The sequence below is a fragment of the Carya illinoinensis genome, chromosome 4 (assembly GCF_018687715.1).
Source record: "Carya illinoinensis cultivar Pawnee chromosome 4, C.illinoinensisPawnee_v1, whole genome shotgun sequence".
Classification (NCBI taxonomy): Eukaryota; Viridiplantae; Streptophyta; class Magnoliopsida; order Fagales; family Juglandaceae; genus Carya; species Carya illinoinensis.
The window spans coordinates 41,249,811-41,320,939 of NC_056755.1; the positions used below are offsets into that span (position 1 = coordinate 41,249,811).

Consider the following 71,129-nt stretch of genomic DNA (forward strand, 5'->3'; position numbering starts at 1 on the left):
AGGGAGCATACCACACACTACCTGCATGTAACTAGTGGCAGAGATACTTATATGAGATTTATGGGCAATATTAATACCCATAATTCAATTGTGTCATTTCTAGTAACTAGAGTTGGTGATACAGGTTCAATTTGAGGATTCAACATGCTAGGATCAGATATATTATGCTCCTAGTGGCCTGGATGAAATTTCAGTTTGGACCCTTGTGCTACTCTGTCATTTAGAATTGTCCTCTTCTGAAATTTGCTTGCCTGATGAAAATCATTCAGAATTTCGATTGCCATTGACTTGGTTTTATGTCATATATACCTTTAATAAGCACTCATTTGTGAAGCGACTTGAAAATAAAATATACATGCATCTAGTTGCAAGTTGAAGTTTCAGCTTGATAGTTATTTACTTGTTATAGAAAAATGAATGCATTATTTTGATGTTGATTGGAATTGCTATTGGTGATCTGTTTAACTTGGTCTGGTAAGCTGAATGGTTGGTGGTGGTGCTTAAAACGATCCATACTTGTTTGGAGCTGCAAAAAGGAATATTTTCTTTAATCTTCTATATGCTGGAGGCAGTAGCTCAATGTTGCAGTTATGATGAGGATGCGCAGGATAGATCAATGGATGCACCAATAATAGTGATTTGATTCAAGTTTGAAGCACTATATGGACAAGGGAAGGTAAAAGAGAATTAGGATTGGGGCCACTAGAGATGACATGGTGATCTGTAATGTTATGAAGATGTGACCATTTTTTAGGAAGCTGCCAATAAGCTATTGGTTTGCCAGAGTTTTGGTTAGTTTAGATTGTTAGAGGAGTTTTGGTTCCTTCATTTAGGTCCTGACTTTTTGGAAGCTGTTTGATGTGTCATTATTCGAGTAGTTGTTATGTTGTAATTTAGGAAAGAGATAGGATCTTTTGACATGTTTTCTTATCTCATATTGTTGTGAACTGTAACTTACAAAAATAATTGTTATAATTGAGAACTTTGAGGCGAATGATAACCGAATGGTGCTGTATGTGCAGAAAGAATGGTGAAACGGTAGACCACTTACTTTTACATTGTGAATTCGCTCGGGAAATCTAAAATTATTTCTTCAGCAGAATGGATATAGCATGGGTCATGCCGGGAAGAGTGATAGAATTAATTGCAAGCTGGAGAGGAATCGCGGGGACACCACAGATTGCGGCTGTATGGAAGATGGCTCCTCTTTGTATTCTTTGGTGTATTTGGAGTGAAAGAAATGATAGACTTTTTGAAGATCAGGAACGTTCCATAGAAGAGTTTAGGAGGTTTTTTTGGAAGACTCTATTTATGTGGGCCATCGCTCTAGAGCTGAATGGTCTCAGTTTCCTAGATTTCCTTGTATCAGTTACTAGATCCTAAATAGGTGTATTCACATGTATACCTCTAGTGTATCTGGAATATGCTTATTAATAAAATTTCTTATTACTTATCAAAAAAAACTTTGAGGCGAATGAAGAAGTTTTTGGTCCTGGTGGGATGAACTTTTTCTTTGCCAAATTTGAATGCTCCTCTACTTCAATTTTGGTGGGTAACAACCTTCATACACGGTCAATTTGAATGCAATATGTTCTCGTTCCATTTTATCTCAACATCCAAACATCACGAACATAAATATTTTTTAATTTCAAATATTTAGTTTTTTAATATAATCATTACTACTTTTCCAAACTTCTAAATAAAACACAAAAAACAAATTCAATTTTTTCAAATCCTAAAAGAAAAATTATATTTTAATAATATCTTGACTTTATAATATTTTTATTCAACTTTTTCTATTTCTTTTTTTAAAATCTCATAAAATATTTCAACTCAAATTATTTTATTATTATTCACAAATTTCTCATCTCATTTTAACATAGTTAAAAGAACAGTAATTTGGAATACTTGTCTTATAACATGTGCTTTGTGTTTTTTTTCCATTGATCTTATAGCTCTCTCTCTCTCTCTCTCTCTCTCTCTCTCTCTCTCTCTCTCTCTCTCTCTATATATATATATATATATTAGGATGACGAAATGACATGGATCAATTTGACTTTATGGTAAATCGCATGGATCTGTTTTATATATAACCTTGAAAAGTATCAAAATCATCATCAAATATTACTCTTCATCCATTGTTTCTATCATTTATTGCCCAAAAGGGTTCATAAATAAAATGGCAAAACACAATGTCGTCTTCTTTGCATCCAAACCACAAGAGATTATGATAAGAAAAATTAAATTTTTGCAGCATCAATTACTCTGTTCCCAAGCTGGTAGCTCTGGAAGTAGATATCAACATAATTCTTCATCTTCTTGTATAATCTTGGCTATGACTCATTGACCAGCCTATCATCCGGTCCAATCTCTTTTTCTGGTTCTGGAATATAGAACACTGCCAAAGACATCCTCTCCCTTTCTGAGTTTGTCACTACTCTGTGTACTGGGCTCTTGAATATTCCGTTACTCATTATCTGCATACAATTCAGAACCAGTTAATGTAATTGAACCATTTATTCTTAAACCTCTATTCTAGGTTTATGGTCTGTAAGAAAATCCCATATTTCGCATTTATGTTGATGTGTCTACCCATCAATGAGTAGATCCATTGTTACTTTTTAAATTAACAATGGGCACTTCAAAGGTAAGATAGAGTGTATATATCATTTTTCTTTCAGAAATACCAATGGGCAGTTCAAACCTGAAAGCTAACCTAATTTAATTTAATAAATGAATCAATCCCAGTAATGGTTACCTCCACTTGATCACCAACATTAATGAAAAGAGCCTCTGGAATGATTGGAACTCTACACCATTGATTGTCTTTCTGGAATTGAAGACCTTCCACTTCTTTGTCTTGCAAGAGAGAATGGTGATTGCTGATGCATCTGAATGTGTTTTGACCCCACGAACAAGATCTGGCCTTGGACATTTTAGATAGAAGTTGAATCTTGCTGTCATTGTCGCTCGTTTTCCACACTGCTCTAAAAAGCAGTTGTCCTCTAAGTTCAGCGACGTGCCATGGCCTTTAGGACTACTTCAGTCATCATTTCCATCTTGACAGTATAATCGTGTAGAATATATCTCTGTATTGTTTGTGAGCTATTAAGTTAGATTATTCTACCTGCATCAAGCTTTGAGCAAGCCATTTTAATCTTTTGTGCAAGAATATAATTTGAATAATTAAATAGATCTCTTCCGATCATCTTGAACTTTTGAGATAATTGTTGATTTAATATGATATCAGAGCAGAGATCTCCTAAATTCTAACCCAAATCTTTCACAGTAGAGGTCCCTTTACTCTTATTGAGAAACCAAGTTGTTGAACAAATACTATTTGTTTTTTTTCTTTTGCAGATAATTATATATATGGTTGGTTAATACCTGAAAGCTTGGGGAGTTTCAGGCCAATACTTAAGCCTTCGCTGGTCTTCTGGATTTAGAGTAAGATACAAACGATCACTCCAATCAAGTCTTTGTTGCTCTGAAAGGATTATGTCATTTCCGTACCCATCAATGCCATCAACTTCCCTTGAGTATTTTCGCTTCTCTTCCATTGGAAGTGCAAAAAATTCCTTTGCAATTTCACGAACTTCTTCAAGGAACGAATGTGTTATCCCATGGTTTATTGCCTGAAACAACCTTAAAGAACTGTTGAGCATTTTGATCACCAAGAATGATAATTAATAAACAAAAAATACTAAATAATTTTCAATAAATTGGTGCCACAAAAGAATGATAAAAGGTTTATAATTAAGTAAAATAGTTTAAGACCTGAAAGCAGCCCAATGAGCTTAAAGCAGAACGAAGTTTCTGCAGCTCTTCTTGGCTGGTCAAAGATGTGAGATCGACAACCGGAACCTCCAGCAGTGGAACATCCAAGACTCCACCCTCACCATTCTTTTGAATGTACTGTTCTGGAAGTTCTCCATTGATGACAACTTGGCGTTGGTAGGAGGGGCAGATTCAGCCTTTCACTATCTGAAGCAGGCTGAATCAATGTTAAAGTACTGTTCTGGGTGGACAAGGGCAACAACAGTCTAGACTACTATGGTGCTTCAAAGGGCAAAAGGGTGGTTGTTTGTAGCTAAATTTGGATGGAGGTGTCAAGATGGGGGAAATTGCATTTATAGAAAGCTGGGTGAACTCTTGCAGTTTCGAGGCAAGTGCATGGATCTCATTCACTCCAAATTGATTAGTTCTTTGTTGGTCTTGTAAACCCATGCATGCACGGCAAGGCAGCGCAGCATGCACGGGCCTTTGAAAGTTCTGTGCATAGTCTACAGCACGATGAAAGGACAAACACAGCCAACCAGAGTTGGCTCAGCAGGTAGCCTTTATGCAAGAAATAATCACTTCAGTTTATATGAACAAATATTTATAATTCAGGAATCGGGTTTTTAATTAATTTTCTTAAAAATTTAGATAGATACTTCATGATAGGGCCAGACTATTAAAATGGTGCTGATCACGAACACCTTTTGGCTGTAACAGCAAGTTAACATAAAAGATACATTTATATATTAATCGTCAATTAGTAAACAATTTGTGTTTAAGATCTGAAGATGGCAGTCAAGTTGACGTAAAAGATAATGATGTTAACGATAAAAATTAAAAAAAAAAAAAAAAAGAAAAAAAAAAGAAAAAAGAAAAAAAGAATAACGTTATTTTTGATAAAAAATGCTTTTGTTTCAAGTGAAATGAAAACTATCCATTTAGCGTAAAATATGGGATATTTTGGTTGTTTCATATATTAACATGATGTGAAATGATCAAAGTATAGTAGAATAACGTTACCCAAATATATTCTCCACCTTAGAAACCAAGATGTAGCATGACCATTTATTTTATTATTTTTTTTAAAGAAGATGATGACACCTTAATTTTATTGATATACTCTTACTTGTGACGAAGGAATAACTTATACAAAGAGAGCAAGGAAGTAACAATAAAAATTTCAAAATCAGGCTCTTAGAAAAAATATTATTCAAAAAAAAAAAAAAACAGCAACCGAATGGATATAATAGAACACTACTAATAATTAAAAAGATAACATTACAAGCTAATGTCGGAAACTAGGAATACTTGCATGATCCAAAGCAAAAGGCCAACCATATGTTTAGATAGCTCCAAATGGAAGAAAAACTTACTGTGTGACCCTAGCTCCAAATTAGGCAGCAAGACTGTCTACTAAAACATTCTCTTTCTTGTAGACATGATTGATACTAAACTAGAAAACATTTTTGAAATGTAAAATACCATCCAAAATATCAGCATAAAGGGGGTTGGAATTGATTATTAAACCAATTTACAACATGAAGAGAATTGGATTCCATAATGAGGATCTGAATAATACTTTGTAACATCCCTTCCTGTAGGTCAGGAATATTACAAACAGTCATAACATATTTCCCGGTAAAGAGATTCAAAGTTATGAAAATACCTCATTCATTGTATCATCAAACTAACTCAACATAATAGTCTTTGATAATATAAAGCTGAAAACATAATCTAAAGGCATAAAATAGTTCTATGTGGTGATCACTTATTCAAATATTATAATCATAAACTAAATCATTGTGGAAATAACACTTATTTCAATCTAGGTCTCTGAACTAATCTAATTCTAGCTCTCTAGCTCTACGTTCTCATCATTCATGTGTTTTCTTACTAACTTTCGTAATGCATGAGAACATGTTTGACTTTATAAATTTTTTCTAGCATAGCATACTCTTGTGCATTGTATAACATTATACATGGTATAACATGATCTAAACATTACATGGCATACATGATCCATGTATTACATGAACATTACATGGCATACATGATCTAAATATTACATGAATATTATATGGAATAAATGTGATATTCATAACATCTCATCCATCTAATAACTCGTACCAGCATAGCATCACAAGCATATCATCGTAATGCATCGAGATTTGTGAAAAGGGGTCTAACCTTAACTTGGCTCATAGTGTAGCGTAAGTAAACATCACATTTTTTATGAACAATTAGAATAATTACATCACACATATAATTATGATCGTGCTACTTACCTCTTAGCTCTGTTTCTTGGTTTCTGCTTTGTAGCTCATTACCTATACAAGGTACTAGACGTTACTAACTATCTAGAAAACATGTCATAGCATTCTACCCACTTGAACACGTATCATGAACTTTAATCTGATAAATATTCAATGATATATTGAATTCAATAAATACTAACATCATATAGTTTTTAAAACAATAGTATCATATCTAGTCCTTTAAATATAATTTAGTAGGGAACATATATATTATCTATTTGATAAAACAATAGTGTAAATAATGATTTCATAAAATAGGTTTAATAATACTATAGGCCAACTATAATTTAATATCCAGCGATATAAGTTTCAATTCCTTAAACATTTTCTGGAAAATAAGTTCAGGGGTTACATAAAGATTCAAATAAAACTTTCGTCTCATTTAAAATCACTAAAACAGTTTCTGCCTACACAAGGAACCAGCCCACTTAATTGATATACTAGTTTCTGAAAAGCATAAAAATAGAGCTCAGCATAAGACAAGGCCCATGTAGTAAATCAATCCTCTTAAAGATTTATAAGGCTCCTGACTGAATGGGCTTAAGGCCCAAGGCCCACTTTGTATTTCAAAGGAATGGGCATCCCTGGAGGATCTGAAGGTTAAGAAACAAGGAGCTCGTGAGAGAGGGAAGGACCTTGTGACAAACACATCAAGAGAGGAGACTCAATACGACGGTGGTGGTGAGTCGAGGTCGACGGCGGCATGACTTTCTGAGAGAGAAATAGATTTTATGGTCTATTAAACTGGGAATCACAACAGAAGAGAAGAATGGAGGGATTTTGACTGGGGCTTATTGGAATAATGAGGATTCGACGAGACTTGGTTGGCCGGTAGTTTCTGGATTACCTAGTGGTGGTCCAATGTCCTTTGTGGTTGATGGTGGGCTGAGCAACAATGCACTGGTGTTTTTATTATTCACAGTAGAGAGAATAAAATATTATTCACGGTGGAGAAAATAAAAACGACAGGGGTTTATGGGTCAATGCACACAGTGGAGGAAGGAGGGCTTACCGTTAGCGTGCTTTGTGATGGTTTCCGGTGATGTGGTTGCTTAGTGGTTGTGAGGAAGGTCACGATGGTGTTGTGAGAGAGGAATAATGTGAATAAGATGAAAAGATTTAGGTTAGGGTTTTGAAGTTTGAATTTGGCTATAAATTAGAAAACTACTCCCACTAGGAAATAAACACTGTGAGGCTTATGGCGTGAAGGGTGGAAGAATCACACTAAAAAAAATACTACTCAAAATAGATCTAAATAATAACACTAATAATAATAATAATCCTAATTTTAAATCCTAATTTTAGGACCCATATGTTACATACTCATAGCAAGATAATAGGAAAAATCAATAATAATGGAGCAATTATAACTTCTAAGACCAAATGATGCCCTAAGAATCTGCAGACGTTGGATTAACTTTAGAAGCACCATCAATATTGAGTTTAAGGGACCCCTTAGGAGATGGCAACCAATTGACAAGGAAAAGTCTCTTAGTTTGAATGATGGAAGGGGGAATGTAGAGATTAGCAATGACAAAAGCATTGGAAAATGATGTAAGAGTACGAGGCTTGATGAGGGAATTAAAGGTCTCTAAGTCATCTATTGATCTTATTGATAGCAATGGAAGAATGAGTATATGAGTCCTCAAATCGAGTATTTCTGGCTAACCAAATCTCCCAAAAGAAAATAGATAGTAGAAGCTGATCAAGTAAATGGAATTATGTGATGCCCCCAAATTCCGTTTGGGATCGGACGGACATTTGAAGCGTCGAGACATGCAACACAAGGTTACATGCCCCCGTTCATGACATATAAGATGCAATGTTCCTAACATGCATCTAACATTATGCAATATTCGCAGCGGATAATTTTTTTCTTTAGCAATACTATGCACCAAATTGAAAATATCCCAAATGCTTAAAACAAACATACTTCATACATAAAGATCCATTGAATAACTAAGATCACAGCACTAGTCCAAAATAGTTATGATCCAAAAGTACTGGAGATGCAACTTTATCGTACAAGTAGTAATTTAACTACTATATTAACATTAACGACGCACCGTCGTTCAGTCGACTGTGTCTAGTTGGTCAGCTCCTGATCCTCCTTCAGATCCTGTAACAAGATCTACCATTCGGGGGGAATGGTAGTTGGGACTACCACAGTGAGATTTGATTACAAATCTCAGCAAGTTAACAAAAAAAACTTCCACACAGGCTAATGATGCATGGATGACAGTAAAAGCATAAATACATAATCAAATTCATAAGTAATTAAAGCATAACTTGGCATACAACATAGCATAATTGACATAACTTAAATTGAAACATGAACTGAACTTGACTTGACATGAACTTGATCTGAAACTTGACTTATCATGAACTTGTTCTGAAACTTGACTTAACATGAAAAATACATACTCCACAGTTGTTGTGGCCCCATGTATTCTACGTGTAAATACATACTCCACAGTTGTTGTGGCCCCATGTATTTTACACAAACTTGACTTAACATGAAAAATACATACTCCACAGTTGTTGTGGCCCCATGTATTTTACACAAACTTGACTTAACATGAAAAATACATACTCCACAGTTGTTGTGGCCCCATGCATTCTACACATCACAATGCAGTTAAATACATACTCCACAGTTGTTGTGGCCCCATGTATTCTACATAAACTTGACTTAACATGAAAAATACATACTCCACAGTTATTGTGGCCCCATGTATTCTACACATCACAATGCAGTTAAATACATACTCCACAGTTGTTGTGGCCCCATGTATTCTACACAAACTTGACTTAACATAACTTGAAATACATGACCAACTTGAGATAAAAACATTTCATAACATGGCATAACATATAATAGACCACATATTTAACATGACATACTTGTAACAGTGAATATTATATGACTTGATATACATGTAATAGATGGCATACTTAGCATGACGTACTTGTAATGTACAGTAATACATAACATAATATATTATGTAACAGATAAAAATTGATGACAGAATAAATTCTGTATAATAGACAATTACGTGATAACTTGGCATGGCATGATATATATGATAACACACATACATACACTGTAGTTCATTTACTTAGCACACATACACAGTAGACTGCTAGTAAGTTAAAAGCTAACTTACCTCGATCTCCGCGTTTCTTATAAAACCTTAAGCGCGATCACGAGGAACTGTAATTAGTGATTCTAAAAGTTAACACTAAATCACTAATAAATTGAAATATGGAAAATACTAACTTAAAGAGTAAAATTTCTATTTTACTCTCTGCATGTAGGAAAATGACCGTTTTATCCATAACTTAAGGATTTTGCATACTAACTCCAAAAGTCACCAAAATTTACATGTCTCATGTAAATTTTATCCTCAATTTAAATATCAATTTAGAAAAATTTAAAACTAATCACAACTATTAAAACTCCATAGGGTCGAAATTCTCATATGCTATTTCTATTGATTTTTGTTTCCAACTTGTTTTGATCAACCTTTTGATCTATAACTTATAAATATGTGATCTTCAAACCAAACCATCACATGGTTTAAAAAGATGTTCTAAAACATATATAAGCTTCTAATTCAAGATCACATGGTTAAAAATTAACCAAAACATAAATTTAGCCAAGAACATCCACACTTTGGCTTATCTGAATATCTCTTTACATAAAATTTCATATCTTTGAAACTAACATCAAATATTTTCAAAATATTAATATAACATGTATATAAGATGCTTAGAATCCTCCAATAAAATTATCAAAGTCATTAGAATAGGTTTAGACCACCAAAGAGTTAGACTTTCTCAAAACAGAAACTGTTTTTCCTCTTCCAGTTTCTAAGTTTCTAAATCTAAGAAAATCTTTCATCAAAACCTTTAATCATGCAAAAATCCTCAACCAATAGTCATATATACATGTTAACAATACTCCATAAAAATTTCGGACCAATATCTATCCATTAGCTTGGTCATAAACTCCAAACTATAACATATTCTCCAGTTTATCTCCCAGAATGACCTTTCTATAGTTTACACAATATTTGACTAACCAAATGATCTTCAAATGGGGCAAATAAGATATCCATGTAAACTAGACTCAAAAAGGAACAACTTATATGAAGGAGACTTTATGATAAAACACTTACAACAGCTTCGAAATGGGCGTGCAAAAGAACTCCTAAAAGCTGTTCGAGAGAGAGTGTTTGATAATCTTTTATTGGAAGGTGTAAATGAAGATAAGTTCGTGGATGATGGCTGGAGATGCTTATGGACGAGATAAGGAAGATGATAAGGCTGGAGTTGAGAGTTGAGTGTGATTTTCTCCTACCCAAAATATCTATAAAAGATTATCTCAAAATATTCTATCCAATAATATCTATAAAAATCAGCTCAATATATTTTCCAAATGTGGTGTAGACTTGGAAGAGTAAGGTGGTTAAAATATTTTCATGTGTATTTTAAATCTCTATTCTTAAGATATTTTCCAAATGTGTATTTTGTTTAGGTGTCATGATCTTACACCTTGATTTCCTTCACAATTCCATCTAATGGTTTCTCTTTGTACCAAGTATCTAATACTATTCATTATGTGTGGTTAAGATTTTGCCAAGTGTCCAAATAAAATATCACTAACCTAATTTGGACATTTCACACTGTGATTTTGAAAACATTGTGCTTAGTACGTTTACCGAGGTTACTATTCACTCCAAAAATAAACGTAATAAACTTAGTACTGAAAAATCTTAAATATTCAATTAAGCCTAGTGGTGTAGACCATAATGTATTCTAACACTTCTAACTATCTCAAATAATTAAAAATCGTATTTCTGGCACCATAGTGAGTGATAAAACTAATTATGTTGACAAGCTAAAACCTATGCGATTAGTGGATTCGTGAAAACTTATAGAGTCTTCACGAAGTTCCTAAAGTCAATAGAAATTCCACAATTGAATTTCTAGCGGGCTGTTACAAATTAATTTGTGCCTCTAAAAAAAGACCACCACTAAGAGGCATTTTGTTTCCAATTGTGATAGACAATACTAGTGAAGCCAAAAACATTGAAAAAATGATGCCAAACCTCTTTAGAAAGAGTACAACTAGAGAGAACATGATCAAAATTTTCCACATGATCATCTAGGCAATTACTACACTTAGGAATCATATGAATACCACAATGTTGGATACTATCATCAAAGGGAATATCATTGTGTCATAATTTCTAGATAAAAATAGAAATTTTAATAGGGAGGGCTTTGCTCCAAATAAAATTATAAAAGGGAAGTAAGGGTAGTACTTCCTAAATAAGTTTCAAGAAGACTCAGTGGAAAGTACCATTATTATTGTGTTTCTAGACACAAAGATCTAGGCCAATCTTGATCTTGATAGGAAATTGACTTGCCTTACTAACAAGGGATGTACCACCAAGATTAGAGAGGCAGTCAAAGTTTCAACCATTGTGAGAGCAAAGGTCTCTGATTTGTAAGGAAGAATTGGAGATGACAAAACCTTTTTGAGTAAGGGAACCATTACCGGCCAAATTCTCATTCCAGAAACTAATAGAACCATCACTAATGGTCCATTGAATTTTGGTGTGGATGATGGATAGAAATTTAGAAATTTGCAAATGGTTTTCCAGGAATTAGAATGATAGGTTTTGGCAGTTATAAGATCCAAGATTATTCATGAATTTTTGATAAAGTAATTTCTCCCAAGGAGAGTTCAATTGAAAGAAACTCAATGCCAATTTACAATGAAGAGCATGAACAACATCATATAAGTTTATGATGCCAAGGCCATTTTCAATGGAAGGACAACAAATATGGGCCCAAGATATCCAATGCTTTTTAGTATGGCCATCACAGCACCCAAAAAAAAAAATTTTCAAAGTTTTGTGGATAGAGTCAATAGTTTTCCACAAAGAGTTGAGAACCAAATATATGAATAGGAATAGAGAGATTTGATTGAGGTAAGCTTGTAATCAGTAGAAAGGAGATGACCTTTCCATCTACTTATTTTATTTCTAATCTTGAGAATTATCGGATCATACATGGATGTAGGAACTTTCCCATAGAAAAGATGAGCTCCAAGATAAGTGGTAGGAAATTTTCCCTCACTAAAACATGTAGTAGAAGCAATGATGACCTTTCCATCTACTTATCTTATTTCTAATCTTGAGAATTATCGGATCATACATGGATGTAGGAACTTTCCCATAGAAAAGATGAGCTCCAAGATAAGTGGTAGGGAATTTTCCCTTACTAAAACATGTAGTAGAAGCAATGATGCGTTTGCGAGTTGTGTTAACTTTTTTATGCAATAAGAAAACACTTTTGGAATGATTGATCCTTTGCCCTGAAATAATTTCATAATTAGAGATGAAAGTCACGAGACTAGAAAGGCTTCCCTTGGAACCACGGGTGAAAATCAAAGGTCATATGCAAAAATATGAGCAAGAGAAGTACAACCACAAGGAACACTATAAAGAGTGGCATAACCATCTATCACAACTTGATGAAGACCTTTAGTTTAAGGCTCTTCACTAAGAATAAAAGGAAGAGGGGAAAGAGGATCCCTTTGTCTTAGACTTCTATTAGAGATAAAGTAACATGAGTGGGTACCATTTAAACAAATAGAGAATGTGAGATTAGTAAACCATTTTTGAAACAATGAAATGACACTACTATTGAAACCAATGGAAAGAAGAACATGAGTGAGGTAATGCTAATTGACCCTATCAAAAGCCTTATTCATACCAACTTTAAGCATAACATTATTGGCTCTTATATTCCTAGCTAGATTGTTGGTTAAGTTCTTAGCTATTGCAATACTATTTGTAATGATCATTCCTTCAACAAAAGCCCCTTGGTAGTTGGAAATAAGATTAGGCAAGATGGTCTTAAGACGGGAAGCTAGAATTTTAGGGCAAATCTTGTAAGAAACTTGACAAAAACTAATGGGTACGAAGTCCAAAAAGGTAAAGGGGTTGTCTTTCTTCAGAATCAAATAAATGAATGTATGTTTTAAAGAATGAGGCACAAGTCCTCTTTGGAAAAGATTAGTGATTGCCTTGAAAAGGTTAGAGTGGATGATAGACTAACAAGAGATGTAAAAAGAGAAGGAGGAACCATCGGGGTTGGGAGCCAAGTCCAAAGGAATGTCATAGATAGCTTGTTTAACTTCATCAACGGATGAAAGTTTGAGGAGCTAATTGTTGTCATCTTCAGGGACTAGATTATGAATCATATCAAATAGAGAATTGTTAGCAAAAGTGCGAGAGGCAGTTAATTTGATCTTGTAAAAGTCCACAGCAGCCGATTGAATGGAGCTATGATCAAACGAAGATGATCCATCATGAAGAGTAAGGGAAGTGATAGAAGTCTTTCTCCTCTTGTGAGCAACTATTTGATGGAAAAAATTGGTGTTTTTGTCACCCTCATATAAGTATTGAATTCTAAACTTTTGTTTAAAAATATTTCTTCTTGGATTAGCTTGTCATTATAATCTTTTTCAAAATTTTGCAAAGTGGCCAGTCAGAATGAAGAGGAGAGGTTTGTAAAGAAAGTTTAGCAACTCAAATTTTGTCGCGTAAATCTACAAGGTTTTGAAAAATGTAATAAGAAACTGAAAAGTTCCAATCTTTCAAAGTACTTTTCAAACATTTTAATTTAAAAACCAATTTTATTGATCCTTAGAGATGATAAGGTTGATTCCAATTAGAAAAAACAAAGTCTAGGAACTAAGAGTGTTTAATCCATATCCTTTGAAATTTAAAGGATGAGGGACCAAATTTATCCATCTCTTTATTCATAATAAAAAGGGGGCACTGATCAGAACGAGTTGTCCAAAATGGGTAAGGGAAACTTGTGGAAAAGATAGAGATCCAGACTGATTAATAGGGGCTTGGTCTAATCCCTCCCATGTGTAAATCCCATTTTTGCAACAATACCAAGTGTATTTGGAGCCAAGATAAGGAAGGTCTTAAAGAGAATTGCACTCAATGAAGTTGATAAAATCATATTTAGTAGAGTGAGGGATATGGACACTTTTGAGTTTCTCATCATTAGATTTAACAATATTGAAATTACTTATCACCATCCAAGGAAGATTAGGGGGAAAGAGGAGAGGGAGTCTCAAAGAGATCTTTTAAGGCATACACCACGGAAAAAATAGTATTAGTACCACACCAATAGCTAGGACACCTCTCATACTCAATTTTTTGCAAAAATCCTTCATCTCAAATCCCTATCCAGATATTATTCTAGGGGCTTACAAGTCCATTTCAATGCATATATAGCATATGAAGGACATGTGTGTGTTTGTGAAAGTAGGTAAATCAGCAACTAAGAACTTACTAAATGGATGCACAATATCTTTAAGATAAGACTTGACACAAAAATTGAAAGGCAATACGGGAAGCCTTACCCAAATCGATGCAATTGGCAATTCCACATCCGGTGTGAATTCTTGAGACCATTTGAATAGCTTGGACATTGCTCATTCCGTGATATGTGTATCTCTTGTCCAAGTTTTGGCCAAATCGTCAACCGATTGTAGTTTAATCAAGATGGTCCTTGAATCAATACGCCCCACAATTGGATGATGTGCCAAATTCCACTTGGTCAAAATATGATTACGAATGGCATCCATTTAGGGTCTATCCTTAAGAATTTTCACCACCAAAGCATATTGGAAAGGGGTTTTGGATCGTTGAACCTCAAGGGGTTTGGGAAATATTGCTAGCTTACCTTTTTTATTTTATTTTTGGGATTGCTTCAGAGGAAGGACTATGATAAATATTGGGATTGTCTTAAAATCGTAGCATAAGGTTTGAAATGCTCCATAGGTTTCTCTATGAGATTGAAGGTATATGAATGATTAGAGTTTTTGTATGAAGTCTCCATGTGTGAGGCAATCAAATTAAAAGAAAGAGCCCAATGAAATACGAGTGAAAAGGTGAGAAAACAGAGAATAGAAATAAAATTAAACAATAAAACCGAGAAGGAGGCAGAAAAAAGAATCAAGCAGTGGTGACGTGGTGTGGGATTTACCCTTTCAGTGACTTAGAGAGAAAAAAAGGGTAAATAGGAAAAAGATCATTTTGAAATTAAAATAAATGGAAATTACTACATCTGCAAGGATCGAACATGTGCCAGCTGGTTGGTAGAGGCACTTGCGACTCTTGGATCAAATCTTAGGACACTATCATTGGCTTAGACAAAATTTTAGGTAAAGTTGGACTAATACGTCACTTTTTGACATTTGGCTAATCATTCAAAATTTGAACTCTACATTGGATTAGTCATCTCATTCTTTATAATAATAAGATATTCTTATTTTTAAATTTTATATCTAGTTTTTTATCTAAAGTTAGAGTATGCCTAAGCCAATGAGGATGCTCTAAGGGTTGTGAAACGATTAAAGAAAAGTGTGATGAAAGTTTTCAGAAAGTTATTTGAAGGGCTTTGGTTAAGGGCAACCTTGCTTTAATTGGTTGCTTCTACATTGTAAATAGTTTAACTGCCGATCACCTGTGCAGTGGCGCAGCCTTGGCTGGAAGCAGAGTTTCTTGGCAATAACTCACCTGTGAGGTGCTAGAAGAAAGAAAGCCAAAAGGTGCTCTTGGTGCAATGGTGCTAGTGTGATGAACAACATGTAGATAGACGTATCTTACATGGATCTTTCTGCTGAATGAACCCAATGTGGCTCATTCCATTGTCCCATAACCTCTATGGATTCAGGTAGAGGGTTCCCACGCGATGAGAAGCAACTCATGTCACGAATCCACTAGTTGGAATCATATGAAATGATATTAATATGGTTCACATCTCATTCGATTTAGTTCTCGTTTGGTTACTTACTTCATACCAACAAGCATGAGGCCAACTTTTTGCGGCTATTTTCCATTTCGTGTCAATAAAATTGTTGAGCGTGACAATTATTTTGTATGAATAAAAGAAAAAAAGAAAAAAAAAAAAAAACAACACGAGGAAAAGAAAAGAGAAACTGAAGTTGTGTTGTGGGCCCAGCTATCGTAACCCAGGAAGCAAGACGTTGAAAGAAACCATTTTTAAATCAAATCCAAGCCACAAGCGACCTCTTGCGTGGCGTACTGCAGTCCTCGCGAACGAAATAGTAGCTCTTTCTTCTTCCTCTTCCTCTTCCTCTTCGTCTACGTCTCTCCCCGCCCAATACTAGTAGGCCAAAATTGCGCAGCACCCTCATACCTTCTCCATTTCTTTCCTTCGTAAAGAAAATGGCCAAGTTTACACCTTTGGCCGAGAACTTTCGCTCTCTTCCTCACTACAACACTATCTCACGAGGTCCAGTCTTCAACACCTCCGTACTCAAACTCCACCTCTTGCATTCTCCTCCTTCTAGGAGCCGCTTGAACTTCCGTGTCTTATGTATCAAAGAGAAAGAAACTGCCCCCAAAAAAGAAAGAGTGGCAGGGGTGCTGACCGGACTCCGCGTTAATGAATTGGAGCAATTGAGTTCTGAGGGAGAAACGGGCCTCCAGAGCGGGTCCGGGGAAGTGGGATTTGATTGGAAATCGCTGCCATGGAAGAATATTCCTGATAGGTATAAGCTCATCGGGACGACGTCGTTGGCCTTCGTTATTTGCAATATGGATAAGGTAGTTTCATTTTCTTTTATATTCTCTCTTATTAATCTAAGCAAATAAAGTAGTTAATTGCCTATATTGTGTTTTCCTTCCTTCTCTGATGCCATTGATCAATGTTAACCATTGATGTAAATTATGGGTGAGACCTAAGGAAGTCGTGTACAGTCAGTTTTCGCTTCTCTTTTTGTTATTGTTTCTATCCATTCCTTCAAATTTGTTTGGTATAAACATGGTTGGCCTGACAATATGAATAGGTGCTTGAGTTTCAGTGTGTCCTGTCAACACGATAAATTCCCAAAGCATTTTTGTTTTGATGGGCAACGATTTTTATCTTAGAAAGAGATGATTTTTTTTTTTTTTTGATACGTATCTTGGAAAGAGATGATGAAAACCATGTTGCTCAAATAGTTATTGGGTCCTATGTTTGTGAAATTTCATCGAATTCTTTTTGTTTGCTATTTGATGAGCAGGTGAACTTGAGTATTGCTATTATTCCAATGTCACACCAGTTTGGATGGAATTCATCAGTGGCAGGATTGGTACAGTCGTCATTCTTTTGGGGCTATGCATTGAGCCAGTTGCCTGGGGGGTGGCTTGCAAAGACATTTGGTGGGAGGTTAGATTCTTACCTTGCTCTATAATATGGGATGATTAATTTGGAGCATGCTGTTGATTAACTAAGATCACTTGAGTTAGTAGTAAACTACCTCCCACATTGCAATGATGCACAGCCTACCAAAAGATATCGTACATGTCACCAAGGCAAAATACTGTCTCTTTTAAAACATCTATTTGAGCATCAAATAAGCCTTGGTCCTTGAAGGTGTTCTAGGTTGGAAAGGAAATCAAGAGGCAAGGATTTTGGACAAACCTAGCCAATTTGATCTGGTTGAGGGGGAATTGATGAAGCAGATTGGTTCAAGCCTATTATTTGGTTGCATCTAAATAAACTCATCCAGTAAAATAATAATAAAAAAACTATTTCTTTACTGGGTTAAATTAAGGTTTATTTTTCTGTTATTTCTTATAAAAGAACCATTGACTAGCTACAATTTCGACTAGTGTTTACAACTGCAATTAAAACCATGTAGTGCTAGATCTCTTCCACAATTCTCCACCAATACCTGTAGGAGTTTTCTTTTCACCTAACCATCAACCTTAATTTACTCATATAGGCATAGCTTGGACAATTATCCTTACTTATATATATATATATATATATAAAACCTTGGACAACTATCCTCAGTTGTGAAAACATACTTTATTTCAGTTACTATTGTCCTATAAACCAGTGTTTGTAAATTTCATTTCAACATTCCACAGCTTAAATGCCGTGCTTGAGCATAATGCACTGCACCTCATATGATGAGGACCATCTAGAGCAGAAACTCAAGAGAGATTAAACGTTGGATGTGCATAAAAGAAAGACAATAAATTCGTTCTATGATCCCTTTCTATAATGGAGTCTGATCCCAGCTCCAAATTAAAAAAAATTAAATCTATTAAATTGTAGTTTTTATATCTATTAAATTATATAAAAACACATTCTAAATAATTCTTCTTTTAATATGAGATATAACTGAAACCACTAAAAGTAACTAACGAACTGAATGGTACCTAACAATCAATCATGTTGTTCAATACTAGATATGAAGATGTCACACCCACCAGATAATATGTCATGTTTGTTTAGAGGCATATAAGATTGTGTTATATTTTGGTCATGCTCACTTGATTTTTCCTTTTCCTGGTTCAGAAAAGTTCTTAAGTTTGGGGTATTGACATGGTCAGTGGCTACAGCGCTTGTTCCTTTGCTTGCTGGAGTATTACCCGGATTAATCTTGTCAAGAATATTGGTATATAAGTCCCTTCTAAATCTTTTCTTCTACAGTTTTAGTTTTTCAATCCAACCTGGCTAAATTTTTTCTTTGCTTTGCTTGTTTTTGTAGTGTGTTTTTGTGTTTTTCTTATGTGCATAAACAATTCAGTATTACTTAAAGGTCCAAGTTATCCATCTATATCCATCTATATTGTCTTTGCCCATGCATTATAGACATGATAGTCTAGACATCTCCCTCCCCACCACCCCCCCCCCCCCCCCCCCCCCCCCTTCTCTTCTCTCTCTCGTGTCCATATTATCTGACTAACTGACTAAGAATTTCTCTTCCTCTTTATATCTAGGTTGGAATAGGTGAAGGCGTTTCCCCTTCAGCTGCAACGGATCTTATCGCCAGGCACTTATGACATCCAAATTAGTCCAGAAGCATGTTTATCTGATAAATGATTTTACAATTATCTCTTGCTCTTGCTAAAATTTGATTTATTTGTTTATTTTCGTATTTGTTCTTGGAAACTCCTTTTCCCTATCGCAAGCCGTCACTGCTAATTATTTGATTAAGGTCATCACTAATAAGGACATTTAAGTCTACTTATTATAAAAGAGGTCCTATAAATTTTGGGGTGAACTTTGTTGGAAACTAGACAAGAATTTGGATAGTTGGTAACATCTAGTTTTTTGGCTTAATATCTGGTTTTTGCAATTGTCTGTGATGTTAAACTGGTGGTTTGTTTGGCTTTTTTTTTTTGCTGGCGATTTAGTATTGATGATGTCTTATACTCTCAAAATTATTATTTTCTGTAATGTAACTTGATTGGCATCGTCAAATCATTTGCAGGTCAATACCATTGTCAGAGCGGTCACGGGCTGTAGCATTTGTTTTTGGTGGTCTGAGTGTTGGAAGTGTTACAGGGTATGTTTCAATAAAACACATCTAAAATATGTAAGAAATCATCTCTATATTTAAGTAAATATTTGCTAATTGGCATAAAACTCAAAACTTGACAGCATCAGCATTCTTATCACTGACAACTGAGATTGTAGCCATTAAAATGTATGATTTCATTTGAAATGACATTGTAAGGCTGTTTGGTAGTAGATTGTTCTACAGATTTTAAACCATTAATGTTCCTCGTTTCTTTTCACATACATGGTAGTTTATATATAGAATCATCTTAAATGGAGAAGCCCAGTAGTGGAAACTTTTAGCTCCTGCTTTATTTCCGCATGATATGAATGTAGTATACACATAATAGTCTTGCATCAGCTGTTGATGGCTCCTATTTGTCCACTGTGGTGCATCTGGAGGGAATATTTTGAAGATTGTGAGTAAATGGGATGAATTCGAAACCTTTTTCGATGAAGCTTTGTTTCTTTGGGCTATATTGCTCTAGATTTTAATGGACTAAGTATCCATGAGAACCTTGTATCGGTTTCAAACTGAAACTAGGTGTTTTCTTGTATTTGATCCGTGTACCCAGGCTATGCCTATTTTTTATTATTAATAAAACAATAACATGTAAAAAAAAGTCTTACATCAACTCAGTTAAGACTTCTCCTGTGCCAGCAAAACAGAGGCATGCTGTTATTCCCTTAGATTCTTTTAGGTTTGCCAAGTGTAGCAAACTTGTATATTCATTGGTCACTCTTATTTTAAGTTAATTGAGTGTATAGTGTTGTTTATTGGTTACTTCGAACATAGGCCTGTGTACTTGGGCTATGCCTAATTACGTGGTTTAATAAAATTTTTACTTATCAAAAAAATTCTAACATAGGAAAAACATGCAGGCTTCTTTTGGCTCCTCCCCTTATCCAGAATTTTGGTTGGGAATCTGTTTTTTACATGTTTGGCATTCTTGGGCTTGCCTGGTAAGTAGCTCTGCCACAATCAGAAACTTTTTCACTTACCTGATTCTGATTTAGCGTAAGGAACTTATCATTTGTGCTTTCAACCAAGTAATCTTTGCTTGTTTAAAAGATAAGAACTTTCTCTTTGAAGATAGAGAATGTTCGCTGGGAGGAATTAGAGAGTTTTTCTTTCAAACTTTATGTCTTTCTGAGAATGTTCTTGTTTTGAATGGGGACAATTTTCATGATTTTCTTTTAGCTTCTATTCTTAGATTGTAGTTAGGTGTTTTTTCTTGTATACTTCCTGTATATTTGGGCTATGCCTATTTATTGGCTGCAATAAAACCTTTTATTACTTATAAAAAAAAAAAAAAAACGAACTTTCTCTTGGTTAAAATTTTTTATAGGCTTTTTTAATATGTTGATTTGATTAAAGTGCGATTTTTTCTACTTGCCAAAAAACTATGAAGGTTTTTGGGGTTTCAATATTTCGAAGACCAAAAGGCTTCATTCACTGCTGAATCCATTTCATGTGAGCAGCACCTAATCCTTTTTTGGATTTATTTATTCTTTCTCCTTATTTGAGCAATTCTAACTCTCTCTCTCTCTCTCTCTCTCTCTCTCTCTCTCTCCATTTTTTAAATATCTGGCAGTGTCCCCGCCTGGCTCTATGACACAAACATGGAATACGACTCTTAATGAGTTGGGTGTCTCATTGAAGGTACATTTTTGTTGTTATTCTTGGGTTTTTTGGTGGTTCGATTCTTTTTGGGGGAGTGAGGGAAAAGGGATTTGTGGTACTCAAGAGGTTAGGAATGTGTTCTCTGTGAAAAGATTATGCTTGCCCTGGGTTGGTGGCTTCAATAACTTGGCTAGTGACATCTGTCTTAATTAGCATCTTCAGCGCATTCCTCAAATAGTGAGAGTTGTTGGCTGATCTGCTATTGGAGATGATTGACTATTACATTTGGTGTATTTTAGGGTTAGAATTCTGCCATTTAAAATATTATAAAGTAAACATGATGAACTATATGCATGCTTGGCTGCTGTCTAAAATTTGGTTATCTGGCCCTTTGAATAGACTGGCATTGATGTCGTCCAAAACTGATGCAAACAGTATTTTAGATTGTTCAGTCAAATTAGTGCCTTAGGTCATGCTTTCCCATTAATGAGGCCTATATTTGCTTCTACAAAGAATATTTCCTTATGAATTCTCATGCTTTTGCTTGTAGGAAGAAATATAATCAAATTCTTTGACCATACATTGTGTTAGCTTTTATTTTATTGCTTTAGCACCTATTATAACTTTTTGCGAGCTCTTATGGTGTTTCCCTTGGTTTTCTGACTGGATCTTCTATAATAGGAAGTACCGTGGAAGGCATTTTTTCGAAGTCAAGCTGTATGGGCGATGATATATACTCATTTTTGTGGAAGTTGGGGTCACTATACTTGTCTGTCATGGCTTCCTACATACTTCAGGTGTTTTTGTGGGTCTCTGCTGGATTATTCTGTATTACATTTGGCTATTTCCAGGAAGAGTGCTCTGAGACTCTTGCATCAGCTTATCTGTCGTTTTCATTACTTCCATCAAACATTGGTTATCCTTGATATGATTGTCAAATAATTGTTTCAAAGAAATTTGAAAAGATTTCACATTGCACTACAACATGTAAATGCAAAAATACTAGATCATTTTTTGCTTGTCTAAGCTGTTGAGTTCCCTCCTATGTTACACAGACTAGGGTCTGGGTATGCATCCAACTGTTGGTTTCTTTGGTTTCCCAAGTACTTTCTACCATTCTGGACTCTGGAGTGTCCAAAATCCCATTGCCAAACCTTACTCATGTCAGGTTGTGTTGACATGTGAACTGCAGGATGGTGCAAAGGGTCACACAACTAAGACGTGATCTATCCTTAATTAAGATTAGTTGGAAATTCGGATGCCAAAGTTGCTGCCTGTCAGCATCAATTATCTACTTTACTACACCCTTCTGCCTAAATTATTATTTGTTCTCTATCTCTCTTCCCCTCTTGGTGGTTGGTGGGGGATAAAATTTTATACCTGTCTTTCTTAGTCATCCAATTGCTTAAATCCTGGAAGATATTATCCAAGTAATCTGAAATCATATAGAGGAAGTCTGCTTGAAAAGAATAATTGTTTATGAGCAAAGAAAATTTGATAAGTGGTTTGAAAAGAATAATGAGTTCTTTAACTTTGTAATTTACATTTTAACAGAAACTTTTTTGGGATTTCTGCCAAATTATAATCAGACCTGCTGGAGTGATGAAAATCATGTACAAGACATCCTCCATAAATGCTGAAGGGTTTTTATTTTTTTATTTTATTTTTCAAGTGCACAAACATTCTGAGCAAGCAGGGTAGTCCAAAATGAAAAAAAAAAAAAAAAAAAAAAAAAAAAAAAAAGAAAAGAAAAGAAAAGAAAAGAAAAGAAAAGAAAAGAAAAAGAAAAGAAAAGGGTAGTCCAAAATGCGTTTTGGTCATCCGTCTTTTGTTGCTCCTTTTCTCTTAGTTGGGAAAGATTTATGAGTCCTATGCAAACACACCTCAAACTTTGCCCAAGTTTTCATTGGCTGGAAAATAAATTGATCCTAAGACTTATCCCAATCTTGCCCCACCCTAACTGCCTGAGCCATAGCCAAAGGGCAGCCTTTTGTCCTCTATTGTTCTATAATTTTAATACTCTTATTTCTGTTTTAAGATTCTTAGGTTGGTATTTGATAATTCTTATACCTTTATCACCCTGATGAAGTATCAATGAATAATTCTTCTGATAGGATTAGGTTCTGATATATTTTGCAACATTTGTTTTTCTTTTCTGTCTTAAATTTTTCTTGTAGTTATGATTACTATCAAACATTTAGCATCTGCATTAGATGCACTTCCTTTTTCTATTTTTTTTACTTTATATAATCTAAAAAAATCTAAGTTACAGTTTCATGCTATGCAGTGAGGAGCTGAACCTAAATTTGGCGGAAGCTGCATGGGTAAGCCTAAAATATATATGTTTTCTTATTCTTGTTGGACATTCGTCTGGACATTTATTGAAAGAAAGTTTATAATTTCAAGTGAGATTGGTAAATAATATACCAGATACCATGTAATGAATACGAATTTTACTAGAAGCTAAAACATCACCTTTCTTAGAATGTGGATCCCCATAATGATAAAATACTCTTCAGGTAAATTCTTGGATTTGCTTCTGCTGCTGTGAAGTTGGGATTACTGTTTAATTCAGGCTACTATGGTAACTGAAACCATTGATCTCTTCTTTGAGCAGGGTGCAAAATGATTGACAAAATATGTTTTGCTTACGATAATACTGGTGCAAAATAAACCTTCTATAACCTTCCAATGAAATGCAACTCACAGCTTTGATAATCTAAAAAATACTTGTATTTCATGAGATCAAATGCAATGGAAAAATGATCCAATTTCTAATGTGTTTGAGCATTTTTTCTGTGAATTTATGGTGCCACATGCTGTTACACATGGAGCACCATTTTCAGAAAATAATAAGCAAACATGCAGAGGAGGGTATGCCCCTGTGGAGGGGCAGGGCAGAGGGAGAGAAAAACCAGTCAAACCAGGAGGATAAGGATTTACGTGATTTTGAAATTTATATTCGTACTTGGAGATGGGTCAATTTTTTTTTTTTTACTTGGAGATAGGTCAATTTTTTCTGAGAGAGAATTAGTTTAGTGCACTCACTCGTCCTCTGAACTCTCAGTTTAAAACACCATTCTGTACATTTTAAATTTAGTCATTCTCTCAGTATTTATATATGAGCAAATAACAAGTTTATTAAAAGAAAGTCAGTGTCCCTCACATAGATGAAAGGAGTCCAACACAATCATGTGCTCAGAAAATACAAGAAATGTGCCATACCTCATCTTCCAAAATACCACCTCGTGAGATTTAATGGTTTTAGTTGTATGCTTCCCACGGTATCATAAATGTCTGCCTTATGGGACAAAGGTGGGCAAGTTGGACCTTTTACTCGGTACACTTTGTTTTGGATGTGCTTATGAGATTATCACAAATAATTTGGTTGATGGTCCCAATGGTTCACTGATAAATTGTAGATTTGGAATGTTCACAGTTATGGCCATTATAGATAATTATAGATAATGTCATGTTTCTATTAACAATGTACCATAAGCATGTTATTTATTCGCATATTATCCTCCCAGCTTTGAATAAGCATTTACCTATTATATTATGAAAATTTCAAGATATCATTTATTTGATTTTTGATTGAAAGTATAAGCTGTTTGAGCAACCAAACATTTCATGGAGAATTTTTGCACTTGCAAATCATACATACTACATTTCAGGTTTCTATCCTTCCTCCACTGGCTTCGATCTTTGTTACAAGCATTGCAGCACAATTTGCTGACCATTTGATTGCGAATGGAGTGGAAGTCACCACGGTAAGCTGGACACTGAACCGTTGCTTCTTTGGCCGTGTAATGATCATGATCATATTGGAAGAAGTCAAATTACCTTTTTTTGCTGAAAAACAGAAATCTGGTAGATTGATATGTATGCTTTTGTTTAGTTGCTAATCTAATCGGTGCTTCAAATGTGAACTTTGTTTTTGAGTTGTTGAATGATAATTTATTGAGCTCCTGATATTAGGAAAATGCTAAATCCTCAGGAAAAAATGGCTGGTAATTAAGCATCGTGTGAGATAAGAACCTATAGGGTCTCTAAGCTAGTTGTGGCTATGGAACACTTAGTTTAACAAAACTTTTCTGCTTATATAAAATTTTATTTGTCTTCTGAAAGGAAGATTCTTAACACTTCTGATTTAGTTATCTTTTGATCATGTAGGTACGGAAGATTTGCCAATCAATTGCCTTTCTGGCGCCTGCAATTTGCATGACTCTGTCATCCCTGGATCTAGGATTGCCACCTTGGGAAATGGTGGGAATTCTTACTGGTGGCTTAGCCCTATCAAGCTTTGCCCTGTCAGGTATTTGGAAACTAAATTTTTAGTACTTTGATTGGATAGGTCAGTATATATTGGAGATTAATGACTTTATAAACTGCTTATCCAATTACTCAATTAATTTGCAGGACTTTACTGTACCCATCAAGATATGTCACCTGAATATGCGAGTATATTGTTGGTATGCAATATTATGAAAATTGTAAATTTCAAGTTTCCATAATTTATAGTCATTTTTTTATTACTGTCCAGATATTAAGAATCTAGCTGAAAATCTCATGCTCCTCTGCCCAACTCAATCTCCACGCAGAATATGGTTCTTCTACTATCTGTGCTCTTTACCCATGGAATATTACCATCAAAATTTGTTGAACTAATGGTATACAATCTCCTATAAAGGAAATAGGCTTTTTTCCCCCTTTTTTGGGTGCAGAAAAGGACATGACTTTGTTTATGATTTAACGAAATGCATTTAGTGTTAGATGTTAGAAGCTTTTAATGTCTTTCTTTCAGCTGGCCACATCTTAATGGAACATTGCTTTTATTACCAAGTTTCAATTTTCTTGTGCACAGAGTGCGATAATCACCAGTTTATAATTGAGCATGATACGGCCATGGTTAAATGGCTATAGAAAAAGCATGATGAAATACTTATGGATGATTATCTTTGAAGTTTGTTGAATTTTCATCCTAGTTTGAGCTTTCCCAGCTTGAGCTCTTGTTCAAAAACAAATTTTCATTTTCAGGGGGTTCTGGGTAAGCTGGTAGCTGACTCCCTGATTACTTGTTAATCTCATGCACAATGGGCCAAAAGCATAGTACTAGATGCTGTACAAAGCCTGTGCTTGCTCTTAAAATTGAAGCTTTGCTTAATTTTGCAGCCTAATTAGGACATACATACATATATATATATATATATATATATGTTTTTATCAATTTTGGAAGATATGCGTAGTTAGATTCCTAATATTTCTCCATGCAGGGTATTACCAACACTGTTGGGGCAGTACCTGGTATTGTAGGGGTAGCCCTTACTGGTTATCTTCTTGATTCAACTCATTCGTGGAGTGTAAGCTTCAACATACTGCCTTTCTAGTTCTCTCTCTCTCTCTCTCTTAAACTCTTAATCTTAATTTCATTTTATAATTGTGGTTTGTATTGTCCAGATGTCATTATTTGCACCATCAATCTTCTTCTACTTGACCGGTACGATTGTATGGTTGACGTTCGCCAGCAGTAAGCCTCAAACCTTTTCCAAGACAGATTGACCTTGTTTACGTTCTCTGGATACATCATTCTTTATGAAGCCATCCAAATTGAAGTCATTCCTGCTCAATGCAATTTTAATTTTTTAAACAGCATTGAGGTGATACAGGTTCGGCCACTTATTGTGTCAACTTAGTTGTACAAGTACATAGGAAACATATGTATATCCCCACTGTCTTTTGTTCTGTCACATGTAACAGCGTTGTATATTTTGGAATTCTTTGGTTGGCCACCAAAGCAATGTAATGAACTTGTATTTTCATCGAGAAGAAATTTTGTTGTAAGCATCTCTGGACGTTTTCCTTGCCCATCTTTCTATTGGCTGCTGGTACGACTTTGAGCAAGTACTACTCTCTCTCTCTCTCGGAAAAATCACATTTACTCTCCAACGATCAAACTATCAAAACTGTCACTTTACCTCAAATATCACCACTCGTTTTGAAACTATTTTCCTTTTTTAACAACATCTAGCCTTCAAAATCTTGTCACATCACCCTTTTTTTGGGTTAATCAATCTTCATGAAACTTATATTTTAAATTGGGTGTAAAGTGACAACTTGGAGACTTGGTGATGATGTTGTGATTTCCTCTCTATTTAACCATGATCGAAACTTACACCCTGAACAATGAAAAAAGGAAAAATAAAGAAAACACATCGGGATTTTTTAACAAGAAAGGAGACTTGATATTGATTGACTGTAGTTTGTAAGAAAGAGCAAATGAAATATACCTCACTAAAAAAAAAAAAAAGAAGAATGAAATCATTGCCTTGATATTCTCCCTTTTATTTGGTTACTAGATGGAACCAAGTTTAGTTCCAGCTAGCAACTCCTACCGGCAAGCTGGGAGAACAACACTCGGTATGTGAGCAAATACAATAGAGAAAGGATCTACCTTTATTGGGGTTGATGAATTTTTATATTCAGGCTCCAACGGAGGTATGTCTCCGGATGAATTTACAGTTAAAATGTTTCCATTTAGCAGGATGGTTTGGCTGTGTAAATTCTCATCTTTTGTTGTCAGATGGTATTCCTCTCTTGCAGTTTTGCTTATATCAGGTTGAATCAGCTGAACAAGATTATGCAAACTCCCAGTACCATTGAAGGCTAGTTCGGCCTGGATGGTGGTGCTGTTGTCTAGGTTGATTAATAATAATACTATCCCTTTCTGCATGATGAAGAACCTCATTCTGATTAGATCACAAACAGAGCATACACACCTATTTTGAGAATTGAATATGGATGCAACTTACAGAATATTTTGCACAGTGAGCATAAGCACGTATCTTCTTTGTTCCAGAAAAGCTTGTTGACAGAACGTTGTTTCCCATTAATCGGTGCCAAAGAAGAGCACTGGTGTGAAGAAAGCAGAGTATCAGATTCATTGCTCAGTAGTTTTTCTTATTTTTTAAATCATTTTCTCATTAGTTATTATCACTGTAAATGGGAATAACAATAGTGTAAAGCCAAATATGATAAAACGATGAGACTTGAAACAAAATTTTGAGACTTGCAACAAAATTTTAATCTTACTTCTGCATCAAGATGATTTTTGATGCTCTAGTATGAAATAGTTTCAAGAATCTATGTTACAGCTTGAGGAACACCCATGCAAAAGTTAATAATTAAATTGAAAGAAGAAAAACATCGTCGATGATATTAAATTTAAGGTTTCAGATTCTGTGGATTTGGAGTCTGATATGTTAGGGTCGAAAAAACTCTGACCTGTAGTAGTCGGGGTTTGGTTCGAAGGTGGTGGTGTTGAGTAAACCATAGTTTCCACCAATCAAGGTCTGTCTGCAGTAAGTTTTTGTGTCATGAGCCGATGCCATTCCAAGCTGATCCAAATACCTGATTATTGCATCCAAAATAACATTATTTAAGCTAGAATCGATAAGAGAACCTAATACTTTAATTGTTGAGTGTAGCTAAATTACCAGAAACTAAACACAAATGCATTTGTGACAAGATTATGGCCACTGTTGTAAGCCCCTCCCGACTCACCAACCCATGCATTTGCTGAAGTTGCAGAACTCTTGAGGATTTTATGGAGACTCCTAAATGTATCAGCCTCACCATCAAGATAGGATGGGTTAAGAATCTTTTCAACAAGGTGCGTATCAACTCCTGTAATGTCATGTAATCTATTAAAGGGACTCAGAACTGAAATAAGAGAAAAAAATCAGTTTGCTCAACCCAAGATACCTGGCCCCAAATTATATATATGGTGGGAGACAACATCCAAAGATTTGGTCGTCTTCTCTATGAATTTTTGAAACCAGTTTGCATCAAAGAAGCCTCCAGGTGCTATGATTAGTGGCTTAGGTTCGATCTCCTTGTAAATGTTTTGGACTATTCTTTGCAAAGCAATAGTGTCCAAGGCATACTGATCTGCTGCAATTCTTGTGCCGACTCCACTCCCTGACAACTCATTTCCTGAACAGCAAAGAGTTTCATTTTTTCTCCATAAATGACTGGCAGAAAAGGTACCAAGGACAATTCCATGATTAGAATTAAACCTGGAAGATTATGAGTGAAGAAATGCAGAATACCAAACAGAATGCAAAATATGATGTCATAACATCATATTATGTCAGCAACGAATGGAGTTTTTTTTTTTGGTGTAGTTTTAAGATCTTGCATGGAGTTTGTAGGATAAGAAAGTGTTTTTGAAGATGGACTTAGCATATTAATGTAACAATAACAAGAAATATTGTTCTTACCCAGCTCCCAACCATGAATAGTGTAGTTCTTTCTGACAGTATAACGGATGAAAGATTCAGCATTTGTATAGTTCCAATCTCCCTCGGCAGTTACATCAGAATTTATAGATCGTCCGCTAAGAGCATTTAACCCAAAAACAATCTTAGCCCTGAAATAAACCATGAAATCTTTAGGCAGTTTCACACTAGTAGGCAGAGATTAACTTATCATGGTAAACAAGAAAGAAAAACTCTTGTTACCCGGCTTTCTCGAAAAGGGTGTTTAATTCATCCCATCTATGCATGGGTAAGCAACCTTGAGTGAAACCAAACATCTCTGAAGTATTTTTAACGAAAGGAATACAAGGTTGCTGATTGTCTTCGGTACCATATATGACCTTATCTTGCAAACTGCCTCCTAGTCTAAGTTTCAAGGGGGAAAAGGCTGCAGCAAGATTGGAAGGTAAGTTTTAGATTCCAATAGAACTATTAGAGAAAACAGATGAGTATGCAATGAAGAAAAATCATGTGATAAATAAAAATCTCCAAATGTTTAGGTATTCTCACCTTTTATGGCATTTAACAGAATATTGTTGCCAAGATCCTGCACACGACAATAATGCAAACACCATCACCAATTTGACAGATTTTCCTTTTCATATTGAATAGGAACAGGCTTTCAGCTCAAACGAAACTGTAAATTTCTGAATTACATATTTATAGTGGTAAACTAAAAGTGCATCATTTTTCAAAAATTTCTGGATTTAAATTCCTCCAGAAAAGAAATGGTTGTGTTGTATTGAATGAACTGCCTGAATTACATCGAGCCCACCAACCGAACATAATTTAAAATACAGAAAAACATGATGAGAATTTAATAGAAACCGATGAAAAGCATAAACAATATGACTGCACATTAAAACTGATGCAAGAAGAGAAAGATGATATAAATCCGAAAAAGTGAAAAACGAATCAACCGCATCATAAATCTCCGCATCAAATGGCCAATAAATGTGGTTGGAACATGTATGCGGGTATGCCTCATATCAAACAATTACACAAAGAAACGCTACCAATGCTGCAGCAGCAACAGCAGCAACGAACTAGAGAATAAACAGAGAGATATTACCATGAAAGACTGATACTCATTGCAACTATCAAACACCATACTTTCCTCATAAATACTCGTTATGTTATTAACAATTGTATACATTGAAACATACCAGATTGAGGAGAGAAACAAGACCCCAGCTGCATGTTCCATAGTCGCATTTCTCAGGAGGCCACCAATCCAAGGTTGCACAAACAAAATCATCATCAATCCTCCCAATGGCTGTTGTCCCATTAATGAAAACGGTGCCCTCTTCAACCTTAGCACCCTGCGAGCATACGGAAATGAAGCCGTAGCTAAACAAACACATCCAGAGGCACATCCCCCAAACCCAAATCTGATAACCCATTTTCCTTTCAGATTATATAAAAAGTTTCAACCTCTGTGTCTCTGAAAGAGCATAAATGGCCGAGGCTGCCATGAATATATACGTAGGATGTGACAGTGAAACCACTCGTGAGCTTGCAAATGGGGGGGGCCACATGTATGCCATAAAAGAGAGAGAAGATGATTAATACTTGATATTTGCAAGACATAGGCGCATGACCACAAATATAAAAGACTTGATATTTGCAAGGCAGAGGTGCATTACTTCTTAATATAAAACTCAACTAAAGTCATACCATTCTTCAACGCGATGTTTCTGAAATAATAATGGAAGCTTTTCACCCTTTTGATTCTTTTCTCTCTCCTCTTTTGGATTTTTCCTCGGAAAAAAGTTAAAACTGTTGCTTTATAACTTAGCAGCTCAGAATAACGTGACGATTCTTGCAACCAACTTGCAAGTGGGCCATGGCCCATGAATCCATGATATTCTTTTTGCTTTGTTTGAGGATAACAGTGGGATGTACTCTATAGTACTGCTCCCGTTTTTGTTCGATATCTATATATAGATTCTACCTATGTCTGAGAGAGATAAGAGTGCGGTCCAATCCGTGCTCCAGGGAGGCTAACCCGATCCTCAATCCAATTTATGGGGTTGCCATATACTCTCTTTAACTTCTGGGATCAGGGTAGGGCTTGGGTCCAGAGCTAAGAATATACTTTAACTAATGCTTATTCTAACCCTTATTCTCAAAAAGAACGAAGAAAAACTTTACTCTTGTGGACAAGAAAACTAGAGGGTTATCTTCTTGAAGAGTGAGAAAATCCATGAAAGAGCAAGAACATCCTCCCTAGCCTATGGCATGCAACATATTTTCTATAATTTTCTAATCTAAATCATCTCAAAAGATATAAATGTATCTAAATAATTCATAGCACATGCAAAAGCATCTCAAGTGTAGCTGTCACACATTGTACCAGGAAAAGTACTATAACAGAGAGAAGAATTCTGACTTCAAAATTCTTTCAGGTCAATTCTTTTACTGCATAATTTAACCAAGAAGGACCAATGACTCCATTACTTGAAATATTTTATGACACGACCGGTCAAAGACTTAGATTTAGTTCTTAGTTTATCGCATCATAGGATAAAGATACAGCATAGCTACAACATCGATGTTAAAAACAAGGTTTTCTCTCTCAAACCAACACAGAATTTCTTTCTTGGTTTGTTGTTTCCAACTGCTACGTGATATTGAGATCCGAAGCAAGCATCCTTGTCTCGATGGGTTTGAGAGGGATATCAAAGCGACTTTCTATCCGAAGACAACTACCATGACCTAATCCATCCAATTCAATGTTAGTTGCGAAATGTCTTCTATTTGGTAAGATTTAGTTGTTCTGACCTAACACATTTTTTATTTCCTGGTCTGGATGATTTCGTCGGCTGTCACCCATAATCCCAAGATGTAACAAAATTCCACCTATCAATACGTATGATGTACCCAATATTCGAAATAAGAGGAAGTCCAAAGGCAAGCACCAACAATAATGCAGACGCCATAGGTATGATTGTGATGGTGATGGTGGGACGTAAATTATTTGAACTAGGACTGCAATGGGCACCACAAGGGGGCCTTTTGCGTGAACGGGAGGCGCCGTTCCATAGTGGAAATGAGAATTAATTGAGAAGTGACAACATTGAATGTCATATTCAAAATTATTCATGCATGAAAAGTCCCCATCATGCCACCACACATAAAACCATTAGCTAGGGTGAATATGCATGCGGAAATTTCATACCCTGGCCTTATGGTTGAGGGACTTCACTAGAGGCAAGACTTGGTTTTTGAGCTAATTGCTATGTGAGGTTGGGACTTGGGAATGAGAATAGGAAGAATAAGAACATATAATGCACTTTTGTGTAAAGTTTTTGCAAGGAATAATGCACTTTTGTGTTGCTAATTAATAATTTGTGTAAAGTTTTTGCAAGGAATAATGTACTTTCGTTGGTAATGTTAGAGTTTCCCGTTGCAACGACGATATTTCTTATTTGCTGCTAATTTGTATAAAATATTTGCAACGAACATATATCATTGTTGGTAATGTGTTTTTGTTATTTGCAATGAAAAATTGTCGATATTTTACTCAAAATCGTTGGAAACTGAATTCACATGCCAGATCCTATATATGTTAAATGCAATGATAATTTTGCAAGGATAATATTTCGTCGCAATTGTAACTATTTGCAACGATTCAAGTTTGACCGTTGCAAAAACACTATTAGTAGCAAGGAAAAAAATTTTCGTTGCAAAAAACCATTTATATTAAAGTCGAGAAATTATTAAAATAATGAGATTAAAAAAAAAAGAAGAGAGAATCAGGAACATATTTTAAAATTTAAAAAAAATTTAAATCAAGACTTTTGACAAAATGTGATCATATCCTCTCCTTAACGGGTGAGTGTATTTCATAACATTTCCTTCTAAAAGTCCATAGAATGTTACGGTTTCAGTCCGACATGGATTTAATGGATTTTCTAGTGGATAGCAACTGTCTACTACTCAATAATGTTAAATGGCACCCCATATGGATTCTTCAAACTTACTCGAGGCTTGCGACAAGGATATCTTCTATCTCCATTTCTTTTCATTTTGGGTGCCGAAGTTCTCTCCAGTCCCCCAACTATTGGTGGAGGGGGATTTAGGAGTTGCTCACCATCTTCTGGGTGTTGATGGAATATTCATATTAGATTTTAAAATTAAATAGTGCCATCAATATTTGAAATTTAGAAAAATACTATCCAAACACAATAAAAATACAAAATTGTCATAGTCTGAAATGGAATGTAGTAAATGAGAACTTGGAATGAAATAAAATGAGGATGTGTGGTATATTGGGTATTACATTAGAACAAAAAAAATTCTAGTTGTTTCAGTTGGAATGGAACATAATTCAAAATTATGGTTTAGAGTTCTTAGAGTTTCTGTCAGAATCTCAATGTCTAGAGTAAAAAAGATATTGATTCATAAAATAAATCCTATAACATTTAGAATATTTAATGTTGTTTAAAAAATTCACTCGAGTAATTTTAAAACGTTAAGTCTCATTTCATACATCTATTTCTTTTCCATTTTAGATGGACAAAGACACCAAGAGATACCAAATCTAGATCTTAAACTTTGTGGTCACCGGCTCAACCTTTTCTATTTTTATTAACTATCTAAATCCTCACCCAACAATTTAACCTGTAATTTAGGTACCTTAAAATAATTTTTTTTTTTTTTAAGAAAAAGATTGGCTTTATTAATACTCTTTAGAGTAAAGAATGAATACAAGAAAGATAGTCCTATAAGAGAATACTCTCATAAGAGAGAACAAGAGCACTCTTATCCAAAACATGAGCAACATTATTGACATTCCTTTGGATATGTCTTATTAGCCAATCTTTTAACTTGCCCAACATTGTCTTAATATCTCTAATAATCAGACCAACTGAACTCCATTTCTCATAAACATTGTTGATAAAATTTACCATTGATAGTACATCTTCTTCTAGGACAATCTACCGCAAATCCAATTGAGAGCATAAAATTGTTGCTTTAAGAGCCACGATGGCTTCACCCAAAAGAGCATCAAGATAGATAGCTCAATTAGATCTTAGAGTAGCTACCACTTTCCCTTCCCAATTTCTGACGACAACTCCTATACCTACCTTACACTGAACTTTATCAATTGTTGCATTCCAATTTATTTTGTAGTAGTTCATTGGAGGGGCTGTCCACTTGCCATGTATCAGTTTATCTCTACCTGCATTTGTTGGAGCTGAAATGGCACAACTCCTAAACTCTTTCACAGCTTCCAATGAATGATGCACCAGTATACTTGGAGGTGTGAATTTACCTTCAAAAACTCAAAAGTTCCTTCTTTTCCAGATATGACGTTGAGCTGTCATTTCAACTTATAAAAATTCTTCTTCGGTTTTATTTGAAAACAATTGGGCCAGAACATCTCTGAAAGATGTAATTTCAATATTGCATTTCTGAATTCTCCTAGAGCATAGTCCTCAAACATCCTGAGTTGATCTACAGGTCCAAAGAGCATGAGTCATTGTTTCAAACCATCTATACAAATAGGACAATTAGGAGAGTCTACCACCTTTCTATTATAAAGATTTTGTTTAGTGGGAAGAGCTTCATGGCTAGCTTTCCACAAAAACATTTCAACAACATTTGAGACCTTAAGCTTCCAAATCTGTGACCAAAACTCCAAGTTGGATCTGCCACTTGATGCCTGTCCCTTTTTGTTCTCCGTTAACTCTCCTGGAAGATGATATGCGCTTTTGATAGAGAACTTGCCGTTTGTTGTACACCTCCATGTTAAGATATCTAAATTATTGCATGGATTAACAGAAATCCTACTGATAGCCTCAACTTTAGAATCATAGAGGATGTCCTTTAATAAAGGAAGGTTCCAGTACTTAGTATCATCATCTATCAGTTCTTTAACTCTTGCATTAGAATCTAGTATACTAACTGGAGTTTGGATTTTGAATGAAGATGGTCTTGGAAACTATTTATCTCTCCATATTTTCATTGATTCACTATTGCCTATTTTCCATAACAGACCTTCTTCTAGAAGTTTCCTTTCCAGAAGTTTCCTTGCCGCCATTAAACTTCTCCAAATGAAGGAAGCATTATTCCTTAGTTTAGTAGTTAAAAAAACTTATGTGGGAAAAGATTTACCTTTCAAGGTATGTGCTGCCAATTATGAGTTTGGGTTCTGAATCATCCTCTAACCTTGGTTTGCTAACAAAGTAAGGTTAAAATTTTTAAAATCTCTAAAACCAAGATCACCTACATCTTTTGCCTTGCCAAATTGCTTCCAATTTAGCCAATGAATTTTTGTTCTGTTGTCCTTTTGCCCCACCAGAAAGATTGCATAACTTTGTTGATCTCTCTTAGTATCGAAAATAGAATCTTGAAAATACTCATGCTATAAGTGGGGATAACTTGAGGACTGATTTAAGAAGAATCTTTTTGCCTGCTCGAGACAAAAGTTTCACTCTCCAATTGCTCATTCGACTTCTGATCCTGTCCGGGATAGAATTAATGGCTCTTGATTTATGTCTAGCAACATAAGAGGGTAGCCCCAAATATTTTTCATAAGAATATGAGGCTTTAATACTTGCAGTGGCCAATATGATCTTCTGAACTTCAATACTTGTGTTTTTGCTAAAGAAAATTGAAGTCTTGTCTAGATTTAATCTTTGTCCTGATGCTTGTTCGTACACTTCAAGAAGTCTGTACAATCTACTCCACTAAATGGAATTGGCCTTGCAAAACAAGAGACTATCATCTGCAAAAAATAAGTGATTAACATGCAAAGAACCACGAGCTAAAGGAATGCAAGTGATGTGTCCATGTTATTCAGCATTATTTAGGAGGAAACTAAGTATTTCAGAGCAAAGAATAAATAGGTAGGGAGATAAGAGATCCCCCTGCAAAAGTCCTTTAGATGGCTTAAAGCTTTATTGTGGAACTCCATCTATAAGAAGAGAGTAACTCACAGTGCTAATACATTGCATAATCAAATTAATCCAACTTCTATCGAACCCCATTTTCTACATGACATCATCACAGAAACTCCATTTAACTCTATCATAGGCCTTACTCATATCAAAGAGCTATAAAGCTTTCATTTCTTCCTCTCATCTGGTTTTGCATAGCGTGCATTGCTTCTAAAGCACAATAATGTTGTCAGAAACCAATATACCTGGCACAAATACACTTTGAGTTGGAAATATATTTCTGGGAATGATCACTTTCAATCTATTAGCCAAGATTTTAGCAATTATTTTATAAAAAACATTGCAAAGACTAATAGGTTGATAGTCAAAAACTATTTTGGGAGTCTGTTTTTTGGGAATCAAGGTTATCAAGGTCTGATTCACTTCCTCAAATCCAACTTTAGTGCTGACTATAACTAGAATGTCTCCAATAACATCAGTCCCCACTACACTCCAATGGTCTCGGCAAAACACTGCTGGAAAGCCATCAGGTCCTAGAGAACTTTGAGAGTTCATCTAAAAAATGGCCTTTTCTATCTCTTATCTACTTTCCAGAAAACTCTCTTCATTAGGAACCTATTCATATCTTTAGAAATGACTGGATCAAACTGAGCAATAACTTTTGTTATCCCTTTAAGATTGGAGGAATTAAATAAATCCTAATAAAAGGACTGAAAATACTTGCTAATCTCCTCTTGTCCAGTAACTAACTACACTTCACCATTAGCAAACTTGTGTATAGCATTATCTTGCTTCCTTTGAGTTACACATTTATTAAAAAAATTGGTGTTTTTTTTTTTTCTCCATTTTGCAACCACCTTTCTTTAGCTCTTTGGCGCCATTTCATATCTTCTTCCTCTAGGTAGCAGTCTACTTCTTTTTGCAAATTTTTAATGAGTTCACTAGATTGACCTGTATTGGAAGCCTGCAACTCTTTGATTAATTCTCTTTTCTGTTGTATGAGCTTCCTTTGATTCCCATTAGCTATTTTACTCCACCCCACCAATCTATCCCTGCACCTGTTCAAACATTCTTTGATTAACTTAACCTTATTATAATGAAAGACTATGCAACCCCATGCCTTCTTAATAACTTCATAATAATCTTCATTTTTAGACCAATTGGCTTCATATCTAAAGAGCTTCCTCCTTGGCATAGGTTCAGTCTCATGAGTTTGGGACGATAACAACAAAGGGCAATGATCAAAAGTTTTCATAAGCAAAACAAAAACCTGATTAATATCATACAGAGAATGCTAGGAACTATTTCTGAGCACCCTATACAATCTTTCTTTGGTGAACTGACTTCCTTCCTTGTTATTACTCCAAGTGAATTTAGATCCCTCGTAACCCAAATCACCTAACTCACAGTTAGTGTTTCTCTGAAATTCTCCATATGTTTATAAGGCTTGACAGCTGCTTCAAACTTCTTCTCCTAGGAAACAATTTCATTAAAATCTCACACACAACCAAGGTAGTTGGTTACTAGGTTTTAGGAGTCTTAATAAGTGCGAGCTCTCCAATCTCCTAGTTGCTATAGGTTGTCCATAAAAGCCAATTAAAATAATCCATTGCTTATCCATACTAGAATTGGTGATTAATAAAGAAATATGACTTTGAGAATAAGAACTAAGCTCATCCATAACTTCCTTCTTCCCCATAACAATCAAACCTCCACTTCTACCAATATAATCCACCACAAAAACAAACTATTTCTAGTCTTTCTATTTTGCACTTGGTTTCAATCAGAAAAATCAAGAGTGGGTGTTTTTCTCTCACCAGCAGGTGGAGTTCACAAACTGTCTGAGGGTTTCTAAGCCATTGACAGTTCCAACATAGTAGTTTCATAATTTCTGGTAGGGTTGATGAATAACCTCTACTAGTTCTATTTGATTATCAACCATGCAACTTGAATGAACTCTAGTTCTTTTATTGATTAAGGACTTATCTTCATCCCCCCATAGTACCTCCCTTCTTATTAGGACTATGAATAGTCATGCTCAAATTAGACTCCAATTTCTCAATATGGTCCATAGACATTCCTCCTCTAGCTCTTCTTTTCCAAGTGGACAAGGACGTCTTTTTCCCCATTTTACTAGCAACATTATTAGGAGATGTAAGAGGAGGACATACTTGGCTACTGTATGTAATTGGAATTGCTACGTGGCCTTCATTGTGAGTGGACAAAGGTGGTAAGTTAACCTTAGAAATCATAGAGGTCTCGCCCTTATCTTGCATAGGATCTGTGATTGGGATTACATCCATATTTGATTAACTTTCCATTTTTGACAATTCAGGCTCTCCTTGATTTCTTCCACTAAAATTATTTGCATAATCAGAATTAGTCAATTGATCACTCCTTGAATAGGCAAGATTGCTAGGTGCTACTTCCTTAATTACAGTCTCCTTTTGTGTATTTCCATTTTTGTCATATGCCATACTCCTCTTATCGGAGTTGCTTTGTTGATTGCCACCGGAAATTTCGTTCTCTCCAGTTCTTCCCAATCAATCATTGGAGCTACTAAAATTGACATGAGAACCAGCTTTTCAGCCATGTGCCTTATTGAAAATTCTTGCTTTCATCAGGCCCCTTATCAGATTTTAACAAAGAACATCTCCTCTTGAAATGTTTAATGATACCACACTGGAAACAAAAATTAGGCAATCTCTCATATTTGAATGAGATCCAAAGCCGTTTATCTCCAATATTCAGAAAGCGGCTTCTCGCCAATGGTTTGGTGATGTCTACAACCACCTTGACTCTCATATATTTATCCCATCCCATTTCATTTTCATTTGTATCAACCATGATCACTTTGCCTATAGATGCACCCAGTTTCTCCCCCATGCTTCTATCCATACCAACAAATGGCATATCATGGAACTGAATCCAAATGGCATATCATAGAAAAGATTATATCTTCTGAGGCTGTATTACTATCACATTCTTTGAGACTCACCAGATGCTTATTAAAGGACCATGGACGTCCTAAGATCCTAGCCTTCTCTGTTACCTCTTGGAACTTGATTAAGAATTTGTTCCAACCAAACTCTTTGAATACTACCTTCCCATCAGCTTTCTAGACTTGAGACAAGGTGGAACGAAAAGCTCCTCTATTTGCTTTCTTATCTGCCACTACAAGTGCAACCAAACATCTTTTGCTTCCTTTTTTTTTTTTTTTCTTCTCTTTGTTGAAACCGTGACATCTTCCTTAAAGATTACTATTTCTTGTTTCTCTTCTTCAGTCAATGTTAATCCTTCATAGAGAGAAGAAAGTTCATCCTTTATTTTGACTATAGACTCTATAGACAAAATGTCTAAGAGACTCTAGTCTTTGCTCATAAAGAACAAAGAGAAAAACCAACCTACCTTTAGAAGAAAGAGAGGACAACTATTCTATTGTCAAGAGTAACTCTCATGCACCTTGAAATAATTGTTAGACAGTAGTACCTTCAGGAAAGAAATCAGTACATTAATACCTTTTTTAACTATGTAAATGTTATGTTAACAATGTTTTTTCAAATTATAAAACTAATTTTCTTTTGTGAGTCCTAACAAAACTAGAAATGGTCAAAGAGGGTGACGAACTTGTTGTTTCAAACATCTTTTAGCAATGAAATGATACCTTTTCTTTTTCTCTTTTTGGGTTATTATTTTTAATGATAAAATAATTAGCTGTCCAAGAATCAATTTAGTTTGAAGTGAAAAATGCTTCAGCAAGTCCTTTTGTGAGATTTGGATGCTACATATACAAATAGATTATATAAAGTAAATTCACAAATTGACGTGGTTTCGTGAAATTCGTTAAATTTATTTTATAACAAAAGTAATTTTACAATCTGACCTACCACATCAAGCTGACTACATTAGTTTATGAGTTTATTTTTGTGTAATCTTTTTGTTGCTAAAGTATTATTATATAATCTAGACTAACACTTGATTCTTATTAGTGATAATGCTTTGAATAATTACATATTCCATCGTTTAAGCTCTCTCAAGAAGTATTATTTTGATGTCTAATTTTTTGTGTGTTTTTTTAAAAACTCAAGAGCTAAGGATCAATGGCACATCAAGTGAGATAAAATTATAATCACAGTCTAATATATAACATAATTCTTGATTAATACGTGGAAAAAAATGCTATATAATACTCTATCACTTTATTTCTATATTGACGTGACACTACTTATAATTTTTTCATCAACTCTTATTTTCCAAAGAAAATATTTTAACAGTAAGAGATAATATGAGTACAATATATACTATAATTTGACATGTAACAAACATGATACCAAAACTTTGGAATTAACAATGTATAGTATTATTAAAATAAATAACTAATTAAATTTCATCCCTTTAATTTTTTATATGACATTGAATTTTGTTTTCGATTCAATTCTTGGTTGGGGCAGTGGCTCTGCCCGTCCCATGCGGGTTGCAGGGTATCTGCCTGCATGGTGAAACCATGCCAAAATGGGGCTCGGGTTGGGCCCAAGCCAGCTTGGGGTGTACCACATCCATCCTGCCCAACCCACTTTCTATATATGTATATATTGATAAAATAATCTTTTTTAATAAAATGACGTCATCTTTTTTTTTTTTTATATTAAGTTTTGATTAAAATGTTAACCCCCATGCCGATATCGTCTCTCTTTCCCCTCGTCTCTTCTCTCACGGCCTTGCCCAAACCCTCACGTTTTGATTTTGTCTCTTTCTCTTGCTCTTATTGTTGCCCACGGCCTCCCAGCCTCAAGTATGTCTCTTTAGTTATGGACGATTTTTAGTTGATTTTGGGTGGGGGTGAACGACCGTTGGGACTAATCTTCTCTCGACATTCAAATGGGAGTACCTGCCCATGGAAAGCGGGGCCAGGCCCCAAGTGCCAAACCCTCCCACGCGCAAGAGTAACGCTATCTACATACAGGTTTAGAATAAGTATTGTATAATTATTTTGAAAAAGAGTAAAATTTATTATTTAAAATATAAGTAATATTATATATAATTATAAAGTATATAAATGTCGTGTAATCATTTTTAAAATGAATAGAGTCTATTATTAAAAAATTAAAAAAATTTTAAGTTAATCTCAAATTTATTTATTTTTTAAATAATTATACAATGTTGATATATTCATGATTGTAATTATTATTTTTAAAAAAATTTAATTTTTCTTTTAAGACTAATTTCACTTTTATAAATAAAAAATTTAATTACAAATATAACTGTATAATATATATATATATATATATGAATCTAATGATTAGTTAAAAGTAAATTTTATTAAAAATAATATTAATTTAAATTTTAAATCTAAAAATTTAATATTAATATATAGATTATTACACAATTTTACTTTATCAAAACTCGTATTCTTTTTCAAAGAGATTTATTTAACCAGAGTTTCCACGCAAATATCATCTCTTTACAGGAAAAGCAGAAAATTAGAAATGCTGAGGAGAAAGCAGAGCAAAGTTGAACTTCAGCCAAAGGCTCATCCGTCCCCCACCGTATCGGCCTCTCCTCTCAATAAACAAACAGAACTAACCTATACGTCATATTCAATCCTATAAGTTGTTACTATCTCTTTCTTCTTCTTTTGAAATTTTTGGGTAATCCAATCGGCTGATTCATGGAGGTCGAGGTTAAACTGCGGATTCCAGACGCGGGGGCCCACCGCCGCGTTACCGATGTTTTGGCCCCTTTCCACGTCAAGACTCACCGCCAGGAGAACCACTTCTTCGACGGATCCGCCGGTGAGCTCTCGGCTCTCCGAGCCGTCCTCCGGCTAAGATTCTCCGACAAAGACCCCAGCTGCGTCGTCACTCTCAAAGCCAAAGCCGTCCTCGTCGACGGCATAAGCCGCGTGGAGGAGGACGAGGAGGTACTGGACCCCTCTATCGGGCGCGATTGCGCGGCCGAGCCGGCGAAGCTGAGCGCTGTGGAGTCTAGGGTTGTGAGGAGGGCGAGGGAGGAATTCGGGGTGTTGGGGTTTGTGGGGCTGGGAGGGTTTGGGAATGTGAGGCAAGTGTACGAGTGGAAGGGACTGAAATTGGAGGTGGACGAGACTGATTTTGGGTTTGGGACTGTGTATGAGATTGAGTGTGAGAGTGACAATCCCGAGGACGCCAAGAAATTACTCGAGGAGTTTCTCAAGGACCATGGGATCGACTATTCGTACTCGGAGAAGTCCAAATTCGCGATTTTTCGGTCCGGGAAGCTGCCATAGTGAGTTTTGTTTTTGGATGTTGATTTCTTGTTCGGGTGGTTGCCGATATGGTGCTTGCATTTGCGATTGATGACATTTATGTTCTTACTGATTGGATTTGTGGGTATTTATTTGTTTGCATACTGATAAGAGTATTTTTGTTGGATAAAATTTTTAGGTTGCGATTATATGTAGGATTGTTATGGTTTGACAACTCATCGGAAAAAGATAAGATTTGAATGGGGAATGAGGACAAAACCCTTTAAGTTTACACGTTGCTTGGTAACATGATTCCATTTCTGGTTCCTTCACTGCTTCCAAAATCGAGTCACTTACATTGCACTGCTGCTTCTTTTAAAATGCTGTAAGTGGACTGTATGGGTAGTACTTTCCCCAGAGCGCCTAAAGTCGTACAATGATCACTTTCGAAGCTCTGGTTTGCATTAAACCGTCGGGCATGATTATTTATCCTTGCTAGAGATGACTCATAACCATCTCTGAAATCCAGAAGTGTCTATAAAGACTTGGTGGGCTCCAACGTTCCTCCTCTGTATCAAATCTTTAAAGACTTCATGCTTAAAATGACCTCATAGTGAATAAAAAAGGCAAAGACTTGAAGGGTTTATTGTATGGTACGCTTTAGTTGGGTCAAGCTTTTATTGGTTTGGATTGAGTATAGTATGCCCAAATAAACTAATGGTGGTTTGTCTTTCCTTTTGGGTCAAAGTTTTGTTTATTTGACGTGAGTATGGTACGCCCAAGTAAAACACTAATGGTTGTTCTATCTTTACCTTTATGCAATCTTCAAGTGAATATTTTACTTCCTGTTGGAGGTTGTGATTGTGATCTTTGATGGTTGTAGTGCCTGTTTGGTTGAGTTTGAAAGCATGAAAAGTATGTACTTTCAATAGCTTCAAAGCTCTTTTGAAGAAAAAATAGCATGCTTGGTAAATTTATAAAAAATTCTTTAAGCATCCTAAAGAATCTGAAAATCCACTTAAAATTCTAAATTGAGACTTTTGTCGAAAAGCACCTCCAAGAAGACACTGAAAATAACTTTTAACGACTTTAAATGCGCACAATTTCTTCGACTAACTTGTTATTATTATTTTTTAATCTAGGACTATGTTTGGCCTGTCACCCATAATTCTTGATCTGTTTGTTTTTGGGCCTAATTCTTCAACCTTTACTTTTACATGATTTTCATTCCTCTGTTATTTATATCCTTGTGAATTGATTCTCATTTGCAGTGGTAGTTTGACTGTGATGTTTTTTCTTTAAATTGATTGTTCATCATTGTCCAAGCATTGCCAACATTCATTTTTTCCAAATATGATTTGATGCAGTGACCTATTGATAGCTTTATGTTTACATTCATGTTTAGTGACCTGGAGTCACCAGGTTCGTTTTCACAAATATGAATGTGATGAACTTCCTAGGTGAATGCTGTTCTTAGAGCTTTGTGAATGAACGCATCACACCCCTAGACTTATAATATCCTTTACGGCCTTGCAGAATTGCTTAGCTGTAGTTTCAGAGCTCACAATGTAATTCGTACTTGCTGGCCTGTGTCGGAGCTCATCAAGAGTTAGGTAGCAATAACTATCAGCGATTTCAAGTGCTTTAGTCATGGCGTTGCTTGACAAACATCATTTTTCACCTCGTATGCATTTCTCTATTGTGATCAAGGATAGGCTCTGGCTATGTAATCATCACTTACCAGACATTTTCCTTTGGCAGATAAGAATATCTAATTCATGATTCACTAGACAAGAGAGAAAATACAATGAGGAATATCCTCTACGTCAATAATGAAATCAGATATTCCTAGTGCATTTTTTGCTAGAGCATGTGCTGCTTTGTTCACATCTCTCCTAATATGCTTGATAGACCAGCTTTCAAAAGTGGCTAGTACTAACTTAGCATCTGCTAAAATCATCCCTGTTTCTTTCCACTGTTCTTCTTTTTGCTGCATTGCTTTCACTACTTAGAAAGAGTCACCTTCTAAAATAATGTGCTTAAACCCCAAGTTTTGACAGAAAACAATTGCATGTTGGGCTGCCATTGCTTCAGCTAAACAGGGGTCTGGATATAAATCTTTGTTCTATCTCAGTGTGCCAAAACTGCTCCTTCCCAATCCCTTACTATTGCTCCAATGCCAACCTTACTATTTGTTTTATACACAGCTGCATCCCAATTTACTTTGTAATAACCCTTGTGGTGGATCAGAGCTGTCCATATTTCTTGTTCCTCTAGCAATCTGCCCTCTGATCTGCTACTGATATTGCCTATCTGCTTTATATCTTGCATGAGTTGTTTGGATTGCTGTATCAGCAAGCTTGGATGAGTAAATTCTTATCTAAATATTAATCCATTCTTTCTTTTCCAAATCAACCATGAAGTTGTAGCCAGTTCTTCCATTGCTTCTCTTGGTAATAGACTAAACATGGCCTCCAATAATTCCTTGAATGCTAAATTCTGAATTTTACAATTGTGTATTATAAGTGAAAACATTCTTTCTTAAATTCATAAGTGTAACATTTCTATGGATGTTTATTTTTCAGGAATGCGATATTCTAAGTCCAGGCTATGTCAAAAGCATCATGAAATTCCTTCTGGCCTAAGGTTACCCCTCCTTTTCATCAAGTTTCTTATTCGGATAGCCCTCCAAAGGATTAGACATTGCACGACAGAATATAGAGCAAATAGAGTTCTAATAGTTTGAAAATTATATGTCTGACTCTCGACTAGTCAATTTGGAAAATAATTGTTATTGCCTTGTAATGATTTGCTTTCTATGTTTAAAACAGGAAAAAATCTATTCCCCGTCTATTTTCTCATCATTTTCTCATCATCTCATGATATGGTATTAGATGATAGGTTTAAAAGTAAAATATAATAAATAGTCACTAATCATCTAGGTACAATTTGAATTCTTTGCAGATATGTGGACAACTTTAACAATTGTCCATCTTTACATGGACAATTTTTAACAGTAGTTTTGAGACGGTTAGGTTTATTTTTTATGACGGTTTTGTCCGTCACAAAAACTACAATATGTTCATGTAGTGGCGCAACTCGTGATTTGGAGTCTTGGATTTACAAATATGATAAACAGAAAATCACAAAGAGGGGTAGAGGGAGAGAGGAAAAGATTTGAGATCATAACAAACAAAGGACTGCCAGATTAAAGAGCAAGTCTGCCAGATTATATATATATATAATCTATGTAAAATCCCATATACAATTAACAGAAAAGAGTTTTGCTACGTACAAGTAAAATCGCGTACTAATCTGCATACTAATATTGTTTTCACAGAGAGAAAAAAATTTGAGCTCATAACAAACAAATTGAAGAGCAAGTTGATCGTTTCAACCCTATATATATATATATATATATATATATATATAAGGGAAATACCAGAAAACTGCACGTTTAAAAAAACACAAAATAAGAAAGTGCTTTTTACACGTCTGGATCTATAGAAACCCTCGTGACACTCTCTGTGGCTCTAACAGTCTCCTATATACAATCTCTATATATAAATATATATATATATATATATATATAATAATCCCTAAACAGAAAATCACAAGGAGATAGAGGAAAAGATTTGAGATCATAGCAAACAAATAACTACTAGCTAGATTAATATATTTATATATATATAGTCCCAGCTTACCTACTATACGAAGCTAATTTATTAATTTGTCATCTGATACTGATCATCATCTTCAACAAATGTTTAGCTGTGTTCTTGCTCGTTATTTGCTCAGTCACAGTCATGATCCAAAACTTGCCTCGTGCTTATGCACGGGGTTTTGATGTTCTCAACCATCATGATGATCGGCCGGACCACCAACGTCCTGCAGACGAAGAAGTTGGGAAATGCATGACTGCTGTCTCGAAGATAGAGCCATGTGTGGCCGATATTATTCGGGCAATTTTATCATTTAACTTTTAATAATTTAGGCCAGACTTGTTGCGCTGCATTCAACCAGGTTTCTGAGGATTGTCATGGCCAACATACTTGTGAGGGTGATCATTTCTTGCGCCATCCATGGCTCAAGAACCATTGTTCTCAATTTGCAACAGTACCAGCTCCGCCTTCCCCGTGAAGTACATGAAGTCCTGATCCAGCATTATATATAAGTGGATTGATGATCATAAAATCTCTGAAGAATAAGATCATGATCATCAGCTCGATCGTTCTGGTTAAAATAAAATTCATGGTCGATTAGCTAGCTAGGTTTCTAGTACCGTTTAGTTCCTTAATTCTTAGTTTTAATTATGATCTTCTTTGTTTTCAACGAAGTTGTTCTTTTTGCCATTAATGCATGAGCTCGATATATAATTTAGTGATCATCATCGATATATATGAGACTACTGCATTCATGCATATATGCATGGATTCTTAGCTCTTTAATTTCCACATTATATATATTGGAGTTTTATTTTTATTATTATCATTAATATTTTTGAGTTTTTGCTATTATTATATATGATTAATGGAATTACGTACACTTCAATTAATCTATATTATATGGTCAATATATATATAAATAATATTTATAGTTGTGGAGTGAACAAGCATTGTATAATTTTTTAAATAAAATGAGTAAATACGAGACAATTATATGACGCTTATGCACTCCATATATATACACACATGATCAAAATGTCATTAAATGTCCCTAATTGGGATACGATTTAATTAACTAATTACACACTACCATCCATGGCTAATTAATATGGTAACAATATGGGTCAGATTTAAAGGTGATACTCTTCTGATCGTTCGATCATTTTATACATAAAAACTTTTCGTGTAGTTACTTTTGTGTATTTTTTATGCACTCTAGTGATGTGATTGTCTGTATCACTTTTTTTAAATATAAAATAACTGATTTGGCCAATTTAATTAATAGAATATATAATGAGTATGCAAATGTGACTATATGTAGCAGAATTATTTTCTATATATATGCCCACCCATGCATATATATGCATGTTCAAAGGAAACGAACTCGAACTCCATCGATCCATTGCAAAGCTAGGAAAGCTGAGTATTGATGATTGTACTTATTTTAACGTTGGTATATTTAGTTATATTAATTAAGAATTTAAATGGGCATCCCGGCTGATGATCATGAACTTAACGAATTGTGAAATGTAAAATGAAAAAAAGGAAGAAAAAACACATTTCAACCTTTTCAAAATGCATTTATGAAATTTTAAAAAAGGGGACAACGCTGAAATTTGTCGAAGTAACTGGTTCAACTATTGAAGTAGAAGTTCTAAATCATGGAACGAGGGAAATTAGTGAAGAAGTTTTGATTTTGGATCATTGCCTTTGTGAAAAATGTCACTCAACTACTAGAGTGGAAGTGGGTAGATGTGATGACTGTCTATGATTCTTGGTTGCAGCTATATGAAAGAAGGAATGAGGACCAGAGTGGAAGGAATTTTACTGGCAGGTTCATTTGATTTAGCCGCTCTGTGTTATGATGATGTGGGGACTCAACTTCGTGATTTTTTTTTTTTTTTAATTGTGATTTTTGCTTGCTTAGAGAAATTGAAGAACTGTATATCCTGTGCCATCTGGAACCGCTTTGTGGAGGGGGTGTGCCGGTCTGGAGGTCGTGCACCATGTGGCGGTCAGGAGGGGGTGCAAAGGTTTAGAGGGTGTGCGGCGAGTTGAGATGAAATTTGGTGTTTTCATATGAGAGAGGAGATGAACTTTGTGTCTGGAGTCTTTTGTTTTTCAATTTAATCACATGTGATGCGGCTTATGAAACTAGTGTATGGAGTGCTGAGATGTCATGCCACTATTAAAGAGAGTTGAACCCCTGAAATCGGTGCCTCCATTCCAAAGAGGAACTGCAAGTCAATTATACTAATTAAGACAGAATGATTTAGACAATAAATTAGATATCATAGAAAATAAGCCATATTACCATACATACCAGAATATTATGAATATTCTAAGTATGGTCATATATTAAGTTTGTTTAAGAGTTTTGTTACATATAAATAAAGTCGCATACTAATTTATATATTAATACTGCTTTTTTCATATTTAAAATTTAAATTAATACTGTTTTCAATAAAATATACTTTTTAACCAATCATATTGAATTGGTGTACAGATTAGTACACAATTATACTTGCAACTAAATTTTTCTTTCGTTTAAACAACTCGTGGAGCTGTAAGAAACGGTCATCTCCCTCTCATGCCGAGTATTTCTTTGATTATTTTTGTTGATTTTTCTGGATATGGTCTACAATGTATAGGACTCTATAATTAAGGAAGGAAGTCTGTTTAAACTAATGCGTGGAGACAGTAGCTTTGGATTTTAAGAGAGAGAGTGAAATCGAGGAGATTTTTAAATGAAGGCTATCATCGCCTTTAAGTCTGACCCATTTTGTTGTCAATAAATTATACGCTCATATAGGAATTTGGTTAGATATCTAATTGGAATTATATACAAATATTAACTGCTAAAGGCCGCTTGTCAAAGACGAACTGATCACTCCTAGTTTATCTCATCCTGGGACTTTGAATTTGGGATCAGTTGGACTTGGATTCAACGTTATCTGCAAGAGATATTTGCCCGATCGGAATAGTCTTTCATCATCTTCACATCTGCCAGAGTTTTTTTTACTGAACTTTCTCCTCTGGTCATCTTATAAACCAGTCTAACAACACCAAAGTATCACTCTTTCTGATTCTATTAAAAAACTAGCTAGTTTTAGATTTAGCAGCTAGCACCATGAAGAACGGTTTGGTGCCATTCGCGGCCATTGTATTGATCTTCCTGATTTCCCCACTGATAGTGATATGTAGGCCGGGCGATAACTGGGTCGGGCGATGCATCTGAGAGTATCACTCCATTCTAGGATGTGCTGCCAGGAACTTTGATCCCCAAGTCCCCCTCGATCCAGACTGTTGCAAGATTATTGACAATTTCGATCGTAAATGTGTTTCTAAATCGAGAAGTTTTGAACACCTAGAGTATTCATTTCAGTTGATTAAGAATAGATGTGGGAAGCTGCACACTTCACCAAATCCACCTTCAGTACTGCCACCAAGTCCACCTTCTCCGACATCAACCCCGCCTCTTCCTCCTTCATCAAGCACTCCACCTCTAGTACTGCCACCAAGCCCACCACCTCCTCCTCCTTCTTCTTCATCAAGCGCTCCACCTTCTCCGACTCCAATGTCCCCGCCTCCTCCTCCTTCTTCATCAAGCGCTAGCACTCCACCTCCAGTACCTTCAAGCGACCAGACACCCTGGCAATGCTTGCAAGTTTATCCACCGGAACTGTTGCCGATGCCGAATGCCACTGGTCTCCGGGGAACATGGAGAGGCTGTGGAAAGGATAACGCTGCCGAGGTTCCACCCGTAAAGATTGGGACTTCCCAAATAATAGTACTAGTTGTACAGTGACACGTTATATAGGCATTTATTGTGACACGGGAAAGCCTTTGGACACCGTCGATGAGTTTTGTTGTATGCTTTATAAAACCCGCATGCTGTTCCCGCCGAAAAGTGTACGACTGTCAAGCCACTTATTGACCCTCTAGGACAACATTCTCCACCACCAAGCCCGCCTCCTCCGCAGATACTGTTGCGTATTGATCCTCCCGAACCGTTGCCGGTGCCTGATGCTGGTGGTCTTTGGGGACAATGGGTAGGCTATGGGGAGGACAACGCTGCCGAGAAATCAGTCGAAAAATGTTGGGATAATGACAAGGATAAAAGCAGGACTTGTTGCAGTCTCAGACGTCACATAGGCATATCTTGTGAGACGGGTAAACCTTTCGATACACTTCATGAGTATTGTTGTTTGATCCATAATGATTATCGTCCTCGACTCCTCATGGAATCCCCGGGAAGTGTATGGACGTCAAGCCATATGTGATTCATTGATGAGGGATTAATATCAATCCTTGGATTAAGTCTATTATTTATTTTTAATTTATTTTTATGTCTTTTCCATCAATTTCTTAGAAAATTAGGCAAGTATTAATTGATGAGATTTAGATTTTAGTACAGTCGAGTCATTTAGGTTTTATGGTAATGTCTTTTTAATTAAGTTGTTAGAGGTTTATTAATATCCTTAATTATTTGTTGTCAATACGGATGTAATTTGAGTATTTATAACACATTATTGGATTCTTTGTCTTTTAATTTTCCTCGTAATTGCTATTTATTTTTTCTTTTATTAATTCTCATATATATATGATTAATTAACCCATGCATGCATGCGCGAAGTTTTTATCACACAATATATAAACAAATAAGTTTTGTTACATACAGTCACTTTTATATATTTTTTGTACATTCCACTGATGTGATTAATCAAAAAAATTATTTTATATTAAAAAAATATGAGTCAGTCAATCACATTAGCAAAGTGCATAAAAAATATATAAAAATAACTGCATATAAAACTTTATAAACAAATTGTCGTTTAGAATTTGCGCTATATTAAAAAAATATGAGTCAGTCAATCACATTAACAAAGTGCATAAAGAAATATATAAAAATAACTGCATATAAAACTTTATAAACAAATTGTCGTTTAGAATTTGCGCGCCTCAGACATTGTACATACAGTGCCAACTCCATGATCTGCACATTTATATCCATCAATTTTGACTTTTTTTTTTTTTTTGAATTGAATAAAAAGCAATCTCATTCTTAAATTATGGATTATATTTTTTTTGAAATTAATACATTGCATAATAACTTTTGGACCCTCTTCAATCCACACAATCTCTTGTTGATCACAAGATAAAACTGACTTTGATGATTGATTAGCCGCTTGATCAATCAACTTGCCATCGACTTCATTTACCAATTTTTTTTTTTTTTTTTTTGAAATTCAAACTGATTTGTATTAATCAACCTGAAACACTCCCATATTTGTCCTACAACAAAGCATTGCAGATTACAGAAGGTCCCCCTTCAATCCAGACTTTTTCCTCACCTATAACCAAAGTATGTTTAGCTAACAAATGAGCAAAGTTATTGCCATCTTGAGGAACAAAGTTCATTGTCTAGTCCTCCCTCTCTTTGATGACCCGCTTGATGTCTTCTATAATGTGCCCCATCCAAAATTGATCTTCAGCTTCCTTGCTAATCGCATTGATGACAGCAGCTGCATCCCCTTCAAAACTAACTCTTGAAAAAGACAGCTCGCTACAAATCTCCAAAGCTTTCCACAATGCCATGCTCTCAGCAAGTGCATGGTTGTCCACACGTTCCTTCACATCATAGACAAAAACCAACACCTCACTTGCCTCATCTCTAATATAGATTCCTACTCCCATTCTCTTAGCTTGCACATCAAGGCCTGCATCCCAGTTGACCTTTACCACTCCAGAGCTAGGTCTTTACCATTTTTTCTTTAATCCTTCAGGAGCACTAGAAACTATCCTACTAGTAGTGTTCAATTGTGCATATTTGTAATCTTTCAACCCCACACTAGCCATCTGAATTAAAGTCTTTGGGCTGTAGAACTTATTGTTAAAGAGGAAACTGTTTCTTCTTAGCCAAATCCTGCACATTATAGTAGCAATCCATTCCAACTCATTTTTTAATTTGGTCATTAGCTTAGCCCATAAATCCAAGAAATCACCCTCACTTGTCACTCATTTATGAACAGGACTAATAGATTCAGCCTAAACATCTGCTATAGAAGGATAACTCCAAAGAATATGCATCACAGACTCCTCCCTCCTTTCACATATTGGACATATGGGACAATTCCTCACATTCTTCTTGAATAGATTGCTATTAGTAGGAAGAATATCATTTGCAGATTTCCATAGGAATAGCTTAACCACTGCAGGTACCTCCAGATCCCATATATGCTTCCACACAGTAGCACTTTGATCACTTCTTGAAGCTTCCCCTTTTCTTCTTCTCTTACAATTAGCATCAATGTGATATGCACTCCTGACAGTAAATATACCTTCTTTTGTGTGGCCCCAAATTTGTTTATCAACAGCCCCCAATCTACTTAAAGGAATTCGAAGAATAGTATCTACTTTCTCAACTGAAAACATATCTCTAATGAGGATCTCATTCCATGTCTTGGTATGCGAATCAATCAATTTATGCACCCTCTCCTCCTCCCAAAGCATCTTCACAGGTGATTGCACACACTTGGAAGTAGGAGTAGACAGCCACTTCTCCCCCCAGATCTTGATATCTTCCCCATTACTCACACTCCACTGTAGACCTTCTTTCAATAAGTCCCTAGCTGATAACACGCTACTATAGATAAATGAGGGATTTACTAATTAATGAATATATACTATATAATAACCTTTGGTATGTAATTAACATTAAGATAAATTAATATTCTTTTCTAGAAATTATATTAATTTTATGAATAAGATGACATGCGGTAGTACTTGAGATAAGCAATACGTAGTACTTGAGCGATTATTATTTTTTTCTTCACAAAAAAAGAACTAATTAATACATATTTTTTTTCTTGTTTTGCTTCTATATATCAACCTTAGTACTGTTATGCCTATGTATAATCATAAGTCACTAATTAAAAAAAAATGAGAAATGATATTTGAAGTCATGGAGTTCGTAAGTATCACGCAATCCATTTTTGAAAAAAAAAAATGAATAAATACAAGACTTACATGAAAAAAGAAATTTAATTTTTTAATAGCAAACCTTATTCCTTTTCAAAAAGAATGCACAGCATTTATGCATTCCATGATTCTATCTAACATTGCTCTCAAAAGAGTTCATCTTAAAATTGGTCAATCTATTTTTCTCTAAACAGTAGCCCTCCAATAGGTAAGTTCCATGTAAGCTCCTCACTTTATCTATCATGTGCATCACTACATGAGATAACGCACGTTGACCCTCTCCATTCTCTCCTACGGAACCTAAACGACAAACCCTCATCCACGTAAGTGCAAGATTTTCAATTGAAGCTCTTTTCGGTTACTATGAAAATGCGGGAAAATCTTGAGAAAAACTAGAAATCTCAAATAGGTTGCAGAAGAATCAACAAAGTGGCTAGTGTTGGATTTTTTGGACATTAAGATGAACAAGAATTATACTCTTCTTTCTTTTTCTCAGGTTTTTCGGAAGCCAAACAGAGAGGGTCATCAGGTCAGAAATGGCGTTCCCAATTCAAATGTCATCAAAAAACAGATCCTAGTAAAAGCTTCACAGATAAATAGAGGAATTTTGACACACAAGGATTATCTTCTTTGGCCTACGAATTCCTTTTTCATTCTAAACTTTTGGAGAGCTACCATGATTCGTGGGACTCATGTAGGCGCAACCAACCCACTCTTGTCCTTCACTCTTAGAAGTTGATGAATTTGAGGAATCCCATGTTTATTATTAGTCAAAGCCTAAAAGGAGTTATGGGAACAACTTTTACTTTTGAAAATGGTGAGGCCAACCCAACTTGGCAGATCTCGTTAGTGCCTTTGAGATTTGAATGAGCAGCTTTGTTTGTATGACTTTAAGGACCTATGGTGGCTGACGGAATTGGCGGCTAATGGCACTAGGGCATTCGACGGATCTGAAATTTGTGAGGGGCATTCGAGTTTTCGACTGATGCACAAAGTTTCTGAAGAAGAGATCTAGTTTTGGCAGGGGGCGTTTGACTGGGGCGCTCAAGAATGTGATGATCCTCATGTGAATTGTGTGGAATTGTTGACATGGTAGATTACAATTGGTGGTTGGTAATCGCTTAAAAATAGCTGGACCACTCAAGAACTTCCCAAAGAAATGCTTGAGATGCCAAGAGCACGTGCCCGTGCCGTGTTGCCCACCAGAGGAGCTAACTTCGATCACCTCTCCATGGCCTTTTGTGCAGTGGGGATTGGACTTGATCAGTCCGTTCCCAATGGCTAGAGGATAGACAAAGTTTGTGGTTGTAGCAGTCGACTACGTCACAAAATGGGTCGAAGCAGAGGCCCTGGCAACCATCACCACCTAAGCCATCACGAAGTTCTTGTGGAGGTCAATAGTCTGCCGATTCAGTATTCCCCAAAGCTTCATATCAGACAATAGGAGACAACTTGATTGCTCAAACTACTGGGAGTGGTGCATAGAGATGGGGATCAAGGTCAAGTACTCTTTTCTGGGACATCCATAAGCCAACGGTCAGGTTGAGGCAACCAATAAAACTCTATTGTTCACCTTAAAGAAAAGGTTCGGGGCCTATAAATGAGGATAGGTTAAAGAACTTTCAAGAGTATTATGGGCATACAGGACGACCATTAGGACCCCCACTGGAGAGATGCGGTGATTCCCGTGGAGGTAGGGATGCCTACATATCGGGTTTAGCATTTTGACCCAAATGTCAACAACAAAAGATTGAAAGAAGCTTGGATCTCCTAGAAGAAAGATGGGAAGAAGCCACAATGTAGACTATGAGCAATAAAAGGAAAGTAGAGAAGTACTTCAATAAGTGAGTTAGGCCACGCTCCTTCAAAACAAGAGATTTGGTGCTAAAATAAACCAGAGTGACCACCTAGGAAGTTGAGGCATGATGGGAAGGCCTATATGTGGTAACGACAAGCAATAGAACTAGTTCCTACTGCATCAAAGACAATCAAGGCTATGAACCCGCCCATCCGTGGAATGTCAAATACTTGAAGAGGTACTTCACCTAGGAATCATGAATGTTATCCAGGAATGAATCCGTGTACTTGTAAATGTATCTAGTGAACTTATAAATAAAGATGTTTGGATGTTTGCCTCAAACTCTCCATTGTCAAAATTAGAAACCAGCAAAGTCGAGTCTTTAGACTCGCCGTAGGGTCAAAATTGGGCCCAAAGCATCCTGTGCTCTACCTAGACGACCACTCGAATAAATCCCCAGACTTGTTGAGCCTCGTGTCTAGCAAAGTTAAGTCCCTAGACTTGCTGTGGGGTTAAGTCCGAGCCTAGAGCATCCTAAGCTCTACCCAGACGAGCGCTCTGATACAAGTCCTTAGACTTGCTGAGCCTTGTGTTCAACAAAATTGAGTCTCTAGACTTACCATGGGGTTAAGGTCGGTCCCAGAGCATCCCAAACTCTACCCACATGGCCACTCGAATATAAGTTCCTAAACTTGTATAATCTTGTGAGTACCAAAGTTAAGTCCCTAGACTTATCATGGGGTCAAGGTCGAGCCTAGAGCATTTTGAGTTCTACCCAGACGACCACTCGAATACAACTCTCTAGACTTGGCGAGTCTCGTGTCTAGCAAAGTCAAGTCCCTAAACTCACCGTGGGGTTAAGGCTGGGCCCATAGCATTCGAGCTTTACCTAGACGATCACTCGGATATAGTCTCTAGACTTTCCGAGTCTCTTGTTCAGTAAAGTAGAGTTCCTAGACTCACCACAGGATTAAGACTAGGGCCTAAGCATCCTGAGTTCTGCCCACATAGCCACTCGGATACAAGTCTATAGACTTGCCAAGCCTCGTGTTTAGCAAAGTCGAGTCTCTAGAATTGCCATGGGGTCAAGGTCGGGCCCAAAGCATCCCAATCTCTACCTAGACATCCACTCGTATATAAGTCCCTAACTATCTTATAACTACTCTATAATGAATTGAGAATATTTTTATAAAATTAAAATTTATTTTTAATCAATTGGCATATTTGTATTACTTGATTGTAAGATGGGTTGTAAAATAGTTTAGGTTTCTTATGGCTTGAAAATAAAATAACTCTATGTCAAACGAGAAATACTATTCTTAAGTCTGTGTGTAAAGTACACATAATCAAATACTTACATGGCATAATTTGATCCGTACTCTACACACTGACTTAAGAATAGAACAACTAATGTCAAGAAGGTCTTGTACTTCTTCACTAGTTCTTGAAGACCCAAGTGATATGTGTATGATTCAAATCCAACATGGTTCTTGAACATCAAGCAAATGATTAACTTCTTTCCCATTTTTCATCGGCACTTCTTCTTCCTTTAGCATCACTCATCCTTCTTCTACTCAACGTTTGCCTTCAGCCAACATGCACCTCTTTAGTCCGTCCTGTCCTCCCTCCACTTTGTTGCTCTCAATTTTGTTCTGTGTCTTCACATGATTCTCTACTTTTTGTTCTGGCAAATCACTTGCGGATAACATCTATATATAATCTAGAGGCAACCCAATTACTGAACATTTATCTTTGGATGCTTTGATCTTCTGATCATAGTACTAATTAACATCTCTTAGAGCCAAATCCAGTCTCTTTAAAGCCTCATGACACCTTACCCTCTCGTAGCGAGTTGCTTAATACTGACGTTAATTTAATATTCCTAACTTATCATAGGATGCAACGTACTAAAAAATAAATAGTTACACAAGAAATTTTAATGTCATGCTATATTATCCTATACAATGTAAACACTTTAAGAAAATGTTAAATTTACTTTTAAATTTTTTTACAAAAAACATAATTTTCCACGTGTCTGATATTGATAGGTTGGAGATCATAAAATTTGAAATTCAAAATTTAATTTTTTTTTTTAAAAAACTAACATAATGAGTCTTATAAATAAAATTGTAAGTAAAAGTCTAAATACATATAGCACTACTGAACACTTTCTCCGCACAGACTTGTAAATAGGATTTTAAATTTTAAAATTCATCTAGTTATTTTTCTAGTTAAATTGAAGAACGCTTATATCATACATATACAACACTCTTCACAACACTTTTCACAATACATTATGTAAAATGAGAATATTTTTGTAAAGTGGTATTACTTTTATATGATATTTTACAATAATATCCTTCATTTTAAAATATGATTGTAAAATATGCTGTGAAAAATATTGTGTGTTTATTATTTTTCATTAAAGGACTGCTGTAGCTATAAAGAAATTATATAAAAGCAATCCCACAAACTGACGTAGTATCATCTAATCGGTTAAATCTATTTTACAATAAAAAATAATTTACAATATAATGAATCACATAAAATTACATTAATTTATGAAATTACTTTTGTGTAATTCATCTAGATAGTAAATAGTTAGTAAAATAGTAATAATTCTATCATTTTCCATTCATCTATAGCTAAAGTATTTTTCTTTGAGTAATAATACACTACCAACTCATTTATAACTTATAAATTAAATATAATAATAATTTTTTATTATATTTAAACACATCAAATCACAATAAAGTTGGGCTTTGCTACATACAGTCGCCACACGCAGTCGGCGTGCAGTCGGCTGTACGGAATGAATAAAAAAAAATTATAAAATTTTTTTTTTATATTCAAGGGGACCTACATGAATTATAAAAAGTTATAAAAAGAATTTTTTTTTTCATGTAGGTCCCGTATTAATTTTTTTTTACAGCCGACTACACGCCGACTGCATCTCCCGACTGCAAAATGTATTTCTCTTATCATTTTCCTCTTTTTTCATTATATTTTGGGTCTCATGTCTATCAGCTTCACGTGGCTTTGCACGTGTTAATTCCTAGTGTCATGCATGCCGTGGCGGATATTGATTGGTTTATATGCGTGGATGGTACCAGACCCGACGTCACGGAGCGATCTTCTTCTTCCTCTTCCTCGAAGAAGCGATATATATAAAGCTGAGTTTTCTCCTTGTTTGGGGTTTAACATTACAGAGAAAGAAACCCTGAGACTAAATAAATCGATCAATAGAGAACAGGGAAAAAATGAAGATGAAGGTATTGTGGTGGCTGATCCTACTTTCGTACAACCTGTATCACCGTGCGTTTGCCGATCAGATCTTCCCAGGTCATGTAGGTAAACCCCTCTTCTAAATGCCCTTTTAATCTCGTATTTTTACGATTAAATTTAAAGTATGTTTACCAGATGCTATTATGACTTCAACTTGTGCTCGCGAATTTTTTGTTTTTTTTCTTGATTTTTAAATCGATCAGCTTCCAATTCTTTCCTCTCTCTTTCCTCTCTCTCTCTCTCTCTCTCTCTCTTCCCCATTTAATAGAGCCAAGTGGGTTTTTAATTGCTTTGTTAGAAATAAATTTTATGGAATTTGGTTCTTGGAGCTTACGTGGAACTTAACTGATGTTAAATTCTGAAATGCTGGCTGCTTTTGCTTATTCCTGCTTATTAATTACAAGACGATTAGAATCATAAAAGGCTAGCTCGCCAAGGCGTTAGTGAATATGGTGAACTATTTTGAGCAACATATGAACTGGTAATAAACTATTTGGGGACGTCATGGAGTGTTTCAGCTGTAATGAGGCCAATGTAGATACTGGGTGTGCTTTGAATAGGCAGTTACCATCCTAACAGCTGCGAGGGCATACTGATTCATGTGGGGTATATTGGTTATGCATGATATTTGTTTTTTCTGTCCTAAGCGGTTGTGCCTATCAACCAGATTTATTTTCTCTATAGCTGGATATAATCAGAAAGTCTGTTCTTGCATTCATTTTGGTGCTGCAAAGTTATGTTCTTTTCTCCATTATAACTTTTGATCAGCAGGTGGCACATTTGGTCACAGCTTTCGTGAACCGAAGTACAAGATTGAATTCCATCCAGAAGATTCCCCATTTCATCCCGTAAGTAGTTTAGATTCTTTTAAACCTTTTTACCATTTGGCCTAGTAGCCATGCTAATGGGTAATTCTATCAACCTATATGAATGGTATCTCTTGTGGTTTTTTTCAGTCTTCACAGGGTTTGAGACAAGGGGATCCGTTATTCCCTTTTCTTTTTGTCATTGTTATGGAGGCCTTGAGTCGGATGGTGGAGGCTGCTTTGGGGGGGGGGGGGGGGGGGTTTCTTGGTGGCTTCTCGGTGGGAAACAATAGTAATGGTGTTATTTCTATTTCTCACTTATTTTTTGTGATGCTGATGCTTGTCGAATTCAACCTTTAAGAGCTGTTCTGTTGTGTTTTGAAGCTGTCTCGGGCCTCAAGGTGAATTTGGGTAAGTCGGAGTTAGTACCGGTGGGAGAGGTGAGGAATGCTAACTTTGTAGCAGATTTGTTGGGCTGTAAAGTTGCTTCTCTTCTGCTGAAATATGTTGGGCTTCCCTTGGGGGCGTGCTTTAAAGCAAGGAGGATTTGGGATGGGGTTATAGAGAAGGTAGAGAAAATATTGTCGGGTTGTAAGTGGCTTTATTTATCAAAAGGGGGGCGGTTAACCCTTATCAAAAGCACCCTTTCCAATCTTTCCACATATTATCTTTCTTTATTTCCATTACCGGTGGGAGTGGCTAATCGGATTGAAAAATCGTTTATAGTTTTTTTGTGGGGGTAATTTGGGGGAGGAGAATAAATTTCATCTTGTGAATTGGCAAAGGGTGATTTTCCTGATAGTGAATGGTGGCTTGGGGGTGCAAGATTTGAATATTTTAATAAGCCATTATTAGGAAAGTGGTTGTAGAGGTATCAAATGGAAGGAGATTCTTTGTGGAGAGAGGTGATTGATCGGAAATATGGGTTTGAGTGGGGGAGATGGTGTTCTAAGGAGGGTAGGGGGTCTTATGGTGTTTGTCTTTGGAAATATATTAGAGAGGGGTGGAACATTTTTGAAAAACATATTAAGTTTGAGGTTGGAGTCAGTGACAGAATCCGGTTTTGGTTTGATGATTGGTGTTGTGAGAGACCTCTTAATGCTGTTTTTCTGGTAGTTTTGAGCTTGGTTGGAAACCAGCAGGTTGCTGTTTCAGAGGTGCTGTGTCGTGCTGATGGGGTTGTACATCGGAATGTTATTCTCACTAGAAATGCCCAGGATTGGGAACTTGATGAGATTGCAGGTTTTTTTAGCTTTTTGCATTCAGTAAAGCTAGGTGCAAATGGGAGAGATTGTATGCTGTGGAAACACTCAGGGAGCAATAAGTTTTCTGTTAATTCATTTTACAAGGTGTTGACTGCCCAACAGCATATTTCTTTTCCCTGGAAGAGCATTTGGAAGGTTTGTGTGCCGTCTAAAGTTGCTTTTTTTTCATGGACAGCTGCACTTGGGAAGATTTTGACGATTGATAATCTAAGGAAGTGTGTTATGATTGTTATGGAGTGGTGCTTCATGTGTAAGAAGAATGGAGAATCGATTGATAATCTTTTTCTATGTTGTGAGGTGGCTAGGGAGTTTTTGGGTGGTATTCTTTGTAGAGCTGGGCTGAGTTGGGTTATGCCTAAGAGGGTGGTGGAGGTTTTAGCATGCTGGAACAGACATCACAATAGCTCTCAACTGGATGAGGCGTGGAGGATGATACCTTTGTGCTTAATGTGGTGTTTATGGACTGAAAGGAATGACAGATGTTTTAACAACAGGAAAAGAGCAGTGGGGGATATCTGGAATTTCTTTGTGTCTTCACTTTTTCAGTGGTTTTCTGCTATTGTATTAAAGGGAGAATGTTCGTTGAGTTTTTGTTTTCTTTTCAGCTTTCTAGAATGTAATTTGGTATCTCATCTTGTATACTTCCTATGAACATGGGCTCCTCCTAGTTTCATTTGTTTCAATAAAGTTTCTTACTTATCAAAAAAAAAATTCATTGTCATTAAAAAGTTGATGACATCAGTTGACCTGTCTCCATGATGGATTTAATTGGTATGTATTGCTATTATCAGTTCACCTGTACCCATTTCCTTGCTATCAGCTTTTTTCATAGACAGGAAAGCAGGTGGCTTAGTTCCCTTTGTGCAAGGGTAGGGTTTAAGTAGCAAGCAATAGTTACAGTTTTAGGTGCTTAATCTAATTGTGAAGGTGTTGGGGTGCTTCCCTCTATGCAACTATTAGCTGCCTGGCTTTTACTAGTAATAGTGGTTATGCTGAATTCCTTTCTATAGGACTATGAACCTTGCATAGGGCCTTAAGAGTTACCAGATGCCCTTGGGATTTAATTTTGTTTTTGATAAATTCTAATCCGTATTTGCTTTCATTCTCAGGTTTGTGTGGATGAACTATGTTGTTTTTATGTTAACGGCAGAAGAGAGTGTATAGACTATGAGAGTAATATGATCTAATAGTTGGGCCCGTTTACATGGCAGGATGATGATCAGGAGTCTGTGGTTATGCCAAATAAAAATGGGGAGAGTTTTATATGTTTTTTGCCTAAGCTGGAGAAAGCCAAGAGTGGAAAGCCTGTTACTCAGCTCAATACAAGCAGCATGATTATGGAAACTGAGAAGCGGATAAAACTGAAGACGCCAGATGAACTGCTTGAAATATTGAAGGACCGATGTTTTATCCGAGTTACGATCTGAGACCCAAACAGTTTCGTTATTCAGTCCCCTGGTTGAACAATGCTTAATATTTTCTAAAGATTACTAAAAAGTAAAAATTTCTTGTATGTGCTGCAAGAAGCGGCCGCACTTGTTTCTGCAAAGTATGCTTCTTTTAAAAGATTTTGCATCCACCTTAATTATCCTCTCACATTAACAAATCCTTCATGCAGCAAGAAGGTTGGTGGTCATATGAATTTTGCTATCAGAAGAAGTTGCGTCAAGTTCATTCGGAGGATGATAAGGTATTGTCTAAGTGGCCTTTCCTCTTTTCCTACATGCAACTATTTGTTATTTGCTTTTATTACTGATGTTTTCGCAAACATATTATCGATAATAGCATGACGTACGGGTGGATCAAGTAAGCAAGCATGTTGATGAAACTTTTGTTGGTGGGTTTTGTGTTTTGACTAGTTTTGATGGATCCACACCATGAATTAATTACTAAAACTTGCAAATAGATTGGATAAATATGTGCCAATATTTTGTTATGATTACCATCCTTGTAGTGATCATGGTTGTAACAGCAATATCATTATGGCCAGTGGAGTGGTAGCAATAGCAGCAGTGGCTGTAAATATTTCATTCTTTTGTGTGAATACCCTTACTGGAGTTGATTGTGTATTAAAAGACCCAAACAATTTTAGAACCATGTAGTCATCAGATAAATCTTGGTACTGTTACAGGTGGTTCAGGAGTTCGTGTTAGGTGAATACAATGCAGAGGCCACAGCTGCTTTCAACCAGAATATCTCTGAAATTTCTACACTGAAAGATCCCCGCTCCAAAGATGCATCCCAAAGGTATGATTTCATTTATTTGGGAGATGATTAGGTTACGTTATGTTGAAGGAAAAATTTGTTTTTAGTTAGGAAAGGACTTTGGTAGAGGAAATAAAATAGGGACTAGAAATTATATAATTATCATATTGAATGGTTCGTGTAGGTATCATGCTCATCAGTATACAAATGGAACCATGTGTGACCTTACTAATCAGCCACGAGAGACTGAGGTATGAAGTAATTCAAGATCAGTGATTTTTCTGCTCCCATGTCTCTGGTCAAATTTTTGTTTCCATTCACAGGTGAGGTTTGTATGCTCGGAATCTAGGGCAATGATTAGTTCTCTTACAGAGCTATCCACTTGCAAGTATGCACTTACAGTTCAATGCCCAACGCTTTGCAAGCACCCGTAAGTCTCTCTCTCTCTCTGATGGTAGTGCCAAAACATGCCTGTTATGCTGTGTCTATATATCTTTTATGTTAATGCATTGGACACTTGGTCTGACCACCTTTGACCTAGCAGGTTGTTTCAAGAAGAGAGACCAGTGTGGCACACCATTAACTGTAATGTGCTTCCTAAAGATTTCAAGGAAACAAAAGTGGAGGAAGAATCCAAAGAAAAGCCGATCCTTATGGTCACAGAAAATGACGGTCCATCAATTCATGATCCAAAAGAGTGACATGTACTGACACGTAGAGGGTTTTGTCAATACGTATGATACCAGTCAAAAGAATGATTCATGCTTTCTATGGCATGTCAATGCAACATAGAGATGATCCTTCATTATTTTTGGATATTTTGTTGTTTTTTTTTTACCTGAAAGAAGATAGATACATAATCAATCGCCCCCAACTTTCTTGTTCAATTTCACCATCCTTGTTGACAGTCTTCCGAGAAGATTCTCCCCTCTTAAGGATTCCCGATAATTTGAACTCCAATTCAAAGTTTTATCCATTTCCAACATGTTGGTGAAATGGATTAGTGGACAGCGGGTCCGAGAGCTCAAATGATGAAACACAAAATCACCCCCCGACTTAAAAATAAAATAAAATAACCAACATGATGTAGAAATTCTTAAATGATGAAACTTGAATTGGGATAAGTATTCAGGCTATTACTTTGCTGTTGCTGGTAATGGTGAACTCTTAAGACATATCATTGATTTAAAGCAGGCTCATTTCACAACCGATACAGCCAGATGTCAATTTTGGACTAGTTTAAGCTTTCTAACTTGTAGTGTAGTGGCTTCATCTTTAAAATTCCTGATTCTTCCTATGTTGTTTCTAGCCCTGAGACGCCCGGTACATATGATCCTGTCGGGATGAAACACAAAATCACCCCCTACTTAAAAAGAAATAAAAAAAAAATACATGGCATACGCATAAAATATGAAGCATTGTGACTGAAAAGCAAGTCATATTTTCTATCACAATTAGAGGTGTAATGTTGGTGGAACTCTATTATGAACTGCCCATGACTAAACTCTTAAGACACCTCTTTATCAGTGAAGCAGATTCGACATGTACCATCTATTTACATATATACTAGTACGCAAGTATTGCCTAAGTTGTCTTCTCATTGTCGCGATGCCTCCATGCTATTACCAGCTGACTCCAGCAGAGCCAAGTACTCATTTATGGCTTCGCCTTCATTTGTAACTTCAATGTCATAGTCTGTTAAAGCGTCTCCTTTCGCCAGTTCTCCAGCCAGTGCATCTTCCATCTCTGCATCCCTCTCTTCTGCTTCACTAGCAGTTGATGGTCCTCCAACATCATTACTGCTGCCAGAAGCATCAGGAAGTATTGGTGCGCAAGAATTGGCACTGTTATCAGCACCAACTGTGGGGTTTGAATCGGATTGTGAGAGAAGTTGATGCATAGCTTGCTCGATAGTAGCACCAGCCTGAAGAGCGGCAACCACTGCACACAAGTGATGACATCAGAACCTTGCTACTTACCCTAAAGGAAATCAGGTGAAGTTATTGAAATTCTACTCATGTTTCTCCCAGACATCTTACCACCCTAGTTCTCATCAAAATGCTAAAGGAAAACAATGGATTTTGGTGGAAATTTCAATGAGTTTTCTAGTCATTTGGTTTCCTCATGAATACTAATTTCGGGGATTGAAACCAATAATTGTATGCTACTATCATGTAGAGTATGAAGCGCCAGAGAAAGGATTTGATGAAGGCTATTCAGTGACTTCAGTTTCCAAAGAAACGGGTCTTCTTGAAACTAGAGCAGTTAGGGAAATAAACCAAAAAATAACTACTCTTAAGTTAGTATATGTTGCGATGCAATAAGTTACCTCTTGATCTTTCAAAGCCCATACGTACAAGCTGTTCAATGGCAGTTTCTGATGCTTGCTGTTTTCTTTTTCTTTTCCTTGATTCAATATCAACCTGTAGACAAAGAAAGAAAATACTGATAGGGTGAGTTAAAATGAAAAACTAAACTTATTGCAAGGGAAAAGCAAGGTGACCTGTATGGCCGAATTTGCTTCTGGATTTGTCAAATTATCCAACGCCTTCTCAAAGTCATTCTCATTTCTTCGAAGTGCTTCAGCAGCAAGCTCCTTCTCAAACCTGCCAAATAAAGCAATTCTTTGCATAACTAGTGATAACAGATGTGATAATAAATGTATTCGTACCATGCACATGCTTATGGATAGTAGGCATCAAACTGAAGCTTCAGTTTAATATTTAAAGTCCACTCAAAGTAAAAAAAATAGCTACAAATTATTAAAATGTAACAATATTTAAAGACAATAGATCAGATACATTGATAGCGTGAAAAAGAAAGTAGATCAGATCCTAAACCCTAAAAATTTTATTGGTTGGCATACTTACCCAACAGAGACCAATTCATTCAGTTTATTAAGATCCACAGCTTTCTTTGAGGGTGTCATTCCATACCTTTTTTGCTCCCTACAAAATTTTTTGTACTAATGAGCATTACTAACAGGTAAATGCCGAATACATCAGAATTACATCGATCAAGTCACACCCACATTATTTCAGTTCTTCGCCTAATATCCTCCTCTCTTTTCTGTGCTCTTTTTGCCTTCTCCTCAACAAGAAAATCAACAGCGTTCCCAACATCTTGATTGCTCATTCGCAGTGCCCTCTTTGCATCACGCTCTTTAAATCCCATGCTCATAACAAGTGATAAGGCTTCATCTGGTACCTGCAGCTGAAATCAACAGCAGGAGATTAGTACTAAGAAGGAGAAACACGTAGAGATGGTACATTACTCAGATTGTTAGAAAACAAGGTTGAGAGATTAATTTTTAGAGGAAGGGGAGCAGAGCAGTAAGAAAATAACCAATTTTTGCCATAAAAAATTGAGTAATACAAAAATGGAAGTTGCAGATGTAGGGCATAGTTCAAAATGATATATTCAAATACATTAGTGAGATAAAGGAGCCAGAACCCAGAAAAGCAGAGCAAACTGTTGGGCACTCACTCTCTTCCCCCTCCCCGCCGCCGGGCCCCCGGGGGGGGGGGGGGGGGGGTGTGGCAAAACTCTCTTCCTTTTGTTCTAAGATGTGTTAGGTATCAACTAACCTGGAAGTATTTTGCATGCGCTGAGGTCAATGCCTTCCTTGATCTATCAAACTCACCATTATGATATGCCACCACCCCTTCCAGCAGCTCCAGTCTCAAATGTCTATATACAGAAATTCAAAATAAATTAGCTTCACACCGAATATCCAAGAATTTTCCTGCCACTTGTTTTATTTTTTTTTAATTGGCACCAGGTGTCCGAGAACAGTGTCCTAACTAATCCTGGGGGTGCACAAGCTCTTAGCAAAGAGTTTCTCACAAAGTGCACCCTGAGTAATTTAAGGAGAAAATCCCCTAGTCAGATGGCCTGGAGATTATTTGCACCCAAGAGGATTTGAACCTTAGACTTTGGAGGGAGCATACCACCAAGACCAAGGCCTTTACCACTTGAGCCAACCCCTAGGGGTTACCACTGGTGAAGAACATACGGACTAAAAGTATACATTTGAAAACTCACATTGCAAGCTCGGGATGGCAACCTGCTTGGAGGAGTCTGACACGGGAGTAGTCTTTCCCATGAGCACGTTCAATTCCTTCCCTAGCCTTTTCCAGGCGTGCTCCTGCCACCGCGAGCCATCTGATATCTCGGAGCATGAAATAACACCAGACCATGTCTATTTGCAGTATTGGGACATTGTCAATCAACTGAAAGCAAACAAGATATCACTAAAAAGCAGAGGATAGTCTATTACCAAAAAGAAACTAAATGTTTTTTTTTTTTTTTAAAGTAAAAAGAAACTAAATGTTTGAATGTCAACAGGGTGAAATCGCCAAAGTTACCTTTATCAAATCCAAAATTCACCATGCCATGGTTTACTTAGGTAGCTTTATTTTTATTTTTTTTCAAACTCCCAGAAGCACAAAGTAATTTAGGTAACGTTCAATCAAATTCTAGAAGCAAAATCTCTAATGGTCACTAGAAATTTTGAAATGCACATTCCACATGCAGCTCAGCCAAATGGTGTCCCCTTATAGGAAGTAACTCAAAGCAAATTTCAGCTATTTCAATCAAATGAAAACAGATGACCTTGAAACATGACATGGCTCTCAAAGTGAATGGTCATCAATAATTTAATACTATCGCCGGAGGAATTATATACGCAGATGAAAGAATGCTCACTCACCTCGATGACCTTCGGATTGCAAAGAGAGAAAGCCTCCTGGAAGAAAGCAGTTAACCCAATCAGGATTAATCACAGGAAATATTTTACTGTACATTACAGCAAACAACTTCTCATGTTAAGAAGAAAAAGTGGCTAATATAAGATAAAAAAACTATTCATCGATGCAAGATTAAAACAACAAATAAATAAAAAGACAGAGCAATGGACAGAGAGAGGGTTCGTAACCAAAGACAAAGCAGGGTTATCGATTAGAATCATATTAGAGAAACTCTATGATTACTGAATAAAAAACAATTGATCAGGACAATAGCATTGGTTCAAACTTTTGAGTTACTCATATTTCCCATGGTTCTTAGAAAGAACTTTTTTCCTTTTCTTTTTTTTTTGGGGGGGGGAGGGGAAGAGGTAACTATGGCCTAATTTCACAATCCCAAAATTACAATCATGAAAACATATGGGGTTGAATTAATTATTCCAAAAAAACCTTACAATATCAAAAAATCAACTACGTAACCAATTTAAATGTATTAATCACTTGCAAAAACTGGACTCCCACTGACCTCTCCCATGGTGAGCACTTCTAATGCATCTTTGTAGTTCTCACTCCTAATTAGTTGCTTTCCATTTGCATGAAGCATCAGTCCCATCATTACTGCCCTTTAGCATGAAAGTTCATTCAAATCTTCAGCATTGAGAAAGGGATCATAGATCCTTAAATCCCTCAATAAAAGAATTCCATGCTCACATCTAACAGCACTTTCAAAATAGTATGCTCAAAACTTAACTATTTACCATACCGCTGATCAGTTTCAGATCCCAACTGTACAATCTGTCCACTTTGATCTTCAACCTCTATGTTAAAGTCTTCAACTGGTAGTGAACCATCTGCATGCCTTTTGGCCAGTGCCGTGGCAGCTGCCCTGTTGTGATAGACATTTGATCAAGTTAGAAAGAACAGACTCATGGGCACATCATTACAATGAAAGCAAAAAAGTAATCCTTTCCCAAGGCAATCAACATAACCCAAAGCAACAACCAAACTATGCATGCCTACCAAGAATACTGAAAAGACAAAATGTCATTATCATGTTATCATGTGGAATATAATGCAGGTCTATTAAATGAATAGTGATTGCATTAAGAGGTAAACGCAACTAAGATAAATAGTTAACCGCATTAAAAAAATCTCATCTGCAGCTACAGAGCCAAATGACATTGTAGGTGAGATAATTAATTTCATTTTCTGTAGGGATTGCTTCATAAACTTCTCCCAATTACATGTACCTATCAAGTGCCTGCACAAACTAGAAAAACCAAAACGGATACAACTAGATTCTGATGTATGGGTTGTCAACTCATGATCAAGAAGAAGAGGAGATAAAAGAGTGCAAAAGAAAGTCTTTATAAAAATCCAGCGTATTTAAGTTACAAAGGGAACAATCAATAACTTCCATGGCCCCTTTGCCCCTTAGCCCCTTATCTATACTAATCTCAATCATCACTGGCCAAGCAATAAAATAATAGAATAGAAGTCAATTGGAAAACATAGTATACTATGTAATAATAACTCCTAACAAGCTACTGAACATAGTATACTCTTTTTGGGCTTTTCATGCATGCCTTCACCGAGTTGGGTATGCAGACAACAGACAAACAACCACTCCCTCACCCCTTCACTTGGATAGAAAGCTTCATTTATGGAAAATGATAAAAACAGCTGGGACCATGCCAAATTTGGCATGCCAGAGAGAGATATAAATTGGGCACTAGAATAACCAATTAACCAGCTCCTCTGATTTTCCAAAGCGACTATATTGGAGGGCATATATCAAATCCTAGAGAAGTATTTCCAATTATTGCTTTCACAATTACTGGATTCGTGTGGAAGATACTATTGCATTAGGGTTAATTCAACACAGACTTGAGACGATAGTACTCTTGTGATGATTACATCACAGATTTCTATCGAGTTGGACAACAGCCTATCTATTCACTTTGGGTAATGCTTGGGAAATCGTATATAATAGGAGCATTCCATCTTAAATGAATGATGGCATGAGATGTAACGACAAATTTCGTATATTTCATGGCAGCACCAAACTGGGGCTGAAAAATGATCTCATTATACAAGAAATAAAATAGTATAAATGAAAATCTTGACTCAGCTGAGCACAATAAGAATTAGACCTGATAGTGGTATGGTTTTTACAGTTTGAACCAAAATAACATTAAATGGAATAGCCAAAAATAAAAAAGAAAAAACTCAGAAATTACATTCAGAAAAAAACCGTATTAAAGCTATGCACTATAACTCAACTTTCTTATCAAATTGCATTTGCAATTATATTTTTAACATCAAATACATTACTTATCAAAATCCCTGAGATCCATCATACCAACGAACTGCATTACAGAGAAAGGGAGAGAGAATATGAGTTATCCAACTGCATTACAGAGAAAGGACATCGAAAATATCCTTCCAAAATCAATTAACAAACCCAGGATCAAAACAGAAAAATTAACAAACCCACGATCCAAAGACACAAACTTAAAGAAGCACAAAGACTCAACAATATACATTGCTTATGAGCAACAACGAACCTCTCATCAAAATTAGTAATAGGAATAATCAAAAGCCAACCTGCTTTCATTTCTTCGCAAGTAAAACAACAAAAAAACAAATCTAAAAGAGGGAAAGCATGCATAAAGACTTGCAAGACTCACTTGACTCTGCTGAGTCTCCGAGAACGCTCCTCCTCGGCCAGCAACCCCTCCTCCAAGGACTTTCCCTCCTCGACGCTGCCCCGACTGGCGAGAATCCTAGCGTTGTTTTTGACGCCCAGTTGGGCCAGCTTCTCAGTGCCATCGCCATCTCTCAAGACCTTTCCTGCGCAAATCAAATTGATCGACTCAGGGCCGCAGTTTGACCGCTTCGCCACCTCTATCCTCAACATGGGTACGGTCCATTCGTCCAATACCACGTCTATCACACCAGCCCATGTCCCTCCTATCTTCAGCTTTGCCATTGAGAAAAAAGATACAGATCATAAGTTACGCTCCGATTGACTTTAAACTAATGAATTTGCTTTACAGGTCGAGCAAACAAAGAGACGAGGAGATTTGCTTGGGGAGTAAGAAAGAGTTGGGTTTTCGATTGGGTTGGAATGACTTTGCTTTACACGTCGTCTGAGTCGTCAGCACAGCATTCGTTTCCTCAAAGCTACAACGAGAATATGCTTTGTTTTAACTTTTAATTTTTTTTTTTTTTTTTTTTTTAAAGAACAAATAAATAGGTGAATTTTTGTAAGATAAATGTTTTAGATCTCACGAAAATAAATAACTAATTTTATGTAAGTTATTTTTATTCAAAATAGATCTAATGTATGTTTGTTTTATGAATTTTCTTTGTGATTGAAGCATTATATGGTATTAAATTATTTGAGATTATTTATTATATTTAATTTATGGACAGATCATTTGATACTATGTCATAAGATGTTGAGAGAACGATAATAAAATAAATGATAAATAAAATTTTTATTTAATATAATATATATTTAGTTTTAACTTTCTTTTGCTAATTGCCGTGTTAGTTATCAGGACTTTGAATGATGATCAAGGTAATCTATAATCCTAGTAGGATTTTAGTTGTTATAGATTTTCCCAAGCATGATTATTCTTTATCAAGTTTACAACCTCCTCTCCATTTTTTCCTTTTTTTTTCTTCTTTTAAGATAATTGGATCAAATTAAACATATATTATAAAAATAATAATCAAATTTGTTACAAACGAATATAAAGGGGATCTTAATTGCTTTAGAAATTCAAGACCTGGGATGTTAGTGGT

The 71,129-nt window shown here is 35.9% G+C and overlaps 7 protein-coding genes across 15 annotated transcripts; 3 read left to right on the forward strand and 4 right to left on the reverse strand.

Annotated features, from left to right (window-relative positions):
* Positions 1-2,057: 2,057 nt before the first annotated feature.
* On the reverse strand, positions 2,058-3,966 carry LOC122306519 (S-norcoclaurine synthase 1-like; the record flags this gene model as incomplete). Its single annotated transcript, XM_043118946.1, has 4 exons — positions 2,058-2,477; positions 2,759-3,089; positions 3,388-3,635; positions 3,778-3,966. Coding segments are annotated over 3 exons (477 nt in total), but the record flags the coding sequence as incomplete, so codon positions are not given.
* LOC122306518 (flavonol synthase/flavanone 3-hydroxylase-like) lies at positions 2,334-2,935 on the reverse strand. Its single transcript, XM_043118945.1, has 2 exons — positions 2,759-2,935; positions 2,334-2,477 (listed from the first exon to the last, which is right to left on the reverse strand). Exons 1-2 carry the CDS (start codon positions 2,933-2,935, stop codon positions 2,334-2,336), a joined length of 321 nt encoding a protein of 106 aa, XP_042974879.1.
* A 12,249-nt stretch (positions 3,967-16,215) lies between the features above and the next one.
* LOC122308439 (probable anion transporter 6, chloroplastic) lies at positions 16,216-26,964 on the forward strand. The gene is made up of 15 exons (XM_043121764.1): positions 16,216-16,765; positions 17,224-17,369; positions 18,510-18,609; positions 18,935-18,987; positions 19,429-19,503; positions 20,379-20,459; positions 20,909-20,970; positions 21,092-21,159; positions 21,802-21,917; positions 23,408-23,444; positions 24,795-24,890; positions 25,294-25,435; positions 25,540-25,592; positions 26,394-26,480; positions 26,578-26,964. Exons 1-15 carry the CDS (start codon positions 16,385-16,387, stop codon positions 26,677-26,679), a joined length of 1,599 nt encoding a protein of 532 aa, XP_042977698.1. The 5' UTR covers positions 16,216-16,384; the 3' UTR covers positions 26,680-26,964.
* Positions 26,965-27,441: 477 nt separating this feature from the next.
* LOC122308440 (heparanase-like protein 3) lies at positions 27,442-31,006 on the reverse strand. Its single transcript, XM_043121765.1, has 9 exons — positions 30,602-31,006; positions 29,946-29,982; positions 29,640-29,823; positions 29,400-29,548; positions 28,882-29,112; positions 28,614-28,803; positions 28,402-28,527; positions 27,930-28,029; positions 27,442-27,844 (listed from the first exon to the last, which is right to left on the reverse strand). The coding sequence occupies exons 1-9, from the start codon at positions 30,836-30,838 to the stop codon at positions 27,509-27,511; spliced, it is 1,590 nt and encodes a 529-aa protein (XP_042977699.1). The 5' UTR covers positions 30,839-31,006; the 3' UTR covers positions 27,442-27,508.
* Positions 31,007-41,789: 10,783 nt separating this feature from the next.
* On the forward strand, positions 41,790-45,430 carry LOC122308441 (triphosphate tunnel metalloenzyme 3-like). Of its 5 annotated transcripts, none has more exons than XR_006242046.1 (3): positions 41,790-42,607; positions 44,103-44,179; positions 45,152-45,430. XR_006242046.1 is itself a non-coding variant. In XM_043121766.1 (2 exons), coding segments are annotated over exons 1-2 (597 nt in total). In that variant the 5' UTR covers positions 41,791-42,011; the 3' UTR covers positions 45,153-45,430. The 5 variants fall into 5 exon arrangements, 1 of the variants encoding a protein (XP_042977700.1); XR_006242047.1 differs by having other exon boundaries at positions 44,103-44,174; XR_006242048.1 differs by lacking the exon at positions 41,790-42,607 and adding an exon at positions 42,614-44,026.
* Positions 45,431-58,104: 12,674 nt separating this feature from the next.
* Positions 58,105-63,458, forward strand: LOC122308443 (protein OS-9 homolog). 5 transcript variants are annotated; one of them, XM_043121771.1, is made up of 8 exons: positions 58,105-58,361; positions 59,064-59,143; positions 61,578-61,781; positions 61,985-62,056; positions 62,498-62,613; positions 62,756-62,822; positions 62,895-63,001; positions 63,116-63,458. In XM_043121771.1, exons 1-8 carry the CDS (start codon positions 58,271-58,273, stop codon positions 63,270-63,272), a joined length of 894 nt encoding a protein of 297 aa, XP_042977705.1. In that variant the 5' UTR covers positions 58,105-58,270; the 3' UTR covers positions 63,273-63,458. The 5 variants fall into 5 exon arrangements, with proteins under 5 accessions (XP_042977705.1, XP_042977706.1, XP_042977704.1 ...); XM_043121772.1 differs by having other exon boundaries at positions 58,111-58,361; positions 59,067-59,143; XM_043121770.1 differs by lacking the exons at positions 61,985-62,056; positions 62,498-62,613; positions 62,756-62,822; positions 62,895-63,001; positions 63,116-63,458 and adding an exon at positions 59,252-59,399 and having other exon boundaries at positions 58,295-58,361; positions 59,067-59,143; positions 59,486-61,604.
* Positions 63,459-63,969: 511 nt separating this feature from the next.
* On the reverse strand, positions 63,970-70,493 carry LOC122308442 (NEDD8 ultimate buster 1-like). The gene is made up of 11 exons (XM_043121767.1): positions 70,007-70,493; positions 68,080-68,202; positions 67,843-67,939; positions 67,283-67,318; positions 66,616-66,803; positions 66,159-66,261; positions 65,603-65,784; positions 65,442-65,519; positions 65,075-65,177; positions 64,901-64,994; positions 63,970-64,512 (listed from the first exon to the last, which is right to left on the reverse strand). Exons 1-11 carry the CDS (start codon positions 70,306-70,308, stop codon positions 64,169-64,171), a joined length of 1,650 nt encoding a protein of 549 aa, XP_042977701.1. The 5' UTR covers positions 70,309-70,493; the 3' UTR covers positions 63,970-64,168.
* Positions 70,494-71,129: the final 636 nt, after the last annotated feature.

Excerpts from the sequence above, each read along its gene's own strand:
- LOC122306518 (XM_043118945.1), bottom strand. The coding sequence starts at position 2,935 with ATGTCCAAGGCCAGATCTTGTTCGTGGGGTCAAAACACATTCAGATGC. Across the intron at positions 2,478-2,758 it reads ATGTTGGTGATCAAGTGGAG|ATAATGAGTAACGGAATATT; the intron begins GTAACCATTACT and ends AATTGTATGCAG.
- LOC122308439 (XM_043121764.1), top strand. The coding sequence starts at position 16,385 with ATGGCCAAGTTTACACCTTTGGCCGAGAACTTTCGCTCTCTTCCTCAC. Across the intron at positions 16,766-17,223 it reads TTATTTGCAATATGGATAAG|GTGAACTTGAGTATTGCTAT; the intron begins GTAGTTTCATTT and ends TTTGATGAGCAG. Across the intron at positions 26,481-26,577 it reads ATTCAACTCATTCGTGGAGT|ATGTCATTATTTGCACCATC; the intron begins GTAAGCTTCAAC and ends TGTATTGTCCAG.
- LOC122308440 (XM_043121765.1), bottom strand. The coding sequence starts at position 30,838 with ATGGGTTATCAGATTTGGGTTTGGGGGATGTGCCTCTGGATGTGTTTG. Across the intron at positions 29,824-29,945 it reads TCTGTTAAATGCCATAAAAG|CCTTTTCCCCCTTGAAACTT; the intron begins GTGAGAATACCT and ends ATCTTGCTGCAG. Across the intron at positions 28,030-28,401 it reads CCAAACCCCGACTACTACAG|TGCTCTTCTTTGGCACCGAT; the intron begins GTCAGAGTTTTT and ends TCTTCACACCAG.
- LOC122308441 (XM_043121766.1), top strand. The coding sequence starts at position 42,012 with ATGGAGGTCGAGGTTAAACTGCGGATTCCAGACGCGGGGGCCCACCGC.
- LOC122308443 (XM_043121768.1), top strand. The coding sequence starts at position 59,980 with ATGGAAGGAGATTCTTTGTGGAGAGAGGTGATTGATCGGAAATATGGG.
- LOC122308442 (XM_043121767.1), bottom strand. The coding sequence starts at position 70,308 with ATGGCAAAGCTGAAGATAGGAGGGACATGGGCTGGTGTGATAGACGTG. Across the intron at positions 66,804-67,282 it reads GCAATCCGAAGGTCATCGAG|TTGATTGACAATGTCCCAAT; the intron begins GTGAGTGAGCAT and ends GTTTGCTTTCAG. Across the intron at positions 65,178-65,441 it reads AATGAATTGGTCTCTGTTGG|GTTTGAGAAGGAGCTTGCTG; the intron begins GTAAGTATGCCA and ends TTTATTTGGCAG.